Source organism: Nomascus leucogenys, unplaced genomic scaffold (assembly GCF_006542625.1).
Source record: "Nomascus leucogenys isolate Asia unplaced genomic scaffold, Asia_NLE_v1 Super-Scaffold_442, whole genome shotgun sequence".
Lineage (NCBI taxonomy): Eukaryota > Metazoa > Chordata > Mammalia > Primates > Hylobatidae > Nomascus > Nomascus leucogenys.
This window is the reverse complement of record NW_022095773.1, coordinates 1-72,089: the sequence shown is the minus strand read 5'-3', so window position 1 is coordinate 72,089 and position 72,089 is coordinate 1. Positions and strand designations below refer to the sequence as shown.

Here is a 72,089-nt window from a genome sequence, read left to right as displayed (position 1 = left end):
CCACCAGGAGCACTTGATACATTTAGAGGTGGGATCTAAATGTGAACTTATCACCTTTTTAATTGATTCAGGAGTGTCTCACTCCTCTGTTTGTCTCACTCCATCTAATCTTGCTCTTCAGAAGAACTGGGGTAAAAGGAGAAGGAAAAGGATTTAAGGCAAAAATCTTAGAAAATACAAAAGTCAAACATCAAGATCTACTAACTCATATTCAATTTTTGTTGATCCCTGAGGTGGGAACTAATCTATCAGAAAAAGACTTAACGCTAAAATTAGGCATAGGCCTTCAAGCTGGCCCTAAGGGATTCCTCACCGCATTAAATCTACTCACCACTGTGGATGAAAAATACATTCATCCTGATGTCTGGTCAAGAGAAGGGAATCGAGAAAAACTTCAAGTTCCCCCAATACACATCAAACTAAAAACTCCTGGGGACATAGTAAAGAGAAAGCAATACCCCATTCCTTTCGAAGGCAGGATAGGGTTAAAGCCTGTAATTGAGAGTCTCATTAAAGATGGAATCCTTAAACCCTGTATGTCTCCCTATAATACCCCAATCCTGCCTGTCAAGAAATCAGATGGGTCATACTGATTAGTACAAGACCTCAGAGCTATTAACCAGATAGTCCAGACAACTCAACCTGTTGTCCCCAACCCTGACACCATTCTCAGCCAAATTCCTTACGATCATCAGTGGTTCACAGTAATAGATTTGAAGGATGCTTTCTGGGCATGCCCCTTGGCTGAGGATAGCCGAGACATATTTGCCTTTGAGTGAGAAGATCCCCATTCAGGGCGAAAACAACAATATTGATGGACAGTCTTACCCCAAGGGTTTATAGACTCCCCTAACCTCTTTGGTCAAATTCTAGAATGAGTATCAGAAAAAGTTGTTGTCCCAAAGCAAATATGCCTGCTTCAGTATGTGGATGATATTCTCATATCTGGTGAAGATATAAAAAAAGTGGATGACTTCTCTATACATATTCTTAACCACCAACAGTTTGAGGGGTTATGAGTCTCAAAAGGAAAGCTTCAATATACAGAGCCTGAAGTTAAATATTTAAGCCACCTAATAAGTGCAGGTAAGCAAAGAATAGGGCCCGAATGGATTGAGTGAATTCTGTCCTTACCCCTGCCTCAAACTAAGCAAAAACCAAAAAAATTTTTAGGATTAATTGGGTATTGCCATGTATGGATTGACTCATACTCACTAAAAAGGAAATTTTTGTATGAAAAACTTACCCAGTGTAAGCCTGACCATCTCTTGTGGACTTCCGATAAAATGCATCAGATTAAAGAGCTGAAAGAGATGCTCATAACTGCCCCCGTTCTAGCCCTACCTTCCCTGGAAAAGCCATTTCACCTTTTTGTTAATGTGAATAATGGGGTAGCTTTAGGAGTGCTTACCCAAGAGCATGGAGGCAACCGTCAGCCCATGGCCTTCCTGTCAAAAGTTTTAGACCCAGTCACCTGTGGATGGCCTCAATGCATCCAGTCCATTGCAGCTAGAGCAGTATTGGTTGAAGAAAGTAAAAAGTTAACCTTCGGAGGAAAATTGACAGTAAGCACGCCCCACCAAGTTAGAACTATCTTAGACCAAAAAATAGAGAGGTGAATCACTGACTCAAGAATTTTAAAATATAAGACCATTCTGTTAAAAAAAAAAAAAAAAGATGATTTAACATTAACTACTGATAATTCACTCAACCTAGCTGGTTTCTTAACAGGAGATCTAAACCTAAAAAGGGAGCACACATGTTTAGATCTAATTGATTACCATACAAAGGTCTGGCCAGACTTAGGAGAAACTCCCTTCAAGACAGGGCGACACTTATTTATAGATGGGTCCTCCCAGGTAATTGAAGAGAAAAGACATAATGGGTATTCAGTAATTGATGGAAAAACTCTTGAAGAAGTAGAGTCAGGAAGATTGCCCAGTAATTGGTCTGCCCAAACTTGTAAACTGTTTGCACTCAGCCAAGCTTTGAAACATTTACAGAACCAAGAAGGAACTATCTATACTGATTCTAAGTACACCTTTGGAGTGGCTCATACATTTAAAAAAAATTGGACTGAGAATGGTCTTAATAGTAAAGGCCAAGACTTGGTCCAAAAAGAACTAATTGTCCATGTCTTAAACAATCTCCAGTTGCCAGAAGAGATAGCTATTGTACATGTCCCAGGGCATCAAAATGACTTTTCCTTCCCAAGTCAAGGAAATAACCTTGCAGATCAAATAGCCAAACAAGCTGCCATTTCTTCTGAAACACCTGTCTTTCGCTTAACTCCTTGCCTTCTTTCCCCTACCACAGTCCCCATTTTCTCTTCCACTGAAAAAGAAAAATTAATAAAAATAGGAGCTAAAGGAAACACAGAAGGAAAATGGGTATTACCAGATCAAAGAGAGATGTTATCCAAACCTCTCATGAGGGAGGTCTTGTCTCAAGTACATCAAGGAGCCCATTGGAGACCCCAAGCTATGTGTGATGTGGTTTTCAGAGTTTATGGGTGTATCAGAATTTATACCCTAGCCAAACAGGTCACAGACAGTCACTTAATATATAAAAAAAACTAATAAGCAAGCTCTAAGAAAATCACTCCTCAGGGGAAGAGATCCAGGGCTAAGACCACTCCAAAGCGTTCAAATTAACTACACTAAAATGCCCCCATTCGGTTGCCTGAAGTATTTATTGATAATAGTAAATCACTTTACTCACTGTGTAGAGACTATCTCCTTCTCAAGCGTAACTGCTAGTAATGCAGTTATAAAGGCATTAACTGAAAACATCATACCCAGGTTTAGATTAATAGAAAACATTGATTCAGACAATGAAACCCATTTCATGGCACATGTCATTAGAGAGTTAGCACAGGTGCTAGACATAAAATGGGAATACCATATCCCTTGGCATCCATCCTCTTCAGGAAGAGTAGAAAGAATGAACCAAACCCTAAAAAGTCACCTGACAAAATTAGTCCTAGAAACCCGGTTACCCTGGGTTAAATATCTCCCCATTGCCTTGTTAAGAATCACAACCGCCCCTTGAAAAGATGTCAGTTTATCCCCTTATGAATTACTTGGGAATTATTTTGAGCATAGAGGCCAGGAATAGTACTAATTCTAGAGAATGTGTTGGACACAGAAAGACTGTCAACTATAAATTCAAATGAAATGAGTTAAAGGTTAACCCGAGTGATCTCTAGAAGACAATGTTAAATCTCTTCCTGGTAAATTTTCTGAATAATTTCTTCTTTGGCTTTATGCAAGCATAACTGTGAGACCTACTCAACTAATTATGCTACTTTTTGTTTTCCATTCACCAGATGAAAGTATAGAGAAGAATATATAAATTAAAACTGTACACATTAAAAATAATGAAGTGGATGTATATGTATTCACTTGGCAACATATTCATAATATATTGCTGAAATAAATAGATGAGAAAAAATAACAACGTATACAGTACTATCTTGATTTTGGAACAGACCAAAGTCATACATTTGTATGTATGTGTGTGTGTTTATAAATACATTAAAAAGTCTAGAAGATACTGTTGATAGTGGTTATACCTACAATAGGAAGGAACTCTGATACTTCTCCATTGTTTGTATGTTTTACAACAAGCATTACTATTTTCAAAAATGCAAACATTAAATAGGTGAAGTCATTGCAAAGAAAATGTCATTTTTGCAATGCCTTCACCACAGCATATTATCAGAATGTCTGAAGTCAATGTGAAGGAAAGAATTTTAAAATTAATAAGAGAAAAGTATCTAGTCACCTATAAAGACATCCTATCAGAATAAAAGCAGATCTTTCAGTGGAAATTAAAAAAAACAAATAAAAAAGAGAATAGGATGTCATTTTCGAAGTGCTAAGGAAAAAAACAAAAAACAAAAAACAAACAAAAAAAAACTGTCAGACACGAATTTTATATCCTGACAGAATAAGATTCATAAATGAAGGAGAAATAAAGTATTTCCAGGACAAGCAAATGCTGAGGGAATGTGTCACCACTAGGCCATTCCTACAGTAAATGTTCAAAGGGGTCTTCAACATAGAAATTAAAGGTGGATATACAGTATCACAAAAACACATAAAAATATTAAACTCACAGTTCTTATAAAACAATCACAAAGAGGACAAAATAATCAAATGCCAACATGAAAGAATTTCATGAAAACGTAAAGATAAAAAGACAGAGAAAAAGAAACAAATAATTTATACAACTTAAAAACAACTAACAAAATGACAGGAACAAAGCTTCACACATCATTATTAACTGTGAATGTAATGTAAATGAATTGAATTATTCACTTAAAAGATACATATTAGCAGAAGATTTTTAAAAAACAACAACAACATAATCCAACTATATCCTGCCTATGAGAAACATATCTAGCCCTAAAAGACACACGTAGGCTAAAAATAAAAGAGTGGGAAAAGGTATTCCACACTACCAAAAGCAAGCAGGATTAGCTATACATACATCTTCAAATCAAAAACAGTTTAAAAAAAAAAAGACAAGAAGATCATTATATAATAATAAAGGAATCAATTAAACAAGAGATACAACAATCCTAAATATATATGTATCTTCTCTGACCTTAATGGAATAAAACCACAAATTGATAACAAGAGGAATTTTGGAAACTATACCAACAAATAGAAATATGTTCCTGAATGACCAGTGGGTCAAAGAAGAGATTAAAAAGGAAATTTTTTAAAACTCTTGAAACAAATTACAATGGAAACACAACATATCCAAAACCTATGCAATACAGCAAAAGCAGTACTAAGAGGAAAGTTTATACTTGTAAGTGCCTACATTAAAAAAGTAGAAAAACAAAATAAACAACCTAATAATGCATATTAAAGAATCAGATAAGCATGAGCAAACCAAACACAAAATTCATATTAGAAATTAATAAAGATCACAGTAGAAATAAATGAAAGTGAAACAAAAAAATATAAAAGATCAACGAAACACAAAGTTGGTGTTTTGAAAAGATAAACAAAATCAACAAACTTTTAGCCAGACTAACTAATGAAAAAAAGAGGGAAGACTCAAATAAATATAATCAGAAATGAAAAAAAATATATACTACAACTGATAACAGAAACTCAAAGGATCATTAGAGGCCACTATGAGCAACTCTATGCCAATAAGTTGGAAAATCTGGAAGAAATGAACAAATGACTAAACACATACAACCAACAGAGACTGAACCATAAAGAAATCCAAAACCTGAACAGACCAATAACAAATAATGAGATCCAAGCCATAATAAAAAGTGTTCTGGCTGGGCGCAGTGGCTCACGCCTGTAATCCCAACACTTTGGGAGGCCGAGGTGGGCAGATCACGAGGTCAGGAGTTCAAGACTAGCCTGACCAAAATGGTGAAACCCAGTCTCTACTAAAAATATAAAAATTAGCCAGATGTGGTAGCACACGCCTGTAATCCCAGCTACTCGGGAGGCTGAGGCAGAAGAATCGCTTGAACCCGGGAGGCGGAGGTTGCAGTGAGCAGAGATCGCGTCACTGCACTCCAGCCTGGGTGACAGAGCAAGATTCTATCTCAAAAAAAAAAAAATTTTTTTTTAATTTAAAAAAAGTCTCCCAGCAAAGAAAAGCTCAGGACCTGATGGCTTCACTGCTGAGTTCCATCAAACATTTAAAAAAGAACTAATACCAATCCTACTAAAACTATTCTGAGAAATAGAAGAGGAGAAAATACTTTCAGACTCATTCTACAAGACCAGTATTACCCTGATATAAAAAAAAAAAAAAGACAAGACATACGAAGAAAACAGAAAACTATAGGCCAATATCCCTGATGAACATTGATGCAAAAATCCTCAACAAAGTACCAGCAAACTGAATTAAACAACACATTAAAAAGATCATTTGTCATGACTCACTGGTATTTACCCCAGGTATGTAAAGATAGTTCAACACGTGCAAATCAATCAATGTGATAGATCATACCATCAGACTGAAGGACAAAAGCCTTCCGTTGATATTGTAAAAGCATTTGATGACATTTAACATCTCCTGATGATAAAAATTCTCAAAAAACCAGGTATAGAAGGAACATACCTAAATACAATAAAAGCTATATATGACAGATCCACAGCTAGTATCCTATGGAATGAGGAAAAACTGAAAGTCTTTCCTCTAAGATCTAGAACACAACAAGGATGCCCACTTTCACCACTGTTATTCAACATAGTACTGGAATTCCTGGCTAGAGCAATCAGACAACAAAAAGAAATAAAGGGCATCCAAACTGGAAAGGAAGAAGTCAAATTAACTCTGTCTGCAGATGATATGATCTTATATTTGGAAAAACCTAAAGACTCCACCAAAAAAACTATTCGAACTAATAAATAGTACATTCAGTAAAACTCAGAAAAATTGCAGGATACAAAAATCGATAGCATTTCTATATGCTAACAGTGAACAATATGAAAAAAAATCAAGAAAGTCGTCCCATTTACAATAGCTACAAATAAAATAAAATACCTAGGAATTAACCCAAGAAGTGAAAGATCTCTACAATGAAAACTATAAAACACTGAGGCAATGAACTGAAGAGAACACCAAAGAATAGAAAGATATTCCATGTTCATGGATTGGAAGAATCAACATTGTCAAAATATCTAGAATATCCAAATTAATCTACAAATTCAATGCAATCCTTGTCAAAATATCAATGACATTCTTCTCAAAAATAGAAAAAAAAATCCTAAAATTTATATAGAACCATAAAAGATCTAGAATAGCCAAACCCATCCTGAATAAAAAAAAAAAAAGAAAGAAAAGAAAAGCATACTGGCATAAAAACAGAATAGAGAACCCAGAAATAAATCCATATATCTAGAGTGAACACATTTTTGACAAAGATGCAAGGAACATACACTGAAGAAATGCCAGTTTCTTCAATAAATGGTACTGGGAGAACTGGATATCCATAGACAAAAGAATGAAACTAGACCCACATCTCTCACCATATACAAGAATCAAATCAAAATGGATTAAAGACTTAAATTAAGACCTCAAACTATGAAACTACTAAAATAAAACATGGGGGAAATTATCCAGAACATTGGTCTAAGCAAAGATTTCTTGAGTAATATCCCACAAGCAAAGGAAACCAAAGCAAAAATGAACAAATAGAATCACATCAAATTAAAAAGCACTTGCACAGCAAACAATCAACGAAGTGATGGGAAAACCAACATAATAGGAGGAGAAAATATATGAAAACTATCCATCTGACAAGAAATTAATAAACAGAATATATAAGGAGCTCCAACAACTCACTAGCAAAAAAATCTAGTAATACAATAAAAAACGAGCAAAAGGTCTGAACAGACAACTTCTCAAAAGAAGATACACAAACGTCAAACAGGTATATGAAAAGGCGCTCAACATCACTGATCATCAGAGAAATGCAAATCAAAACTACAATGAGATATCATCTCACCCCAGTTAAAATGACTTTTATCCAAAAGAAAGGCAATAGCAAATGCTGACAAATATAGAGAGAAAAGGGAACCTTTGTACAGTGTTGGTGGGAATGTAAGTTAGTATAACCATTATGGAGAACAGTATGGAAGTTCCTCAAAAAACTAAAAATAGAACTATCATATGATCCAGCAATCCCACTGCAAAAGGAAAGAAATCATTATTTCAAAAAGATACCTGCATTCCTATGTTTATCACACTACTTGCCACAATAGCGAATATATGAAAAAAAACCTAACTGTCCATCAATGGAGATGGAGGGCTACGTAAAGAAAATGTGGTACATATGTATATACATATATATATATACACACGCATATACACATATATATATATACACATACTATGAAACACTACTCTGCCATAATAAAGAATGAAACCATGTCTTTTGCAGCAATATGGATGGAACCAGAGGCCATGATCCTAAGTGAAACAATTCAGAAAGAGAAAGTCAAATACCGCATGTTCTCACTTGTAAGTGGGAGCTAAACAATGGGTACATATGGACATACAGAGTGAGATAAGAGACACTAAAGATTACAAAAGATGGGTGGGAGGAAGGTGAGGGTTGCTAAATTACATATTTGGTACAGTGTTCACTATTCAGGTGATGGGTACACTAAAAGCCCACACTTCATCATTACATAATATATGCATGTAAGACAACTGATCTACCCCATAAATACATACAAATTTTAAAATTTTACAAATAAACAAATAGATAACATGCCTGGCAAATAGTAGGTGGCAAATAAATGTCAGATTCTTTTTACAAATATTTAATTATCAATTTTTACTGGAATAAAAGAAAAAGATACCCTTACTATCCTATGTATGAAGACTCTAGAAAAATTGTTTCAGTCTAAGTTAATGACGATGTCCTGGCCTGGCGCGGTGGCTCACGCGCCTGTAATCCCAGCATTTTGGGAGGCCGAGGTGGGTGGATCACGAGGTCAGGAGATGGAGACCATCCTGGCTAACACGGTGAAGCCCCACCTCTACTAAACTAGAGACAAAAAATTAGCTGGGCGAGGTGGCGGGCGCCTGTAGTCCCCGCTACGCGGGAGGCTGAGGCAGGAGAATGGCGTGAACCCCGGGGGGTGGAGCCTGCAGTGAGCCGAGATCGCGCCACTGCACTCTAGCCTGGGTGAAAGAGCGAGACTCCGTCTCAAAAAAAAAAAAAAAAAAATGACGATGTCCTAATATTATTACCTGAAACTCTAGAAAAAAAATCTGAAAACTTTAGGAAAATCTGACTTTAACAAAATTATTCCCTCCAAAAAATGCTGCTCTTCTTATGAGTTAACCATAGGACCCAACATTATCTGTAGTTTGCAGTTAGCCTACTGTAGGAGCTTGAGTATTGGCCCTCTGTACTTTCTCAGTTGAAATCACCTGTGTGAACATCAGATCAATTTATGGACATTTTTGTCTATTCATTTATTTCCATTTCAATTCTATGTATTTATAAATTTATGTTTTCTATGTTAAATTGATATCACTTTTAAACTTTTGTTAAAGTATATTATTTTCTGAAATATCTTGAAAGTGGCTTGTGATGACAGCCTATTATAGGGATATACATATCATTATTCAAGATTCACCTATTGTAAGTCTTCTAGGTTGTTTCCCAATTTTTACATTATAATGATAATGAAAATGTAATAATTATCTTTACAGGATATCCTTCTGCTTAGAATATCAACTCATAAACTTCATCTAACTTTTCCTCATATGATGTGTTTCTCTTACTCACTATTTATGACATACTCTCTTATATTAAGCTCTTTAACATTTACTAGAGTTTACCTCCAGGTGCCATGGCAATCAGAATATTGTTTCACTCATTGTCTATAACATATTTTACATTAGAATATTGTACTTTTTCTTATTTTTGTTGTATCGTTCTAGATGAGTTTTAGAATAGTTTTATAATATTACCCCTAGCATCAAAAGAAATGTCATGAAATTTTGATTGGACATAAGGCTTGTAGTCTTAATACAGAAAGAGCACTTAAAAATTAGTAAAGTTTACCTTTTAAGATTCTGATCCTATATATGGTATATATATTATAAATGTTTTTACCAGTTGTCATTTCTCTTTTAATTTTTTATGGTGTTTTATTTTTCGTAAATTCAGATATATAATAAAAATACTTTCCTTTTCAGTACTTGTTATTTCTGTCATTTTTAGAAAGCCTAGCCCATATCAAGTTCAAACAGAATACTTGCCAACATTTTCCTCTACTACATTTATGGTTTCATTTTTGAAATACCAAGTTTCTAAACTATGTAGAATTCTGATAAAAGGTATAAGAGAGGATTAAAAATACTTTTAAACAAATGGTTTAACAATTATTGGAATGTTCTATTGAATGCTCCATGTTTTGCCAACTAATTTGAAACACACATTAATCATTAACTAAATTCTTACATGCTTGATTCTATTTCTAGTCTATTCCATTTCATTTTATTCTGGCCCCAATACACGATTCAACTAAAATTATTGCAGCTTTAAATTGAGTATCTGCAGGAGCAGGCATCTTCTTCCCAGAGTGTCTTTAAAACACTCTTCCACATTTACATTTCCAGATGCTTTCCAAAAAACAACACAAACATGTTTAATAATATGCTTATGAAATAAAGAAACAACAAAGTAGAATCTCTTATTACAGAGGGGATTTCCAACTTCTACCACAATATATGCACAAGCATTCAACAGATTTTTTTTGAGACAGAGTCTCAAAAACTCAAAAACTGGGGTGCAGTGGCATGATCATAGTTCACTGAAGCCCCAGTCTCCTGGACTCAAGTGGTCCTCCCACCTTGGCCTCCCAAAGTAAACAGATTTGTTTCAAACTTACTGCAGTTGCCACTTGAATATTTCCTGATAGGGGTCGTATCCCAGAAGGAGGCCTTCCTATTTACCCAATTCCTCTTGAAACAGGGCGAGCTGCTGAAGATTTGTGATTGCTGGCCATTGTTTCTTCACTTTAATCGCTGTTTGGAAGCAATAAATAGTTCAATCCTTTGATGTCTTCTCTAGCAAGACAATAATGACCCATCATACCCTTACATTTAATTCACAACAATTGTTCTTGCAAACTGCCATTCTGTGTACCACTACGAGGCTAATTTTGTTCAAATATGACATCGTGCTCCATTTACAACTATGAGATTTCTTGCAACATTCCTTCCTCATCTTTCTATTATCTTACCAAAATGCAAGCCCCTCTATTATCTATTTCTTTAGTATTCTCATCCCATACTCTGGTAAATTTTCTCTCCTGTCATAGCCAACATCTTTCTGTGCTCCTAATCCTTTCTCTGCACTTTCTGGTCCATGACTAACTCTCATATTCTGAATCTTGTTACAAATACTTTCTATTTTCTTAACTTTAACAGAATCTTGGTTTCCCCTGAGAGTAACACTTTCGGTAGTCCAAGTGTTTTAGCTTCCTGTCCCACAATTTTAAAGCAAAGGAGGTGGCACTTTTCTTGCTCCTCAGGGTCACTTTCAAAACATTCTTCCACACCTTTAAAAAAATTAACAACAGGCCAGGCGTGGTGGCTCACGCATGTAACCCCAGAACTTTGGGAGGCCAAGGCAGGTGGATCACGAGGTCAGCAGATCGAGACCATCCTGGCTAACACAGGGAAACCCCATCTCTACTAAAAATACAAAAAATTAGCTGGGCGTGGTGGTGGGTGCCTGTAGTCCCAGCTACTCGGGAGGCTGAGGCAGGAGAACGGCATGAAACCGGGAGGCAGAGTTTGTAGTGAGCCGAGATTGCACCACTGCACTCCTGCCTGGGCGACACAGCGAGACTCCATCCCCCCAAAAAAAAAACAAACAAGATTCACTTCCTCTGAGGATCTGGGAATGCAACAATATTGCCTTGATCTTTCCTGGTTGCTGGTAATTAGTGACTTCCTAATCTCTCCTCTATCTTTACTAAAGTCTTTTGTACCTAGTTCACAGCTTCTCTATTCCAATCTCACCATCATCCTGGATGACTTCCATCTAGATACTAGATCCAATACCCAACATTCCAGCTTTACAGTTCCCTGACCTCAACTTTAGCAATGATCTTAACTCCATTTCAGTAATTTATAGCCATGGCGAGACATGGAGCTTGTCATCATCTGGAATTGCTTCACCTCAAACATCTTAATTGAAATACTCCATTCTCCGGTCTTCTCCTCTCCTTCTACCCTTTTCTCATCTTCATTCTGCTACACCTGCCTTTAAACCATTTCCTTAATTCACTCATTCTCTCCCAGTTTATCAGCCCTCTCCTTTATTCATCAGAATATAATATTATTTAAAATTCTGTCTCATAATTTAGAGTAGTAGTTTTCAAATTGTTGGTCACATCCATTAGTAAATTCTGAAAACAATTTTGCAGGTTATGACCAAGATACTTAAACGTGAAATAAAATTTAAACAAAAAGAGTTAACTGAAAATATGAAGGGTAAACATTGTTTCAGTAAATTTTTGTTTCAGCTATATTTACATAAATTTACACATATGTGTTTACTGGGCTACAATATAAAAATGTATGTCCTATTGTAGGTCATATAAAATAGTTATGAAGATACTTATCTAGAGAGAGAATATGGAGAAAAAGAGAATAGTGTCCAAGATTCTGTCCTGAGGAACATCAATACATACAGATTACACAGAAGAGGAAAATCTAGTGTGAGAGACTGAAAATTAAGGCCCAGAAAGCAAAGAAAAAAACTAGGAGTGTGTGTCAGAGATGCCAAGAGAAGGCAGGAATCTGAGATATGCCATTTACGTTGGAAATTCAAGTAAGATGAAAACTGAAATGTCCAATGGAGTCCCCATCCAAGAAGTCACTAATGATACCTTGACAAGGGTGTTTAAGAACTGTCCTCCTTCTCTCATGAAATTAGTGTCTCATGAGCACCATCAACTAATTTGTATCCTTGAACTATTCTCCAGCCCATCTGGCAAAATCAGAAACCCTTCTCTACATCCAATCTGAAGTGCTGAACATTGCTGGTGGAAATCATACACCTGTACAGACTGGGGTACTGCAAAGTGATAGTCACAAATCTTAGCTGGACCCTCATTTCAGAAATGATTTATCCTTGTTAAGATACTTCTCTACTTGATAATTCTCACCCTTAACTACTTTTCTATTTAACCTCTGTTCCTGCCACTCTGAGCAGATGACTCATTTAAGAAAATTACAACTTGAACTCCATCACCTTTGGGGCACATAAACTTCTCTACATCCATCCTGCCCTCCAATCCCAACAGCCATTCCTTCTCTCATTCAAGATCAATCTTACTCTGATTTACCCTTGATCCCATCTTCTTTGTGACATTAACCTCACTGCTACCAATTATCTTTAAACTTTCTCCTTTTTTCAGTCTGTTACCATGTTCAATTCTTTCCTACCTTCAAAAACTTATTTCTTGATCCTGCAACCACCTCTATCTAACTGTCCCATATATCCTCCTTTATGCAGCCAAATTCCTAAGAATAGATTATATCCGGCCAGGCGCAGTGGCTCATGCCTATAATCCCAGCACTTTGGGAGGCCGAGGCGGGCGGATCACGAAGCCAGGAGATCGAGACCATCCTGGCTAACATGGTGAAACCCCGTCTCTACTAAAAATACAAAAAATTAGCCGGGTGTGGTGGCGAGTGTCTGTAGTTCCAGCCAATCGGGAGGCTGAGGCAGGAGAATGGCGTAAACCCAGAAGGCAGAGCTTGCAGTGAGCTGAAATCGTGCCACTGCACTCCAGCCTGGGTGACAGAGCGAGACTCCATCTCAAAAAAAAAAAAAAAAAAAAAAGAAAGAAAAAAAAAGAATAGCTTATATCCACTATTTTCTACTGCTTCATTTCCCACTGTCTCCTGGATTGCTACTGTTTGATTCAAATGACCCCTGCCAATATTGCCAGTGATGTAAATGTCATCCTACTTTACTGGTGTCCACATTTATATGAAACATCTCCATGACACTTCCCTCTCTTCTGGTTCTTTTTTCTGTCTCCTTGATCTGTCCCTATATAGAGCATTTTCTAAGATACCATCCACCATCTTTTTCTTTTCTCTCTCTAAACTCTCCTTGGGCCCCCTTATCCACACTCACGGTTTTAACAATTAATAAACTGATTCCACACAACTTCCTTATTTTAGCACTCAGCTTGCGGTGTTTATATCCAAATAATAACATCTCCACTTAGATGTCTAAATATTTCAAAATAAACATATGTAATCCAAACTCATTATCATCTCCCCAAAATTTGTCCTTCCTCTTGGTGTCACCTCCTAGTCACACAAGTCAGAAATTTAGTCCTTGACATCTTCCTCTCCCTCACTCCCATGGCTGATCACATAGTTCCACTGAGTTTGTTTTGTTTAGTTGTACTGATTTTGTTCCTAAGTGTTTAACAGGTACTTTACTCTCTATTCCTACAGCACTGGCCACTTCAGGGCATCACTGACTCAGGTGGACTATTATACCAGCCTCTTAAGTGGTCCCCTTGCCTAACACACATTTTGCCTGTTACTTTCTCTGGGAATCCTTCCATGACCAGTCTATAACTGGTCTTGGAATCTTCGTCTTCTTCAATTTCAGTGTATAGGCCTGTTCTACATGCTACCATGCATCCTGTGTATTACTTTATTCCAGAACCTATCACACCACTTGAAATGATCTGCTTAAGTATTTCTCGCCCTTTATGGCAAGAGCTGAATCTTAATCATCTTTACATCCCCAACATCTGCCTCAGTGATAAGCAAAAACTTTATTCTCTCATGTACCTTTTAAATTTCCTCCTACATAAAGGTATTGCCAATTACAAAAATTTACTAAATTGTTAAAAAGCAAACAAAGCGACTGGGCGTGGTGGCTCACGCCTGTAATCCCAACACTTTGGGAGGCCAAGGTGGGTGGATCACGAGGTCAGGAGATCGAGACCATCCTGACTAAAATAGTGAAACCCCATCTCTACTAAAAATACACACACAAAAATTAGCCGGGCGTGGTGGCGGGCATAGTCCCAGCTACTCCGGAGGTTGAGGCAGGAGAATGGCGTGAACCCAGGAGGCGGAGCTTGCAGTGAGCCGAGATCGCGCCACTGCACTCCAGCCTGGGCGACTGAGCAAGACTCTGTCTCAAAAAAAAAAAAGGCAAACAAAGCATGTGTTGGACTAAAATGATTTCTCTGTTTCTACACTCTATGTCCAGTACTAGTTTTCTGACTTTTCTTAGCATTACTTGTAATCAGTCCTTGGACTGCTATCCTTTCTACAGTCATGCATCTTTATAACTCCAACTATGTGTACGGCTCACTAATCAATGCCTACAGTTCGGCCCTTTCAACTGGGCACCAATTTTGAGTTTCCAAGTGTTTATCTGAAATTTCCATTCATATATCTCATTTGAATATGTTCACACCAATGTTCCTGACCCCACTAGCTCCCTGATTCTAATTCCTTGCCATTTTGAACTCTGCAAAGCAAAAGAATTTCAAATGGAAAAAGGAATTTCATGAAATGACTCTGAAAAGGAAGACAGGGTGTATGATCAAAATGGTTTTTCCACAAGAAGACGAGCATAATAAACATCTCTTTCCAGTGGAAAAGATATTACTCTAGGTTTCCTGCTAACTTTGAGAAAATGTACAACATACAAAAATTTCACCCAATTTTCTTTGCCACTGTTTTACTGTGGTGAAAAAAAAGCTTACCATTATATTATTACCAGTGGGATTAAGAGGCGGGCATTAGCAACAAATATACCACTCACTTCGGGGTTATTCAATCAAAGATTCACACAATTTCCAGTGATTCACACAATTTCCAGTTATTCACACAATCAGAGAGGCAGCCTGGCCTTCGGATCCAGAATGATTAGCGATACAAACTAGTGCTGACAAAGTTAGCAGCTGCATAATCTTGCCACCTTACTTAACCCCTCAGGATTTCATCTTCTGTAAAACAGAAGGGTGACATCTACCTTGCAGAGCTGTTATGAAGACGATAAGTATTAAATTTAAAACATCTGCTTCTAATTATTATGACTATCGTTATCCTCCCTAAACCAACCATTCTCACACAGGTGAATAAGTGGAAAGTTGCTAACTGCCCCCACTGTGATCAACAGACAGAAATAAGTCCCTTCCACTGTAACAGGCAGAAATCTATTGCTTTGACTAAAATCCTTCAGCCCATCGTGGTCCTTCCCTCTGCTCTGTGCTTGGCGGGTCTCCTGCGGGGGGTGGGGGAGGGGTCGGGCTGTTGGAGGAGGTCTGTTCGCACCTTCCGCGCGACTAGAATTGGTACATGCCTGGCCTGGCTACAGGCCCCACGGTAACAGTTAGCTAAGACCCAGAGTCTGAATTTGTTTTGTTTGGAGCGGATCAGCATCTCCAAGGCAAGAGAACAGACCTGGGAGGGAGGGAGGAAGAGATGGGACCCAGGGTTTCTCACCTCCACCGGCGCCAAAGGAGTGCTGTTGCCCGGCTCGCGGGTGCCCTAACGTCTTTCCGAGGCCCACGCGCAGTTTTCCTCGGCTCTCAGGCCTACCCACTAGCGGCCATGCGCCGCGGCGTATCCCGGCAACGGGGGCGGGATAGCGGAGGCTCCTCATCCTGAGTGACCAATCCTCCGCCTCAGCCCTTGGTTACACGCGGAGCTCTCGCGAGAATTGAGGACTGATGTTTGTTTCTTCACCACCCTTCAGCACTTTTTGGAAAAAGTGGAAAACAGCGGGGCGGCTGGAAAACAAACATTTTATGTGAACGAGACCAGCCTGGGCAACATGACAAAAACCTTTTCTCTATCAAAAATACAAAAATTAGCTGGGCGCGATGGCATGTCATTCATTGTACTCCAGCCTGGGAGACAGAGTGAGACCCTGTCTCAACAAATGAACCAAAGTACTTCAACTAATAGACACATAAATACTCTTACACATCTTAGTGGCTTTATGATGATAATATTTTTCCTAGTGAAGTCTGGCGTATGAAAGGCGGTATCATGGTGACTAACATCTCAGAGAGGACATTCACTGTTTAGGAGAGTTATAGTTCCTAAGCATTCTTTTTCAGTTATACTTCCCACATGACCATTACCACCTTCCTGTTTTGTAACATTTATTCCTGAAACCAAATGGAGGAGGTGAGTGAATAATATGTAGAATGCAGTCTTTTTTCAAAATAGACTTTATTTTTAGAGCAGTCTTGGGTTTAAAGAAAAATTTGGCAGAAAGTACAGAATTTCCATATTTCACCCTCCTCAGTTTCCCCTACGTCTTGGATGATGTGGTACATTTGTCACAATTTATGAACCAATAGTGATTCATTATTAATTGAAGTCCATAATTTACATCAGGATTCACTCTGTATTATACAGGTCTTTGGGTTTTGACAAATGCATAATATCACGTGTCTACCATCCCAGTATCATACAAAAGTTTCATTGCTCTAAAATCTCGTCTGCCCCATCAATTCATCCCTTTGTTCCTCTCTCCTCCTGAACCCCTGAAAACCACTGATCTTTTTACTATCTCTATAGTTTTGCCTTTTCTAGAATGTCATATAGTTGGAGTTATACAGTATGTAACCTTTTCAGACTAGCTTCTTTCACTCAGCAATATGCATTTAAGATTCCTCCATGTTTTCCTGTGGCTTGAGAGCTCATTTACTTTTATCACTGATACTCCATTGTGTGAATGTACCCTAGTTCATTCTTCTGCTGAATGACATCTTGGTTGCCTCCAATTTTTGGCAATCATGAGAAAAGCTATTGTAAACACTCGTGTGCAGGGTTTTGTGTGTACATAAGTTTTCGACTCATTTTGGTAAATACCTATGAATATGATTTCTGGATCATATGGTAAGAGTATGTTCATGCGCAGTGGGTGGCTTGCCTGTAATCCTAGCACTTTGGGAGGGCAAGGTGGGAAGATGAGAGTGATTATCTTTGTAAGAAACTACCAAACTATCTTCCAAAGTATTTTTGGAACTCTCACCAGCAATCAATGTGAGCTCCTGTGGCTGGATAGAGTTTTCCTTAATGGCTTAATTATATTAATAGGAGTAAGTCTCCTGATTTGAATGGAAAATTTCATGAAAGAACCACATTAATTTCCCCAAAAAAACCTCTGTCCTACAAATAAATGGTTGAAAAATAGCATGATGATATATCTAAGACCTGTCCCCTCATTTGTGCACTGGATTGATAAGTGTGGCCATTTGCCTTGTGGTGCTTCAGGAAAATTGAGTGATTTGGCTGGGTACTGTAATCCCAGCACTTTGGGAGGCTGAGGCAGGCAGATCACCCGAGGTCAGCAGTTTGAGACAAGCTGCCAAGACATGGTGAAACCCCGTCTCTACTAAAAATACCAAAAAATTAGCCAGGCATGGTGGCGGGTACCTGTAATCCCAGCTACTCAGGAGACTGAGGCAAGGGAATCGCTTGAACCTAGGAGGCAGAGGTTGCAGTGAGCTAAGATTGTGCCACTGCACACTGCACTCTAGCCTGGGCGACAGAGCAAGACTCCATCTCAAAAAAAGAAAAGAAAAGAAAATTGAGTAATTCTTCTTTGTTTAGAAAAGTTATAAACAGGAATGACAAATGCTGGCTCATTTTATAAATGCTTTGTCATTTCTCCTATTTAATGTTTAAGTGATTAAATTGAGCTTGATTGATTTTATTGTTTATTGAGCACGTACTACATGTTAGGTGTTGTAGATATATTATTATGTTAGTCTTCACAGCAACTCCATGAAGTTGGTATTATCTTCATTTTACAGTTGAGAAAACTGAGGCTTAGAGAGAAAAGCTGCCCACGCTTGTAATTAGCTTTTCTGTAACTTCCAGTGATTACGAATTCCAAACCCTTCTCTAGTTCTGACCATCACCTAGATAAAGAAGATGTACTATGAGCACACATCTTTACTGAAAACCCTTTCAGGAGACAGAAAAGCAATTCAGGAGCACAGCCCATTTTAACATAATTTGTTTAATTATTCCCAAAATAACAGGCCTCGAAGCATTAAAAGAGTCATTGACAACTGTATACATTTTCAAAGTCTAAGGTCACACATTGACAATTATAATTTTTTAAAATCAGAGAATATAGACATGGAAGCTTGTCATTGCTTATCACCTAAATATCATTACCTAGAAAATAGTGAAAACCCTTGGAACTTTTGAGTTGGCAGATGCTGGGGGTTGGCTGGGGAAAAGGGGAGAAATAACAACATATTGTCATCATTAAATGTTTATTAAGTCAGATATATATTCAAGAAAATGTAAAATTTGGCAGTAAAGCTATCATTTCATTAATAGATTTAGTTAAAAAAAGACTCTTGATATCTCTGGATCCAGACATAATCTTATATTTGATTTATTTTAGAAAGTTAAATAAATTGATTCTATTTATTTTTGTAATGTGAAGTACACTAAGTTTAGTCTTTTCAGTAATAAAATGGCAAAACTAGCCTTTAAGCCTCATGGAGGAAGCATTCACTATACAACCCTTTTAGCTTAAAAGAAAAATCAGTGTATGACGCAGCACTAGAGCATGCACCTTTACCTCCTGAAAGACTGGTCCCTTGTGTGTAAGTCAATCGTTTTGAATAATAATCTCTTCAGACATGGTAGATTAAATCAGAGAAAGTCTGCCACATATGCATTTTGACATCTGGTAACCTGGATTTGAAACCAGATTTTGCCACTTACTATGTGCTATGGGCAAATACAGAAACTTCTGTGATACTGTGAACTTCTGTGATACTAAGGACAGCTCCTTCAGGGTTGCTGTGAAGGTTAAAGAGGAAAGTTAATAGTGCTCGGCTTTAGTCCTTTGCATTGCCTGCGGGATGGGAGACAGGCCGGTTAATACTCTGGATGGTGGAGGGCTTGCTTCTCTGTATTTGCTTTGCAATCTTTACTCCTTCAGGAAAACACACTGAACATCCTATTTTCCATTGCATTTTCTTTCTTTTCAGAGTCTGATGTGAATGCTACACAGGGAGAAAATGAGCCAGATCTAGAGGATCTGAAGATCAAATTAATGCTGGGAATCTCGTTGATGACCCTCCTCCTCTTTGTGGTCCTCTTGGCATTCTGTAGTGCTACACTGTACAAACTGAGGCATCTGAGGTAAGTCTGCAGATCTCTGCAGTCTTCACGACAAATGCATGACATCGCATTCTCTCCCTCCTCTCTTTAGTAGATTCTTAGGAATTTGTGATCTCTGAATTTATCCATACGGCATTCAAATTGATTCCCATTTACCCTATTCAGATGGAGCACAGGACTGTCTTTAAGGGAATACCCTACTTGAACTTTTTCCCAGTATTCATCCAGAGATAGAAATAACCTTAGTCAATTGGAAAGGATAAAGAGAATCTAGATATGCTCTTTTTTATATAGCCCTGGAACAAATATATTTTGTTCTAAATAGCATATCTGCTTAGCATCTAATGTTTTTTTATTCAAGCAAGCCTTGAGACTTTCAAAAAACAGCCAATCTCTATCACCTTTACACTGTGAGACTTGTCCATGGGCTCTTTCTTATAAAAATATTAAATTCAACTCAAACCTCATTGAAGGAATTATTTAACATTTTTCAGGCAGTGTAACAGATTACCTTCAAAAATCCTAACAGAATTGCTTAATGTTCATAATGATCATTAATTCCATTCTTTTCATTGTGGTGTTTTTGACGAATGGTGTATTTCTGTGGTCCATTAAAACTGTGATCCTAGGTATTTATTCCCATTCGTTCAATTTCATTGTACATGTTTCTTATTAAACTTTTATTAAGGCAACTTCTACTGTTTTAGTAAATGGGTTTATAAATTCTAGTAGAGATTTGAAACATGCTTCAAATGTTAAATATAATCAAATTACAATGAGAGAAAAACTAGGCTGGGCACGGTGGCTCACACCTATAATCCCAGCACTTTGGGAGGCCGAGGCGGGTGGATCACGAGGTCGAGATCAAGACCATCCTGGCCAACATGCTGAAACCCCGTCTCTACTAAAAATACAAAAATTAGCTGGGCATGGTGGCGCGTGCCTGTAGTCCCAGCTACTCGGGAGGCTGAGGCAAGAGAATCGCGTGACCCTGGGAGGCGGAGGTTGCAGTGAGCCGAGATTGCGCTGCTGCACTCCAGCCTGGAGACAGAGCGAGACTCTGTCTCAAAAAAAAAAAAAAAAGAAAAGAAAAGAAAAGAAAAACTATATATCATTCATATAATGTTACTAAGGAACTAATACTTTGGGCAAAATTCGTATATTTTAATTTTTTGAATGCTTTTCTGAGTTACAAATGTACACAATTAAAAACAATTCTTGATATATGTTCTTTTCTTCTTCAGTTATAAAAGTTGTGAGAGTCAATACTCCGTCAACCCAGAGCTGGCCACGATGTCTTACTTTCATCCATCAGAAGGTGTTTCAGATACATCCTTTTCCAAGAGTGCAGAGAGCAGCACATTTTTGGGTACCACTTCTTCAGATATGAGAAGATCAGGCACAAGAATATCAGAATCTAAGATAATGACAGATATCATTTCCATAGGCTCAGATGATGAGATGCATGTAAACGATGAGTCAGTTACCCGGTGAAGAAATCGAGGAACCCGGTGAAGAAATCATACTGATGAATAAATAACTTTGATTATTTTGTCATCAAAAGACCTTTCTTTATGTCTTCTGTTAATGTCATGAGTTTGAAACTCTGCTGAGACAAACATTCTGGTGTCTTAAAAGGAGGACAGACTCAATAAAAATTATCTCTTGGTTATAAAATTTAATGGAAAATGCACAAGAAGATAATTTAAGGTGGGAGAAACTCATCAAGTAAAAACATTCCTGGAGAGTGACTTTGAAAGATATTTTCTGTAGGCTGGTTGATTTTAAAACAAGGACATTTAGATATTTACCTTCCCCAGGGGCATTTTGAGAACATCAGGGAACTCACCACTACCTATGCGCCCCCTCACCACCGTTGAAGCAAAAAGAACACACCTGTTCATGTTTTATTGACAAAACAGTTGTGCCATCAAGAGATGAAACTAAATTAGTGGTAGGAACTCTTAGCATTCTTGAACTGTTTAAAAGTCATCAGGGGTTGCTCTCACATGACAAAGGGTAGGAAAGAAAAGATACTTTTCTATTCCTTTGTTTTGTTTTCTTTTTTGAGAGGGAGTCTCGTTCTGTCACCAGGCTGGAGTGCAGTGGCGCGATCTCAGCTCACTGCAACCTCTGCTTCCGGGCTCAAGCGATTCTCTGCCTCAGCCTCCCAAGTAGCTGGGATTACAGGCACACGTTACCACACCCGGCTACTTTTTGTTTAGTAGAGATGGTTTCACCATGTTGGCCAGGATGGTCTTGATCTCTTGACCTCATGATCCACCTGCCTTGGCCTCCTGAAGTGCTGGGATTACAGGTCTGAGCCACCGCACCCGGCCGTATTTTTCCATTTCTAAAGTATGCATAATCGTTTGAGACAACACGGTGTTCCAGAAGAAGAGAGAGGAAGAGGGGAATTCCAGCAGGTAATTTCCTAGATGGGGACTCATGGACTCTGAGTCTTTTAGAGCTGAAGTGCCCTTCTTTCTCTCTTCCCCCAGGCATCCAGGATTATTATGTTCCACTGAAAGAAAAGCAATGCTTTTTGAAGACTTATTCAAGTTTATTAGTGACTTTTGTGGCTATCCATACCAACAGTATTTCAATTTACAAAGACAGAAAATAGGGATAAAGTTTCCTTTTTAGAAATTAGTTTCAGCTGGGCACGGTGGCTCATGCCTGTAATCCCAGCACTTTGGGAGGCCCAGGTGGGCAGATCACAAGGTCAGGAGTTCGAGACCAGCCTGGCCAACACGGTGAAGCCCCGTCTCTACTAAAAATACAAAAATTAGCCATGTGTAGGGCACACGCCTGTAATCCTAGCTACTCAGGCTGAGGCAGGAGAATTGCTTGAACCCGGGAGGCAGAGGTTGCAGTGAGCTGAGATCACACCACGGTGCCAAAGCTTGGGCGAGACAGCAAAACTCCGTCTCAGAAAGAAAAAAAGAAATTAGTTTCAAATGGAGGGATTTAGGGACATGCATCATGTCTTTTCTGGATATGTATGGATATGGGAGAAGAACTTAGGGCATGTTTCATTGCCCTCTTCAATTTTTACCACACCAATAGCTTTCATTTACTGAGTACCTACTTTATAATAGGCACTTTAGAACATTGTATCACATTAAATTCTACTATCTTATGAAAGGTGAGTTTAATTTTACAGATCAAACAACAGAAGTTCAGGTAAGTCAGATAAATTGCCTAAGAGCACCTGCTGTGATGTGCTTCCAGTCTGAGGTTCTCTCCATGATCCATGAAGGTGAATAGTCAGACTGGCAACAAAAGTCCTTAGGAGCACCACAGGCCCAGCACCCAAGACACAGAAGGTTCCTTAACTCAGGTGCTCTTTCAGCTCTTGGGAAATTGTTTTCCTTGCCTTTAGCTTGGGTATCTATAATTCTTCTTCCTCGCGAGAATAAACACACATTTTACTCTCACCTGCCACTTCCCCTACTATCCATTGTTAGAGTCCTTCACTCCCAGATTTCACCTCAGACTCCCACCCAGTCTCACTCACCATCAGTTGGGAAAGCTACGGAGCTCCGCCTTTGAGTAGTGATGGGCTATAAAAGACAGCACCCTTGAGGGAAAAGGCAGCAGGTCAGGCGCTCACCTTTGCCTGGTCTCTGCCAACAGTGCTCACAGTTTCTGAGCCAGTGGAGGTGGCCTGGAGCAGCAGCCCATGCTACCCTCTGCCGGTTACTTTTGCCATTTTCTGTGCCCTTTTGACAGCTCCAGGGATCAGTGCCAGCATTTGTACTGCCAGTTCAGGCACCTGCAGATCTGGTGGAAAAGTGAGGGAGGTGACTGCAGTTGCTTGGAGATGCTCCAGGTGCAAAGGAGCTGTATTGAGTCCACAGGTGAGAAAGGGACGTGAGAATATCAGCTGGGCTTGGAGAGAGGTTGATAACCAACCATTCCCACGTTTTCTCTCCACCCCTCCTTAGGAGGTACCAAGAATTTTCCTGATTGGAAAGAGGTGGAAGAGCCACTTTTCAATCATGTAAAAAGTAGTAGTAGTACTAGTAGTAGTGGTACTTGTCTTTGGTACTAAAGTAAAGCATTGTACAAAGTTGAGTACAGCATTACTCTGGCTACAATATCTAAAATGGCCAAAAGAGATATGTTAGCTATATATTTTTAAATGGGCTGATCACTCATCCTTAGACAGTTGGCATAGTCTGCCTTGTAAAGTGCAGTGAAGGTATTTTGAGGGGGCTGGAAGGGGAGTGGGCACAGGAAGAATGTCAGGAGGTACTGGTGTGTGTGGTCTCTTTTCCTCCCTCTCCTGCTCTAGAAGTGAGAAGAGGGTCTCACAGCCAGTGCTGGTTGGGGAGAGGTCTTCTTGTCTCTCACTGCTGACCCTCTATGCCATCCATAACTAAACCTTCATTTTCTGAACAGGTTTTCTGGACCTCTGACCTGCTTGCCCTGGAAGGCATCATGAAACCAGTTCCTTTTTAGCCTATCAGTCTCCCCCCCATTCTGAAACTCCCCCTTATTTCCTTTTGCTGATGCTCCCTAATCATCCTCTTCCCCAAACCTCAAAGGGGACTCTCAATTCTGTTCCCCCATCCCCATAGGTGTATTTTGCTGCTTTGTTTTCCTCTACCTTAACTACTCACAGTGATGCAGGTGAACCCCAAAACTGGGGCTCAGCTCGGGCGGGTTCTTGGCTTTGCTCAGGAAAGAATTCAAGAGCCAGCCAACAGTGAAAGCAAGCAAGTTTTTAAAGAGCAACGTTGTACAGCGAAAGTGGTGGCTCCACAGGGCAGGGCTCCCTCAGGCAGAGCAGCACTTGTGGACTGCCAGCTAGCTCTATTTATACCTACTTATAATTACAGGCTAAGTAAGGGGTAGTTTGTTCACAAACTTTCTGGAAAAGGGGCAGGGAGTTTGTGGAACCACATAAAGTAACTTTCTGCCATTGCCATGGCATTTGTCAACTGTCATGGCACTGGTGGGAGTGTCATTATTTTATGCAAATGAAGAGCCCAGATCAGGAGCTACAGCATGGGTTGCTGCTATATTTATACTCACTCTTAATTGCATGCTCATCAAGGGGAGGGTTATTTCAAATTTTCTAGAAAAGGGGCAGGGAGTTCCTGGAACCATACAAGGGAACTTCCAAGCGTTGCCATGGCATTTGTGAACTGCCACGGCTCTGGTGGGAGTGTCTTTAATAATGATCAGTGAGAGCAGAAGTTGCTTTCCTTGCCGGTTTCTGGCAGCTTTCTCTGCTACATCCTGTTTTTGATCAGCAGGAGCCTTACTGGTGCTAGAAAAACAAGTCCTCCTGATCGACCTCCCTACTGCAAAGGAACTTAGGATCAGTTCCTACGGACTGGCTGTGATGGGAAAGAAGCACCAGCACTCGCCTTAGAACTAGCAGCCAAGCCCTTCTAAAGTGCCCAGGAGTAAGTCTTCCCAGCATCACACACCCGGGAGCAGCAGCCTTAAGTTCTAGTCCCTATTCCCTCTTTCTTCCTCCCTCCTGCCACAAGTGTGTCCTAAACATGCCGAACAGTGAGGGTGCTACAGGGGTCCTGATTGATGGTGTTTTTTACAGGCCTTTTGGGTGGTCCCTCAGCTCCTGAAACCCTGGGTTGTAGAGGGAAGCTGTCCCAGAGATGTTTGGAAAGGTGGTTGGCTTGAGCGGGCGTCAAGAGCATCTCTTCCACCCCCAGGAGGAGTGGGCACCAGCTCCCTAGTAACCGAAAGAACTGCTGGGCCCGCGGGGCTCCATGGTGCCCCAGGTGGGTGGACCAGCGCGCTGCTCAGATGGGGGCAGGGCCAAAGTCACCAGGTCAGGAAGTCGTGGGCGAGGGGCTTGCGTGGGCACGTGAGCTCTTTGTGAGGACCAGTAAATGGCATTTCTTGGGAACCCAGGATCCTAGGAAGGTGCCTAGGATGCCGTGCACAAGATTTGCTGCTTGTTAAGAAACAGGTGCAAGGTATCCTCTCTCCGTCCCTCATCCCCAACGTGGAATTACTGTAAGGAGCTTCCTGTGCTCTTGTGAAAGGTGGAAAAGACAGGAAGGAAACTGGCTGTTAGGTCTCTGTTAATTCTGGTGAAGGCAAGGAATAATTACCAATCCAAGGATCCATTCCCAATGAGCTCTAGCCTGAGAAGACATTCTAAGCGTGCCTTCAGACTTCAAAATTAACCCTCCAAATCTAGCTTCTGGTGAAGTTAAAAAACAAAAACAGAAAAACTTAACACTGTTCGTGATATGGAAGGAAAGTATAATCATGTTTTTTCAGTAGTGCCCCCAAAGCACTATTTAACAGCCCTTCCTAAATCATTGCAACCAAATAAAACCCAGCTTAAGCCAAAAGGCACTTCCGCCTGCTTATCTGGAGTTTACTGCCCTTTAATTTAAAGAGAAATTAGATCCAGGCCTTTATCTTTGGATCCTAAGATAATTCTCATTCTTGTGCGTGCTCCTCTCCTTCCCCAACTATCAAAATGCCACATTTCCGCTACACTGTTTTGGATTTCATTCATGTTAATTTCTTAATAGGAAATGAATGGTAAGTTGAAAGACTGTTGAGCCAGGAGAAAAGCTTATTGTGTGAAAAGGAAGCATGTGTGTGTTAACAACACATGTAGGTTATCTAAAATAAATTCAGAGTTATAAAAAACAATATAATTGGGACCACATCTCAGATCTGAAATCTCTTGTTTGGGAGAAGGGAGAAGGTATAAGTTATCCTGTAATTGATACAGGAAAGCGTATCTTGGAAAGAGAGAAGAGGACGTATTTCTCCTAGTAAAAATTAGGGAAGCAGCTGCCAGGGTGTTGTGGACAGCTGTTACTTCAAGCCTATGTCTTGTCACTCTCCCGGGTTTCCTCAGAAGTGTAGATCTAGCTAGAGTTTTGTCTGTCGATTCTTAGATTGTCATGGTTAAGGGCTGGGGGTTATTTTGTGGTTGAAGCATTCTATAGATATCAGGGACCTTAGAATGTTGAGACTCACTAAAGGAAGGAAAGACTAATGCTTTAAATACATTTTTCTTGTGGACAGAGGAGATGTGTCAGTGGAGAAGACTATATACAGTTCTGCGTAAGTGGTATTCAGTTATTTTAAGTTTCCAAATTGTCATTGCTTGGTAATAAGAAGGTGAATATTTTCTATCCAAAGCATGTCACGTTTGACACAAACAATTATGCACAAACAAGGCCTGTCCTACTGATGTATAGTCACCTTAGTAATAAGGTGTAAATGTATTTTAATCAGTCATGGGAATGAGCTAGACATTTGAAAAACTTAAACAGTGATAGCCATTGGCTTCTCATTCTCCTTCTAGAATTGATCACTTAGCGAACTACCTCCTGTATTTAAAACTGGGTTTGGAAGGGTTAATGTCCTTCTGATAGGAAGCTACTTCTCCAGGGTATTCTAGAATCTGCATTTCATCATGATTGTAATGATCAAACAAAACGTATTTTCTACTGACAGTCCTAGAAATAACTATGGAAAAATTAGAAAGAACAGAAAAAATGAGTCAGTCAAGGCTGAGGTTGAAGAAGAGCAGAAGAGGGTCTCCAAATGAACTTCAGCACTTGAAGAACTGACTCAAAGCCCTGTGGCCTCCTTGAAGGACACAAATGTGAGGCAAGATTTTCCTGAAAATAGCCTGCTCCCAGAGGAAAAGTGAATTGCACCATCGAAGAACAAAGACAGCCTGGAAAGTGTGTGATGGACTTCAAATGTCCAGAGACTGATCTTGACTATGATCCTTTCCTCAATTATTCTGCAGAGCTACTTGGGGCATCTAAAACAAAGCAGGATGAGGCTGATCAACAGCACTTCTGCCACTTGAAAACATCTGTGAGTGAAGAGCGCCACACGTCCCTGGAGAGCAAAGACCTTCTGTTTCACCAGTAAGAAGTAAAACAGATCTTCAAGAATCTGAAGATGATCTTATAATAGATGTACCTCCAGTCATGCCTACTTCTAAGAAATCTAAACTATTTAGAGGCTTCAAACATCATTGTAAGGATAAATGGGTATATATCACACCCCTGGAGGAGAAAAATCTTAAAATTAGTGGCACAAAAGAAAAAACAGATAAAACCCAACTAACCACATAAATAGATGATGGCAGTGACAAATTACAACTACCTACATTGCTCATGAAAACATCAGCAGGTATTAAAACTAATGTAAATTTGTATCATTTTAAAACAGTAGCTGAGAAGGAAAAATTTGGGGATAAAAAAAGCATGACTGTATTTTAGAAGGAGGTCCATCTTCTGCACCTCTCAATGGCAATGAAATACTGAAAGAAAGTTGTAATCAGAAAGTTACCCAAAGAGCGAAAAACAGGTGGAAACAAAATTATGATACGCAAAAAGAAGAAATTAAATGTTGGTATTCACCAAGCCAGTTCCACATTTCTTATTCAGATGACCTTGCAAAAGACGATGTGCCAAGAATGCAAGGTAATAATCAAGACCTCATTACTTTTGAAGACAGCAAATTAGCCAAATTTGATTCTAATCCAATCAAATCTGATAAGGGGTGTACTGAAGATGACACCCCCTCTCATTCTGATGACACTATGAAAGAATGTCTTTAAGTTTCTAATGAGTTCACTGAAAGTGAATCTCATAAGGAGAACACTGCTAAACAGGTTAGCATTTTTTTTCTTGTATTCTTGTTTTCTTAAACCTAAGGGAGTTTTGCTTAAATACATATTTTATACATGTTCTAAATTCTATACAATATACATGTACATAATATACATATTCTAATAGTTTTGATCAATAATATATTGGAATGACAAGGCAAAAGCCTTGATAAGTGGCCAGCCATAGTGTCTGGCAGAGTTGACAGTTTCCAGAGGCCATAGTACCATATACAGTAACTTATAGTTGATTTCTCAAATTAGAGGATTCTTTTTTCGTTGTTTTTTTTTTTTTTTTTTTTGAGATGGAATCTCTGTCGCTCAAGCTGATCACAGTGGCGCGATCTCAGCTCACTGCAACCTCCGCCTCCCAGGTTCAAGCAATTCTCCTGCCTCAGCCTCCCAAGTAGCTGGGACTATAGGCACGTGCCACCACACCCAGCTAATTTTTGTATTTTTTGTAGGACGGGGTTTCACCCTGTTGGCCAGGCTGGTCTCGAACTCCTGACCTCAAGTGATGCACCTGCCTTGGCCTCCCATAGTGTTGGAATTACAGGCGTGAGCCACCGTGCTCAGCCTAGAGGATTCTTTTATAGGAATCTACACATGTAAAACTATTCAAATTCAATTTTTTGTGAATTTTTATTAAAAAATCTGTCCACACTTTGTTGCTTAGATTCATATGGCTTTTTGAGAAACATGCCAAATTTGCCTTTACTATGCTGAAATTAGATAATTCTTTTTTCCACTAGGCTTCAGAAAAGGATGATATGTTATATTACAAAAACACTTCTGGACTAAAAAAGAGAATTGTACACGATGGCAAATTTGATGTGAGTTATTTAGTTCCTCATCTCCACCCAGCTCAAAACTTTATATAAAGTGCATACTTTGTTATTTCCAGTTTTGTTATTCTAGGACTACTTATCCTTTTGTCCACTAGGGGACACAATTTACTGGCAGTCAGTACACTGATTCCTGCTTGTTCGCATTTTCCTGTCCATTTCCCCACCCCACCCACAGATCTAACATTTTCATTGAAAGCAGGTATATTATCATTGTATAGCCTCTTAACCATAAATTTCAAAAGTCTATCCTCATTATTCACAGATTCCAAATTTGCGAATTCACCTACTCAATAAAATTGATTTGTAACCTTGAAATCAAGACTTGCTGTGCTTATGAGATCATTCACAGACAACGTAGAGTGGCAAAAAATTTGAATTGCCTGACATGCACATTCACAGTTAAGGCTGAAGAAGGTGACACAGCCTTCTTGCTTCAGCTCACATACTGTAAACAAACGTCCTTTTGCAGTCTGTTTAGTGCCAGGTTTTTTTGCATCTGTGTGCATTTTGTTGGTGATTTTGTGCTGAAAATTGCCCCTCATTGTAGTGCTGTCTAGTGCTTCTAAGCATAAAAAGGATGTGATGTGCCTTACAGAGAAAATATGTGCTAGATAAGCTTTGTTCAGGCATGAGTTTTAGTACTGTTGGCCACGAGGGTATTAAATGAGATGTCTGTAAACATGACACATACATAAAGCAAGGTGATACATTGATTGACCAAAAAAAAAAAATGTGACCAGAGACTTACCTGAACCTAACCCCATGTTTGTTTTAGGAGCAGTGGATTCAGTGTTCACTAATTCTGAGTTTCTGGTGACTTACAGAGTATAACTACCTGAAATAACAAGAATCGACTTTAGTTTTTCAAAATAATTGTAAACTTTTGTAATTTATAAGTGCTGAAATTCTTTTATGACATATAAAAAAGAAATTGAAGAAGCAGTTCAGTGAGTAGTATTCCTTTAACACTTTTGTGTTTAAAAAGTGATATTTAGGCCGGGCGTGATATATCATGCCTGTACTCCCAGCACTTTGGGAGGCCAAGGCGGGTGGATCACGAGGTCAGGAGATCAAGACCCTCCTGGCCAACATGGTGAAACCCCGTCTCTACTAAAAACACAAAAATTAGCTGGGCGTGGTGGTGCATGCCTGTAATCCCAGCTACTCGGGAGGCTGAGGCAGGAGAATTGCTTGAACTAGGGAGTCGGAGGTTGCAGTGAGCCAAGATTGCACCACTGTACTCCAGCCTGGCAACAGAGTGAGACTCCGTCTCAAAAAAACAAAAAAACAAACAAACAAACAAAAAAGATATTTAACAAACTTTCTGCAGGGCAGAAAGAGTTTATACTTCCAAATCACAAATGAAAACCTGAATTTCAGTTCTTCATAGAATAGTTGGATGTCCTCAGGCAAGTTATTTAATTTTGCTGAGCTTCAGTTTCCTTATCTATGAAAGGAAAATTGAGTGCCTACGCCAGGGTCAAATATATAAGTACTTAATAAACGCTAGTTACCCTCCTCTTATTTCTTAAAAAGTTTTTTTGGGTGGCTAACATTATTTCCCTTTGACTGCAAATGTTGTGGTGTTTATAGTTTTAATTTTATTGTGCTATGTAAAAAAAAAAAAAAAGCCAGGTGTGATGGCGCATGCCTGTAGTCCCACCTACTCCCTGTTACCCCCTCCCCAATTCTTGTATATAAATAGTTTTTGGCTTTGTAAATAACTGTTTCCTTAAAATTCTCACACGTTGAAATAATTGGAATAAAGATAAAGAATTTTAAGATTTTTAAAGCATGTTGCTGTATTACCTTCCAGAAGGGTTTTGACAATTTATAGTCCTTCTCAGTGTTTCAGAGTTCTCTTCCCACAAACCCTTACCTACAATGCACATTATAATTTTTTAAAGCCTGCAAATCTGGTTAAAATTGTATTGCCTTATCTTATATTACATTTCTTTAATTTCTAGTAAAGCTAAACATTCTTTCACATGTTCATTCTCTTATAACAAATGTTGCTGTGGAGAAGTCTGCTTGCTATTTCACCCTTTGAGTCGCTTGATACTTTTGTCTGGTTACCCAAAGGATTCTTCCTTTAATTCTGAAGTCCAATAACTTTAGTAGATATGTCTTATTAACTATTCTATTATTTCTGTCTACATACAAACTATCACTTTTGTATGAAGTTTAATTCTCATCCAAAGTACCTGATGAAGTAAGACAATGCTCCATCAACCTCTTTGTTGAGAAGTATTTGAAAGTTTGTAAAACAGAGGATGAGGCTGTTTACAAGGTTAGTATTATATAATATAATTTATCTGAAGACACACAAAATTATTACATTGAATAAAAAACTCATGGAGCACAACTAACAAATAACTTTATTCATTTTCTCTTCATTACATTTTCAAAGTTAAAACTTTCTTAAATTATGTTTCAATAGTTGTTCAGTTTTATTATTTGCTTATTTCTGGGGATACTCCAGCTATGCATGCATTGGATCACATGCAGCATTACAAATGTGGTCAGTTTACTGTGTGGCTGCCTGTAAGGCCCCCAACGAGCTTCTATGACAGAAGAAAGGCAAAATTATCAATTTTATCAATTTTTCATCATTTTCATTTGTTTTATGTTGATGCCCTACAGGCTCCAACCAATAAAGAGATCATTAGACCATTCAGGGTACCAGTCCCACTGCTAACAAGCCCCACTGGAATCATTCGGGCCAGCAAAGCAGTACAGATAAAAGCTACCATAAAGAGTGGGAAGGCTTTTATTGATGCCACTTCAGAACCGAAGAAAAATGCATCTTCATGTCCAGCCTGTCAGACCCAAAGGAAAGGTTTGGAAAAAAGCTTTTTTTAAAAAAATCACTTACTTAAGAAATGGAATTTTACTTCATTTTAAAAAATATTTCTTATAAATCCACATGTTACCAAGTATAGTTGAATCAATGGCACACAGTTTTACATGAAATAATATGATTGATATTTAAATATTTTGTCTACATCTTTTTTTTGTTTTTTTTTTTTTTTTTTTTTTTTTTTTGAGACACAGTTTCACTCTGTGGCCCAGGCTGGAGTGCAGTGGCGTGATCTAGGCTCACTGCAACCTCTGCCCCCCAGGTTCAGGCGATTCTTATGCCTCAGCCTCCTGAGTAGCTGGACAGGCACGTGCCATCACACCTGGCTAATTTTTTTTTCTTTTTTTGTATTATTAGTAGAGACGGGGTTTTGCTGTGTTAGCCAGGCTGGTCTCAACTCCTGATCTTAAAGTGATCCACCCATCTCGGCCTCCCAAGTGCTGAGATTACAGGCATGAGCCACCACTCCCGGGTCAATACTTTGTTTATCTCTAAATGCTACACAATAGTAGTACTATTTTGCAAGTATTTTACAATTGCTTTATCAATTATCTGAATTCATTCTTCTGAATTATACTGGAGTTGGTTATTAGGATTTTTTTGCATTTGAATGTTGTTTTCTTCCAGGTTGCATGTTTCAAACCTATAAAGGAAGTGTTGTGAAATTTCGAATTTATGATTAAACTCTAATCATCTGAGGTTAATGTCATTAAAATTTATCTTTTTTTTCCTTGTTCATGAAAACTTCTTAGAATATTCACTCACAATGGACCTTCATCTGGATGTAGTTCTTTCAAGAGAAAACCCGGCTGCAAAACCAACCAGATCTTTCATTCCTGTCAAAAGTATTGCTTCTCTTTCTGTATAGGTATTATAAACTAAGTCTGAACACCAGAATTATATTTCATCATATACTGCTTACATATAGAGTCCCTGGAAGAGCGGCTATATTTTTTTCTGAAGCTTTCGAATTCAGATAAATGCCAGACCCAACAGAGAAAAATGTCAACATTTTTTAGGTTACCGATGAATATAGTTATTTTCATTATGATGTAATTTGTGTCTGTGTCACTCTTAGATGTTTTGTTGATCCTATCCTTGGAAATAGTAGGCATTGTTTTAGACTTAAAACATCTATGGCTATGGTTAGTTGAAACCTACTCAACATTTTTTAAAAGGAAAGTTTCAAGCTGTGTCCAATGAGGGTGTATATTTGTATATGTATATGAGACAGAGACAGCTCTTTACTAACTAATGCCATCAGTGATATGATGTTGTAGCCTTGTTTAAGTAATTCTTATTCTACTTGTGGCAGGGATTTTCCTCCCCTGTTTTCCAATTATTCTGTAGCAGAAAACCACCTGGCAGTTTTAAGGTTTTCTCCACCCCTAAAATGTCTTTGTACTACATGCAAACAATTACTGAGAAGGATAATATTGGCTTGGTTTTATTTTTCCTCAAAGGTGAAGCAGATTAACTGATTTTAAAGTTCTCCAGGTCTTTTTATAAGTCCTTCAGAAGAAATGCTAAGAGTTTATAGCTGGGATCACTTTAATACTAAGTATACTCGAGTCTCACAAATTTTAAGTCCAAGCAGTTTTCTTAATGATGTGCTATCAGAAAGACATTGGGATATATATTTGAAGGACGGAAATCTACAAACTTTGCTATATTTGAATCAGAGGAGCAAATCCCAGCTTTAGGAATCTGGTTGTGGAACAGTAGTATAATTAGATGAGTGATCAGCTATCATTGCGTACGTGCAGGTAGCAGCACAGACGTGGCAGTCTCACTTCTCCCTTTTGTGAGTTTAGGTAATTTTATACTTTGTGTTTATTCTACCTCTTCAACTTCACACTTGAAATTGCTTTTCAATTTAATTTTGATATAACTGACCTAAGGTAGTTTTACTTCTTCCATACACTCAGTAGGAATATTAAACAGAAACATGTCTTCTTCTTTTCTCTAATAACACTTTTATTTTTAACAAGAGGCCAAAAGATATATTTAACAAGATGGCTCATCAGAAAAGACCTTCAGTAACATCAGAATTCTCATCCAAAGTACCTGATGAAGTAAGACAACGTTCCGTCAACTTCTTTGTTGAGAAGTATTTGAAAGTTTGTAAAACAGAGGATGAGGCTGTTTACAAGGTTAGTATTATATAATATAATTTATCTGAAGACACACAAAATTGTTACATTGAATAAAAAACTCATGGAGCACAACTAGCAAATAACTTTATTCATTTTCTCTTCATTACATTTTCAAAACCAGGCCATGGGACTGGTTCAGTTCCTTCTTCCCTCTTGGATGACTTTTATGGTCTTTTTCAGTTACCAAAAGTCCCCTGGTTACTTCTAGGGGGTCTGGGCAGGGTGAGGACTGTCTGCTAGCTCCATCCTCTGCACAGGGGCCCCATGGCTCAGAAAACCTAACAAAGGAAATGTGGGTACAGCAGTGGTAATAAGGGGCATGCTTGTCTTATTCCTGATCCTAGGGGGAAAGCTTTAAGTCTTTCTTCATTACGTACATTGATAACTATGGGGTTTTTACATATAACCTTTATCAAGTTGAGACAATTCCTTTCCATTCCTAGTTTGTTGAGTGCCTCATTGTGTTAGATTTTGTTAAATGCTTTTTTCTTCATCTATTGAGCTGTCACACAGGTTTTATCCTTTATTCTATTAATATGATACATTGCATTGACTTTTTATGTTAAATCTTACATTTATTTGATAGGTGTTCTTGGTCATGGCATATAATCTTTTTTTATATGTTGCTAGGTTATATTTCCTAGTATTCCACTGAGGACTTTTGTGTCTATATTTATCACAGATATTGTTCTGTAGCGTTTTTTGTTAGTGTCAATGACTTTTTAAAATGGCTATAAAATATACATAACATAAAATTACCATTCTAACCATTTAAGTGTACAATTCAGTGGTGCGATGTATATTCACAATGTTATGAAACTATCACCACTATCCATTTCCAGAGCTTTTTCATCATTTCAAACAGAAATTCTGTACTCATTAAATAACTCCCCATTCCTGTCTCCTTCCAGTCACTGGTAATCTCTATTCTACTTTATGTTTCCACGAATTTTCTTTTCTTTTCTTTTCTTTTCTTTTTTTTTTAGACAGAGTCTCACTTTGTCACCAGGCTGGAGTGCAGTGGCGCAATCTCCACTCACTGCAACCTCCGCCTTCCAGGTTCAAGCGATTCTCCTGCCTCAGCCTCCCAAGTAGCTGGGATTACAGGTGCATGCCACCACACGCAGCCATGTTTCTATGAATTTTCTTATTCTATTTACCTCATGTAATTGAAGTGATATACTATTTGTCCTTGCATGTCTGACTTCTTTCATTTAGCATAATGTTTTAAAGATTTATTCATGTTGTAGCATGTATTCAAATTTTATTTATTTTTACAACTGAAGAACATTTTACTGTATGTATAACCATACTTTTGTTATCCATTTTGTCCACTCAATAATGGATGGAGATTGTAGTTTTCTTTGCAGTAATGATTCTGTCTCTTTTTTGGTCTCAGGGTTATATTGACCTCATAGAATAAATTGGAAAGTGTTCCCTCCTCTTTTATTTTTTGGTTTATAAGACAGCCTTAGCTTTCACTTCCTGCTTGTGCAGGGCCTCAAGGTCAGCCACTGGTGAATGAATAGGACTTTCTGTATTCCCAGGTCTTAAATGGGACACTTGTTAAACCCAGGATTATGTCAGAGCCTTTAAAAATCTCTAGGGTCATCTAATTCTCCAAGAGTTTCTTTTAAATTCCTAGCCAAACTATTGTTTGCCAAACTAAAACCATGGCCCTAGCTAGCTGTGATATTGCCAGGATATTGCTGTTGTTTCAGTAGCACCCTGGAGATAGGGTTTTTTCCCTCCATACTCTGAACTCTGAGTCAAATCAAATATCCCAAACACCCTAAGAATAGAGATTTTTCAGGGAACTGGTTTTTTGTTTAAATATTGATAGTGCTCTAGCAATAATGCTTTCAGTATGGTTCTAAAAAAGATTTGTCTACTCTGTTGGCTGCCAGGCTGCCACCCATTCACAATCATGGTGCCACTAAGCTGGGAAGGGAAGGGAGGTAGGAATTACCTCACACTCAAATGTCACAGACCCCACTGTGTTATCAAGGTTCAGTAGTTTCTCTTAGACAATTTTCAGTTTGTTCTGTGGCTTTAGTTATTAGAATTTTGAAGTGGTTGATTTTTAGTTGTTTTGCCAATATTTTTATTGCTTTTGTGGGACAGTAAGTTCATGAAGGTTCTTGCTCTACTATTCCAGAAGTCTGTGTCCTCTAGGATTCTATATAGGTTAAAGAATAATGGCCAAATAGGCTGGGCGCGGTGGCTCATGCCTGTAATCCTAGCACTTTGAGAGGCCGAGGCAGGCAGATCACGAGGTCAGGAGATGGAGACCATCCTGGCTAACACGGTGAAACCCCGTCTCTACTAAAAATACAGAAAATTAGCCAGGCGTGGTGGCGGGGGCCTGTAGTCCCAGCTACTCGGGAGGCTGAGGCAGGAGAATGGCGTGAACCTGGGAGGCAGAGCTTGCAGTGAGCCAAGATAGCACCACTGCATACTCCGGCCTGGGCGAAAGAGCGAGACTCCTTCTCAAAAAAAAAAAAAAAAAAAGAATAATGGTCAAATAAAAAGAGGGGGACAGTATGAGCCTCTTATGCGTTGTTCATATTCTTCCAGCTTTGTGTTTTTTCATCATGTGTCTTTTCTTCCCTACTCCCTCTAACCTCCCATGGCTTTATCTCTGATGATTTAGTGTAATGAGAAGAGTCTTGGTGGCATTTGGGTACACCTAGGTTCAATCACCAGCTCTGTGACAATAAGCAAGATGTTTCCTTTGTTCAAGCCTAGTTTCATCATATAAATCAGGGGTGACACCCATTCTCATACAGTCATAATGAAGATTAAATGAGAAAACATTTAATATGCTTCAAACAAACCTGCATATACTAGGTATATAAATTAATAATATAATATTTAATATTTATTATAATACTCCCTTGTTTCTTTCATATTTCATTCCTTTTCCTTTTACTGACTTAATGACCTTTGATATTAAAATAATTACATAATGGTTTTAGGAAGGTAAATTTTATAGAAAAAAATGAAGATCATGTCCTCCATTTGCTGTGTAATCTTAAGCAAATTAACCACTTTGAGCCTTAGTTTCTTTTAAATGGAAATAATAATATATGCCTCTGGTATATTTGGGGCTGGCTGTGAGAATCAAATGAATTGATATATATTCTTGGCTTTGTATAGGCGTTGCACTATATACCGTGTACCAATATACAGTAGCCTTTTGTCTATGAAGCAAGAGTATCTGGTTCTTGGGTTGGATTCACAGAACTGTTTTTTTTTCTTCTTTTTTTGAGACAGAATCTCTCTCTGTCCTCCAGGCTGGAGTGCAGTGGTGTGATCTCGACTCACTGCAACCTCCACCTTCCAGGTTCAGGTGATTATCCTGCCTCAGCCTGCTGAGTAGCTGGGATTACAGGCACCTGCCACCACGCCAGGCTAATTTTTGTGTTTTTAGTAGAGATGTGTTTTCACCATGTTGGCCAGGCTAGTCTCAAACTCCTGGCCTCAAGTGATCCACCCACCTCGGCCTCCCAAAGTGCTAGGATTACAGACATGAGACAGTGCACCCAGCCTATTTTTTTTCTTCTTAAGAAACAAATACAAAATGTAAAATAAGTTACTTTTCATTGGTGGCACCATTTCCCCCCATTCATTAAGTTACATAAATATTTTGCCATATTCATTATATTGCAAGTGACATTTCTTGTTCATAGGCTTTTGGCTTAATATTTCTTTTAATTATTCAACTTTTGACCTAGGCTAAAATAGAAAAAAAGGCGATACACGAAAGGTATAGCAGGAGAAACATGTATGTGAACATAGCAGTAAATTATCTTAAGAAGCTAAGAGATCAAGGTAGTTTATTTTTTCAATTAATCAAGTGATAAGATAAAACCTGTAATTAGTACCTGACCATGAATACTTTTTTTCATTAGTAGGGCCATCTTTGGCTTATACCAAGGAATTTATTTTTAAAATAGTCTCTTTAGTGGAATGTGTAGGTGGTACTTTAGGCTGAAAATCAGCTAGATTTGAAATTGGATGTATAAATATAACCGTATTGACAGAGGTTATCACTGAAATATTTAAACTTGTTTTCTGGTTATAAAAGTAACTCACTTCTATGTGGAATGGTATTCTCAACCTTGTTTTCATTATCGTCCCCCTAAGAAATCTTTGCAGACATTATTTTTTCTATCACCTCCCTCTTCCCCCTTCATAAAATTAGGTGCCAAGGGATAAGATTTTATAGGTAAGATTGAGTTTTGAAGAACCATATACAATCATAGTATTTAAGATTTTTTTCATCCCTCAAGAGTCAATTTTGCTCCCCTGTGGACAGTATCAGTTCCATCAAGAATGCATGGCATAAATTCAAATAATATAGAAAAACATAAAAAGTAAAAAGCAGCCAAGACAACTCTTTCATATTTCTTATTTAGACCCTTCTATGTATTACTGCAGAGATGTATATAGTTTTAAAATTTTTAACGAATATAATAATTTTATATATACAGTGTGTCTAGCTATTTTCACTGAATAAGGTATCATAGAGGCCTTGTCAGTTAATCTAGAATCTGTTAACATCTAGATCTATATCATGCTTTTTATAATGGCTACGATATTCTATTATGTCGAATCTATACTGTAGATATTCTTTTCTATAGAACTTATACTAAAGATGCAAAAGTTAGCTGGGCATAGTGGTGGCCCAAACACATTTGGATATTTAGAGTGCTTACATTTTTTCATATACGATTTTTTCTCTGACTTTTGTAGATGATTATTTCATATAGAACAAATATCTTTTTCTATATATTCTGTGATAAACTTGAGTGTAACCTCTAACATTTTCTCCTACCTGATGATATGTATCCTAGCACAAATTCCTGTACACAGAAGCAAGGGTCTGCATGTTTGAAATTGGTAAATATTAGTAACTGCATCCAAAGAGTTGGCCCATTTATATATTCCCCTTCAGTGAAGTAGAAGTATATGTGTTTTTTCTCACACCTTGCCAAAGCTTATCATTTAGCCTCTCTCAGAGTGCAATGGTGTAGCGCAAAAATGAAGTTAGTCTTTTTTCTTTTCTTTTTGAGACAGGGTGAGGCTCTGTTGACCAGGCTGGAGTGCAGGGGTTCAATCCTTCGCCTCCCATGGTCAAGGGATCCTCCCACTTCAGCCTGTTGAGTAGCTGGGACTACAAGCATACTCCATCACACTCAGCTAATTTTTGTATTTTTTGTAGAGATGGGGTTATACCACATTGCCCAGGCTTGGTGTCACGTGCCTGAGCTCAAGCAGTCCTCCCACATAGACGTCTCAAAGTGTTGGGATTACAGGCATAAGCCACCGCGACTGGCCTGAAGTTAGTCTTTTTTAAAAAAATGTATTACTGGCAGAGTTAAAGTGGTTCTTTTTTTTCTTTCTCTCTCTTCTGCATCCCTCTTCCCCCTCCCCCATTTTTTATTGGTCTATTCATCTGGAACAACCTTTGCCTATCACCCTTTTAATGTGCTGCAAATCCATTCCTCAGTTTATCGCTTGCGCTTCTGCCTTATTTATGAAGTATTATTACATAGATGTGATTTCAAAGTGTAATCAGTCTCTTTGATTTCTGGGTTTTGTCTCAGACTATTCCAATCTCAAGAACATAAACTATCAATCTATGATTTTTGTGGCATTTCTTATGTATAACACTTTAAATAGGAGTTTTTGGGTTTTGTTTGTTTGTTTGCTTGCTTGCTTGTTTGTTTTGAGACAGAGCCTCACTCTGTCACCCAGGCTGGAGTGCAGTGGTGTGATCTCGGCTCACTGCAGCCTCTGCCTCCTGAGTTCCTGCCTCAGGCTGTCAAGTAGCTGGGATTACAGGCACCCACCACTACGCCCGACTAATTTTTGTGTCTTTAGTGGAGATGGGGTTTCACCATGTTGACCAGGCTGGTCTCGAACTCCTGACCTCAGGTGATCCGCCCGCCTCAGCCTCCCAAAGTGCTGGGATTATAAGCATGAGCCACCACACCTGACCTCTTTAAATAGATTTAAATACATGTGTTAATATATGCAGGGTCTGTTAGGTTAGTCTTTACAGGTTAAGCTAACTTTTCCCCCTTCTATTCATATTAAATATAGCACATAGAAATGGAACGTAGAGGTCTTAGTACCTATTTTAAATATTTCCCATGAAAATAGAAATGGTTTGCAAGTTGTTACAGTTGTGGTAAATTATAATATAAAACATATCGACTCAAATTTAGACATAATCTATTATATAAAATGTATTAATTTGAGCAAATATCAAGTCTTGACATTTTTAATAGTTCAGTAGATTTAACTTTTTTCCCAGCTTGGAATTGGTTATGAAGATATTTGGACTCAGATGTTGGATACTTGTTTTAAGATTAAATATTTTACCATGCTTATATCATTTTTAATGTGCTATGTGTTTTCATGGAACAGACAAGAATAATTATTAATTTCAGAGAATTTCTTGTATCTTTTAGTCGTGCCTAGAAGCAGTAATGACAAGACAACTGAATTTAGAGAGTAGGAACAGAAAAATAGGCCAGGCGCAGTGGCTCACGCCTGTAATCCCAGCACTTTGGGAGGCCGAGGCAGGTAGATCACGAGGTCAAGAGATCGAGACCATCCTGGCCAACATGGTGAAACCCTGTCTCTACTAAAAATACAAAGGTTAGCTGGCCATGGTGGTATACACCTGTAGTCCCAGCCACTCGGGAGGCTGAGGCATGAGAATTGCTTGAACCTGGGAAGCAGGTTGCAGTGAGCTGAGATCGTGCCACTGCACTCCAGCCTGGCAACAGAGCAAGACTCTGTCTCAAAAAAAAAAAAAAAAAAAAACAAGGGGGGGTGGTGGGGGAGGAACAGAAAAATGGTAAGCTTACTGTAATAATAGTAATAAACCTTGTAATTGTTACCTTAAGGGGAAAGTAATCTTGGTATAGTACAAATATTAAATTACTGTGTTTATGAAGGGTCAACTGCATACAACGCATTTTTTATATCCTTTTAAAAAGTTAGTATAAATACACCATGGAATACTATGCAGCCATAAAAGAGTTCATGTCCTTTACAGGGACATGGATGAAGCTGGAAGCCATCATTGTCAGCAAACTAACACAGGAACAGAAAACCAAGCACTGCATGTTCTCACTCATAAGTGGGAGTTGAACAATGAGAACACATGGACACGAGCGGAACGTCACACACTGGGGCCTGTCTGGGTGGGGGGCAAGAGGAGGGAGAGCATTAGGACAAATATCTAATGCATGTGGGGCTTAAAACCTAGATGACGGGTTGATAGGTGCAGCAAATCACCATGACACATGTATACTTATGTGACAAACCTGTACGTTCTGCACATGTATCCCAGAATTTCAAGTAAAATAAAAAAAAGTATAAATAATAATAGTATAAATAATAATAGTATAAATAGTAGCTGGGACTACAGGTGCCCGCCACCACGCCCGGCTAATTTTTTGTATTTTTTAGTAGAGACGGGGTTTTTCGCTGTGTTAGCCAGGCTGGTCTTGAACTCCCGACCTCAGGTGATCCACCCACCTTGGCCTCCCAAAGTGCTGGGATTACGGCGTGAGCCACCACGCCTGTCCTCTATGTGTTTTTAAAATCACAATGAGAAATTAAAAAATAAAATGAAAATAAGAAATGCTTAGCACATAAGAAAGTGAAGCAGTGAAGCCCACGAAGATACAGCGAGTTTGCTTACCCTCAGCTTGTCTGGCACTGTCCAGACCTTACTGCCGATAGTCCTGCACCCTGAGTATAATAACCTCAGTCCCAGGCACACCAGATGTTCGGATATTCTATATGAAAACCAGAACATTTAAAGAAATGGTGTAAACAGAATAAAGGTATTTTGTTGAAAATAAAGTATAATACTATCCTTACTTGGGAATCCCATTGCCTTTAAAGTGAAGCATATTACTGGGATGTAAACCTATATTTTTCTCTCTTGGCTCTTTAACAGATTCTCCAGATCTGTCTTATTTATATTTCCTTCAAAATACTTTTGTGGTTTCTATCTTTTCTTCTTTTCGAGCCACACTTCAGCTTCATTCCTTATGCACAGGAGAGCCTGTTCTTGGTTTATTTTCTTCCGGGTTCTGACTTTTAATCTGCCCAAATTGTAACTGGGGCATTTATTGACAAAGAGAAATTTGAACATGTAACAGCCTTTTTTTTCTTCTAATTTTTCAGTGGTTTCTAATTAGGTAATTTCCTGAAAATTAAAGTTCTTAAAGTCTCTGATTTATTAGTTCATCATTCTTAATTTTTTAAGTTTTCTATCATTGTCTAGTAGAGTATGTCCAGTTGATAGGATATCTGAGGACATATTATCTCTCCATCAGTTTATTTCTGTATTACACACACTTTCTCTCCATTCTCTTCTTCAGACCTTCTGCACCACCTCCCTCCAACAGTTGTAACAAAAATGTCTCCAGACATTGCTGAATGTCCCGGGGAGGGGGCAAAATTTCCCCTGGTTGAGTACAGCTGATAGAAATAATGCCCAAATTTCAAGATTTTTTCCAAAGTGGTCTTCATATTCAATTCCCAAAGGTGTACTTAACATTGTTCTTTCTGAGCAGAGTACTTTCCCCATTTTCTCTACCTGGAGAGAACTCCAGGAAGCTGAGACCGGCCAGACCGCAGAGCTTGACCCAGGTTCCAAGACTGATGAATACCACGAGCAGAACGGTTAGGATGGCCTCTTGTTTGGTTCATCCTTGTGACAACATAATTGGCCCTCAGCTTTAATTGTAACAACTAGCTGGGGCAATAGCAATGACTCTAGAAGTTCTGCTATTTGGGGTTTACTTTTTACTGGGGACAAGTTGCTGTCATGGATCCTTTCTGTTTTCAAAACATACCAAAATCATGCACTACACTAAAGACCCAGGGTCTGTCACTGTAGATGCTAATCTGAATTCCCTCTGCCCTATATAAGCCTCAATGAGAACAATTAATTTAGCCACTTTGGCTGATTTAACGTGTGGCAAAGCTTGGCATTCAGGAGTTTTGTGATCAGTGACGGTATATCCAGGCTGGAAGGTCCCAACCTCCTTCCAGAAGTAGGAGCCATTATCATAGAGCATAAAATCAACCTAGGAGAGAAGGGTTTCTGATACATCTAACCTAGAGTGAGACAGTGATCTGGTTTCAGTAGCACCATTGTGTGTACATGTCGAGGGGTTCCCTTATTGGACAAAATGTACAGGGTAGCAAGGGGTTTTTGGCAGCAAAGGATTGTGCTTGGGTGGGGAGGAGCCGTAATATTTCATTAGAAGTAAGTCGAGAAGCAAACGAGTGCTGATTGGTGCATTTTACAGAGTGCTGATTGGTGTGTTTTACAGAGCGCTGATTGGTGCATTTTACAAATCCCTTCTAGGACCGGAAAGTTTCTGATTGGTGTGTTTCACAATCCTCTTGTAGGACAGGAAAGTTCCCCAAGTCCGCACTCAACCCAGGAAGTGCAGCTGGCCTAACCTCTCACTGCCAGAGGCTAATTTCCCTCCTGGTATTTCTCAGGCCCATAGATAGTGTAAATTCAAATCCAAACCAATATGGCTATTGAGTTATATTTAGAAATTACCATTTTTTTTTCTTTTTTTGTCTACCCTATTGGAACCAAGACAAGTGTATATTTTCACTTTCTTCTTATGGGGGTGGGATTTTCCTAGCCCAGGCACTTAACATGCTTCTCTTTAGAAATCCTAGATTTATGCAGAAGGCATTTTAACCTATATTCCTCCCTGCATGGGCATCAGTCTCTGTCTCCTGAATTAGGTGCTCATGGTTCTGGGCCAGTAGTTACTGGGAGACATCTCAGGGCAAATGCCAGATGAGGACTCACACCTCTGGATTCAAATTTTTTTGCTCTTCTAGATATCTGAAAATTTGTCTTACTTTGACTCAGCCCATGCATTAAAGCAGACGCTTTTAAATATTTTATGATGCATGTTTTAGGAAAGGGTCTGTCGGGGTATTTTTTCTTTCGATTTGCATTTTTCATTCAATTCTTCTTTCACACTATCCTAAGCGTTAATCAACTCATCATTTATGTCAGTTAGTCCAAAACTTCACTATCCTGTTCATTATCAGCATTTCGTTTCATTCTGCATAGGCCAGACTATTTATCTAAAAAAATTTAAAGGAATCTAAGGCCTTAAAGGATTCTTTCTCAAGGACTCTACTATTTGTATTTAGAGAAATGCTCATTTTTTCCACTGTTTTACTTTCTTCTTGGGTCACACTCTTTGATGACTGCGATCTTACAGAGGATGACAAAAGAGGGCCCACACTAAGCCAATGATACCTACTTGCCCTTTTGGATTTTATTTTCTTAGTCTTCTCAAAATATTAATAAAATGTCGAAAACAAATTATCATCAGAATGTGCTCCTCACTTAAAATTTCTCTCTTTAATAAGTTTTTGTTTCCTAGTTCCTTTGGTACCCTAATGTTTAGGTAAATATTGTCTGAGGAAAGGATGTGAAAGTCATAGCAAAATATGTGCTGGATTTGAATGAAAAATATCTGTTTCATAAAAGTTAAGCAGGCAACCAAAATTTACCTTTTTTAACCTAAATTATCTAGACATGTATTTACATTTCTGCTTCATTAAAATATATTTGGGATTGAACGTTCCTGAGACAGATTTTGGAATGCCCTCTCTAAAATATATTTTTTATCTTTTTGGACTAAACAGTTATTTAAAAATGAACTTAATGATTGCTAATTACTCAGTTATCTAAACACTTATTGAAAAATAAACTTAATGATTGATACTCAGTTATTTATAATGCATTTCAAAATTAACTTTATTGTCCAAACCTTTTAATACAAATGTATTAAATTATGAAACAGGGAATTGGGTATTTTTGTTCAAATATCTGTTCTCATCAGACTTAAACTATCACTCAGCTATATGATTAAAAATGAATTGCAGTCATTAAATTATTTCCCACTTATTTGTGGTATTTCTCCATATTAAAGGAGACAAACACTGCTCTTTGAATCTGATGATAGTTCTATTGATAATGGCCATCACAATCTAGTTACGCATTGTTAATAAGATCAAGGCATGAATAAAATTTCTCCCTTCTTTCCACTGAAAAACTACAAGTATAGGTCTTTGATAAGATGCTCCAACCATGGCCGGGCACGGTGGCTCACATCTGTAATCCCAGCACGTTGGGAGGCCGAGGCAGTCTGATCACAAGGTCAAGAGATCGAGACCATCCTGTCGAACATGGCAAAACCTCGTCTTGACTAAATATACAAAAATTAGCTGGGCGTGGTGGTGCACACATGTAGTCCCAGCTACTCAGGAGGCTGAGGCAGGAGAATCGCTTGAAGCCAGGAGGCAGAGGTTGCACTGAGTCAAGGTCATGCCACTGCACTTCAGCCTGGTGACAGGGTGAGACTCCATCTCAATTAAAAAAAAAAAAGAAAGAAAATGTGAAGCTCCTTATTGTTTTGTTTTAATTTTAAGAATTCCACTTCCTAGATAAGCAGAACATAGAGCCAAGTGCTATGTTCTGGTTGTTTTCAATGGGTACATTTATGTTCTTCCCCAAATTATAATTTATTAATGTCTAACTTCCATTAGATGAGTTGATTACTTTTCATACCCCATTGACTAAAGGAAACCTAATTTTACACGTAATTCAAGGGGATCTGTAAGTAAGAACATTTTTAAATTAAACCAACACATGTGCGTTGAAAATCATTCAAACAGTTTGATGGGCAAAAAAACAGTGAAAACCAGAAACTTTGTTTTTTCCTTCCACAGACCTCAGTCCTGTTTTTCAGAGTTAGGCAAGATTTATCATTTTCTTTTTTTACCATATGCTATTCTCTTGAACTGTAAATAATGTTATATAATCACCTAATTTGTTTTATCCATTTTAAGTAATATCCCTTGACTTTTTATGAATGGTAGAGAATATAGCTCATTTACCCCACTTTCTTCTTCTAAAACTGTATTTCCAATTTAGTCTTTAATGTATAATTTTAAGGCATTTTTTTAAAAATTTTCTTTCTCTAAATAATATACTTACAGTGCTTAGTTCTTTGCTTAAGTAATATACTGTTTAAATAATATATGGTCCATCCAATTTGAACAGCACTGATTGGCTCAGTAGGATGTGGAGATTAGTATACAACTTCCCTCCCCTGCAACATTCCCTGTCATAGCTTTAGACTTTTATCAAATATGGATGTATGCTTATATTTTCACATTTTATGTAAATTACATCCTATTTTGTAATTATAATAAAGTCTGTGCTTTGTTCATAGGTTAATTTTGATCATGGAATCTCAAGTGAATTGACAGCATCATTATTATGTTTTCTTTTTTTTTCAAACCACAGTCGCAGGTGGCATGATTTGGTTTGTGTGAAGGCAATGAAATGATACATAGATACACCAAAGCCTCCCAAAAGAATCCTGGTTCCAAGATTCAAGAAGATGGATTAATGTTTTTCCATTAATTCTTTGAAATCATCTCATTTTTTCACTATGTGTCATCAATTTTAAAGTACTTCTGAAAAGACATAACCATCTACATAAGATGGCATTTTAAATTCATAAAAATATAGTATTTTCCTCAACTTTTGTACATTTATGATACATTATTTCTTATTTCCCAGGAATTTTACTTAACCTTTGTTTTGAATGATTAAAAAGGAAAAATAGCACTTTTTTCAGCACATCACCAAGATAACCTAGTTATTATTCTTCTCTTTATGAAGTAATTGAATTGGGACAGACAGCTTGCCAGGCCTGCTGCCACTTGTCAGCATTGCATCCCTACTTTCAACCACACTTGCATCTAATGACCATCTCTTTCATTAAATTTCTTTTACACCTTTTCTTCCTGAATGAGTGCATGATAGCTAATTTTCCTGTGCACTTGCATGTCTCAAGAAGGTTTTCTTTTTGTATTGCATTAATATTTAAGTTAAATTTATAATTGCAAAATGATTTATACTCAGAACATTGAAGACTGCTTTGTTTTGTAACATCCTGTCAAAATGATGAGAAGTCAGATCATCCTTTAGGGAAAAATTGGTTTTGATTGGCATCAGCCTTTCCAACAGCAATGTTGGAGACAAGAATAAAATGAAGTAATATTTTTCAAGGATTAAAAGGAAACAAACTTTAATACTTGAATTATTTGCAGCCAAAATCTTTTAAATATGAAAGCCCAGAAAGAGATGTTATAAAATAAGGCCTCAAAAGTTTTATTTCGAATAAATCCCTTTGAAAATGCCTAGAGGACACACCCCAGTAAGAAGAGAAATACACCGTGGTGTTAGAATTGAGGGTTCAAGAATCAATGGTGGTGGTGTTTATCATACCCTAAAAAATACATGAAAATATAACATATTGAAAACAACCCCGAGTAAACCTCACCAAGTACCTCCTTCGACAAAGGGCTGTCATAAGGGAGAAAGCAAAACCAGAGGTGGCAAGAGGAGGCTAGAGTACTTATTTGGTTTGCTGAGATGATATTAATTTTGACACATGGAGGAAATTGAGAAAATTAACATAAATAATGATATAACCACCATTACAATGTTAAAAATTTCCAGATTTCAAACAAATGGAAAAAGATTTGATCTACAGAGTGAGAGGTACAAATAGGAAAAAAGAAACAGTAAAGAAAGTATGAAAAATCATAAAATGAGATGACAGAAATAAGTCATAATGGAACAATAATTACATAAATCAAAGGCTAAGATTGTCAGGTGAAATATTTAGGTGTCAAAAAAACACTCAATAAAACCTATTGAAAATAAATTAGTGGAAAAAATATATCAGGAAAATATGAATAAAAAGAGCTAGGTCCAATTTTTGATAAAAATTTGAATTCCAGTTGATAATATCCTAAAGAAGGAAAAATCTGTAGACCAATAGAGAGAAAGGAAAGGCACATTCAGACAAAGAAGATGTGTACGGAACACACCAGGGATATCAGAAGAGGCTGCTCATGGCCGGGCGCAGTGGCTCATACCTGTAATCTCAGCACTATGGGAGGCCGAGGTGGGTGGATCACCTGAGCTCAGGAGTTCAGGACCAGCCTGGGCAGCAAGGTGAAACCCCATCTCTACCAAAAATACAGGAAAATTAGCTAGGCATAGTGGCACATGCCTGTATGTGGTTCCAGTTACTTGGGAGGCTGAGGTGAGAGGATTGCTGGAGCCCAGGAGGCGGAGGTTGCAGAGCCCAGATCGTGCCACTGCACTCCAGCCTGGGCAAGAAAGTGAGACCCCGCCTCAAAACAAAACAAAAAAGAAGCTGCTCAAGACCAGACTCAGCTCCTGGGCCTTGAACTCCAGTCCCATGTCACACCCTAAGATTCCTAAAGAATCAGTAACTTAGTTCACCCTACCCCACTCCTGACTTCTGGATGTAGCACAAGTTTCTAAACATATGCAAACAGTGAGGACTTCTATTTTGACAAAATAAGAAGAAATGGAGTCAAGGCAACATATAAAAGATATTTTTGCCAGTTTTATTAACAAAGAAAAATTGTATATATTTAAGGTGTGCAGTGTGATATTTTGATGTACATATACATTGTGAAATGGTGATTACCACAATCAAGCTAACATAGTCATCAGCTCACTTGGTTACCTTTTTACTTGTGTGTGTGTGTGGTGGAGAACACTTGAGATCTACTCTTTCAGCAAATTTCAAGTATAAATTATTATTGACTTTAGTTACTATGCTGTACATTAGATCTCCAGAACTTATTCATCTTATAACTGAAAGTTTGTACCTTCTGACAAACATTTTTTCTTTTCCCCCAACTGCCAGGCCCTAGTAAGCACTATTTTACTCTGTTACCATGAGTTTGACATTTTCTTAGTATGCATATAAGTGAAATCATGCAGGATTTTTTTGTGTGTGTTCCTGGCTTATTTTACTTACCATAATAAACTCCAGGTTTATCCATCTTGTTACAAATGGCAGTATAAAGGCTAAATGATATTCCATTACATATGTGTGTGTGTCTGTGTGTGTGTGTGTGTGTGTGTGTGTGTAATACATTTAAAACATTCATTCATCTGTCAATGGACACAGGTAGTTTCCATATCTTGGCTGTGTAAATAACACTGCAATGAACATGTCAGTGTATATATATTTGAGATAGTGATTTTCTTTACTTTGGATATATACCTAGATGTGGGATTGCTGGATTATATGGGAGTTCCATTTTTAATTTTTTGAGGAAACTCCACCCTGTTGTCTGTAATGGCTGTACCAATTTACATTCCCATCAACTATCAACTAAGCACAAGGGTTTCTTTTTCTCAATATCCTCAGCAACATTTGTTACCTTTTTACTGTTATAATAGCCATCCTAATAGATGTGAGGTGATATCTCATTGTGCACTTTCCTGATGATTACTGATGGCAAACATCCTTTTATTAGTATATACCTATTGTCAATCGTATGTCTTTTAGAAATGTATCCCTTCAGGTCTGATATGGTTTGGCTGTGTCCCCACCCAAATCTCATCTTGAATTGTAGCTCCCATAATTGCCACGTGTTGTGGAAGGGACCCAGTGGGAGATAGTTGAATCATGGGAGCAGTTTCCCCCATACTGTTTTTGTGGTAGTAAATAAGCCTCACAAGATCTGATTGTTTTATAAGGGATTTCCTTTTTCACTTGGCTTTCATTCTGTCTTGCCTGCTGCTGTGCAATATGTGCCTTTAGCCTTCCACCATGAGTGAGGCCTCCCCAGCCACATGAAACTGTGAGTCCATTAAACCTCTTTTTTTTTTGAGATGGAGTCTTGCTCTGTCACCCAGGCTGGAGTGCAGTGGTGCGATCTCGGCTCACTGCAAGCTCTGCCTCCAAGGTTCATGCCATTCTCCTGCCTCAGCCTCCCGAGTAGCTGGGACTACAGGCGCCCACCGCCATGCCTGGTTAATTTTTTGTATTTTTAATAGAGACAGGCTTTCACCGTGTTAGCCAGGATGATCTCAATCTCCTGACCTCGTGATCCGCCTACCTCGGCCTCCCAAAGTGCTGGGATTACAGGCAGAGCCACCACGCCTGGCCAAACCTTTTTCTTTATAAATTACCCAGTCTCAGGTATGTCTTTATCAGCATCATGAAAACAGACTAATACAAGATACTTTGGAATTGTCTGAGTTCCTAATTTATTTGGATATTAACTTCTTATCAGCTGTATAGTGTGTAAATATTTTCTCCCATTCTTTAGGTTGTCTTTTAATTGTATTTATTGTCTCCTTTGCTGTGCTGAAGCTTTTAGTTTGATTTACTCCCATTTGTCTATTTTTGCTTTTGTTGTCTCTACTTTTGGTATCAAATCTGAAAATTTATTACCAATACCAGTATCAAGGAGCTTTTCTCCGATATTTATGTCTAAGAGTTTTACAATATTGGTCCTATGTTAGGTCTTTCATCCATTTGAGACGATTTTTGTATGTAGGGTGAGATAAGGGTTCAGTTTCATTCTTCTGCATGTGGATATCCAGTTCTCCCAACACCATTTATTAAAGAGACTAAACTTTTATCATTGTGTAATCTTGGCACCAATGCTGAAGATCAATTGATTGTAAAGGCATGGGTTTATTTCTTTCTGTGCTCTCTATTCTGTTCTCTTGGCCTACATGTCTGTTTTCATGCCAGTACCATACTATTTTGATTACTATAGCTTTATTAATTTAGTTTGGAATAAGGTAATGTGATGCTTCCACTTTTGTTTTTACTGCTGAAGGATGTTTTGACTGTTTGGGATCTTTTGTGGTTGCATATGAATTTTAGAATTGCTTTTTTCCATTTCTTTGAAAAATGCCATTGAAATTTTGATAGGGGTTGCATTATGTCTGTAGATCATGCTGAGTAATAGGGATATGTATCTTCTTCAAATTCTTTCATCAGTGTTTTATAGTTTTTGGTATATACAAATTTTACAGTCTTATTTAAATTTATTCCTAAGTAGTTAATTTTTTGATGCTATTCTAAATGAGATTGTGTTCTTTCAGATGGACTCTCACTCTGTCACCCAGGCTGGAGTGCAGTGGTGCGATCTCAGCTCACTGCAAGCTCCGCCTCCTGGGTTCACACCAATCTCCTGCCTCAGCCTCCCGAGTACAGGTGCTTGCCACCACGCCCGGCTAATTTTTTGTATTTTTAGTAGAGACAGGGTTTCACCGTGTTAGCCAGGATGGTCTTGCTCTCTTGACCTTGTGATCTGCCCACCTCGGCCTCTCAAAGTGCTGGGATTACAGGTGTGAGCCACTGTGCCCGGCCCGAGATTGTTTTGTTAATTTCTTTCTGGGATACTTCGCTGTTAGTATATAGAAATGTAACAGGTTTTTTTAATGTTAATTATGTGTTCTGCAAATTTGCTTGTTTCTTAATTTTAACAGGTTTTAATTGGAGCCTTTAGAATTTTCTCTATATAAGATCATGTCATTTTCAAATAGAGACACTTTCACTTCTTTTCCAATTTGGATGCCTTTTATTTCTTTTCTTACCTAATTGCTCTGGCTAGGACTTACAGACTTTTTCAGAAACCCCCCAAAATAATCTAAGGGAGTCCATTGTCACTAGACCTGCTTTATAAGAAATCTTAAAGGGAGTTCTTCAAACTGAAATGCAATAAGACTAATTAGTATCATGAAACCATATGTAGTTATAAAAAGTCACTGGTAAAAGTAACTATACAGTCAAATTCAAAATATTCCTAATACTGTATGATGCAGTATAATCACTTTAACTTTTAAAAGGTTAAAAGACAAAAAAATTACAAATAAATATAACTACAAAATAAAGAAAAAAATAAATGCTGACATCAAAAAAACAAAAAGTGGAGGAGAGTAAAGTGTAGGGTTTTGTATGTGATTGAAGTTAAGTTGTTATCAACTTAAAATAGATCATTATAACTACAATCATACATTTCTTAATGTGGATATGTTCTGAATAATGCCTCATTATGCAATTTTGTCATGATGTGAATATCATAGAGTATACTTACACAAAATTAGATAATACCACCTACTACACACCCAGGCTATATGGTATAACCTATTGCTTCCAGGCTACAAATCTGTACTGCATTGTACTATACTGAATGCTGTAGGCAACTGTAATACAATGATAAGCATTTGTGTATCTAAATGTATCTAAACATATAAAAGATACAATAAAAATGTTATAACCTTATGGGGCCAGCATTGTATATGTGGCCCATCAATGACCAAAACATCTTTATGTGGAACATGAGAGCATACGATGTTTTATGTAAGCCTCAGGATAATCGCAAAGACAAAACAGGTAATAGATACACATGAAAATTTTACCACGTTTAAAAAAGAATTAATACTAAGACACAGAAAAGAATCAAAGTATACCACTACAGAAAATAATCAAAATAATCAAATCATGCACAGCAAAAGAGAAATAAAAGAACAAAGAAACTGCAAAACGCCTATCAATAGTTACTTTAAATATCAGTGGACCAAATTAGAAAAGACACAGAATAGCTGAATGGATAGTAAAATGAGAACCAAATATATGCTGCCTATAAGAGACTCACTTCACCTTTAGAGACACATACACTGAAAGGAAAGAGAGGGAACAAAAAACAAGAAAGAGTAGCTATTCTTACAACAAAGAAAATAGACTTTAAGTCAAAAACTGTAACAAGAGACAAAGAAAGTCATTATAGAATGAGACAAGGGTCAATTCATCAAGAGGATATAATTACTACAAATATATATTCTCCCAACATTGGAGCACCTAATTACACAAAGCAAATATTAACAAATCTGAAGAGCAAAGTGACAACAATAATAAAATAACAGTAGGGGACTTCCATATCCCACTTTCAACAATGGATTGATCATTCAGACAGATAATCAATAAGGAAACAGATGACTTGAACCACACTATAGATCAAGTGGACCAGACATATACAGGACACTACTTTCCAAAACAGCAAAATACACATTCTTCTTGAGCATACATACTACATTCTCCTACACAGGTCATATATTGGGCCAGAAAACAAGTCTTAGCAAATTTAAGAAGATTGAAATCTTACCAAGTATTCTTTTTGACCACAGTGGCATGAAACTGAAAATTGAAAACAGGAAAAAACTTAGAAAAGTGACAAATATGTGGAAATCAACCAATGCACTCCTGAACAACCAATAGATCAAAGAAAACATCAAAAAAGAAATAAAATTTCTTGAGACAAACTAAAATGAAAGCACAACATACTAAAACTTATGAGATGAAGCAAAAGCAATTCTAACAGGGAAGTTTATACAGATAAGTGCTAAATGAAGAAAAAAGATCTCAAATAAACAACAAACCTCAAAGAAATAGAAAAGAAAAAAAATGAAGCCCAAAATTAGAAGAAGGAAGGAAATAACAAAGATCATAGCAGAAATAAATGAAATAGACTAGAAAAACAATAGAAAAGATCAATGAAATGAAAAGCTGATTTTTTGAAAAGATAATGGCCGGGCACGGTGGCTCATGCCTGTAATCCCAGCACTTTGGGAGGCCGAGGTGGGCAGATCACGAGGTCAGAGATCGAGACCATCCTGGCTAACATGGTGAAACCCTGTCTCTACTAAATATACAAAAATTTAGCGGGGCGAGGCGGCGGGCGCCTGTAGCCCCAGCTATTCGGGAGGCTGAGGCAGAGGAATGGCATGAACCCGGGAGGTGGAGCTTCCAGTGAGCCTGATTGCACCACTGCACTCCAGCCTGGGAGACAGAGTGAGACTCCGTCTCAATAAAATAAAATAAAATAAAATAAAATAAAATAAAATAAAATAAAAATAATAAAAATTGACCAACCTTTCACTAGGCTAAGAAAAAAGAGAGAAGCCTCAAATAAATAAAATTAGAATAAAAAAGCAGATATTAAAATTGGTACCATAGAAATACAAAGGATAATAACAGTCTACTCTAAACAACTATGTGTCAACAAATTGTTTAACTTAGAAGAAATAGAGAAATTTCTAGAAACATACATCCACTAAGACTGAAACATGAAGAAATAGAAAATCAACACAAATAATGAGTAAAAATATTGAGTCAGTGGTCAAAAAGCTCCTGAAAAAGAAAAATCCAAGACCAGATAGCTTAGTGGAGAATTCTAGCAAATGTTTAAAGAAGAATTAATACCATTTCTTCACAAACTCTTCCAGAAGTTGAAGAGGAGGGAACACAAACATTTTTTATGGGGCCAGCATTACCCTGATTACAAAGACAGAAAGGGACACTACAAGGATGACAGATACTTTTAAGGTGCAAATGATGTATTCTTGGATTTGGAAATACAGGATTTGTTTGTACAAAGATTTGTGTGTGGATAGGTGGATGTGTATTGGTGTGTGCATGCATACATATACAAGCTTACCTTGTTTTATTGCACTTCACTTTATTACGCTTCTCGGATATTGCAGTTTTTACAGGCTGAAGGTTTATGGCAACCCTGCATCAAGCAAGTCCACCAGTGCCACTTTTCCGGTAGCATGTGCTTATTTTGTATCTCTGTGTTACATTTTTGTAATTCTTGCAATATTTCAAATGTTTTGTTATTATTATATCTGTTATGGTGATCTGTGATCAGTGATCATTGATATTACTATTGTCATTGTTTTGGGGCATCACAAACCATGCTCCAAAAGACAGTGAGCCTAATTGATACATATGTGTGTTCGAATGGTTCCATCGATCTGCCCTTCCTCCACCTCCCCGTCTCCTCAGGTCTCCCTGTTTTCTGAGACACAGTAATACTGAAATTAGGCCAATTAATAACTCTACAAAGGCCTCTATGTGTTCAAGTGAAAGTAAGAGTCACACATCTCTTATTTTAAATCAAAAGTGAGAAATGATTAAGGTGAGTGAGGAAGGCATGTTAAAAGCTGAGACAGGCCGAAAGCTGGGATTCCTACACCTAACAGTTAGCCAAACTGTGCATGAAATTTTCTTGAAGGAAATTAAAAGTATTACTCCAATGAACACACGAGTGGTGTGAAAATGAAACAGACTTACGCTGATATGGAGAAGGTTTGAGTGGTTTGGATAGAAGATCAAACCAACCACAACATTTTCTTAAGCCAAACCCTAATTGAGAGCAAGGCCCTAACTCTCCTTAATTCTCTGAAGGCTGAGAGAGGTTGGGAAGCTACAGAAAAAAAGTTTGAAGCTAGCAGAGATTGGTTCATGAGGTTTAAGGAAAGAAGTCTTCTCCATAAGATAAAACAGCAAGGAAAAGCAGCAAGTGCTGATGTAGAAGCTGCAGCAAGTCATCCATAAGATCAGCTAAGATAAGCAACAAAGGTGGCTGCACTAAACAAAGGTTTTTACTGCAGATAAAACAGCCTTATATTGGAAGAAGATGTCATCCAGGACTTTCACAGCCAGGTAGCAAAATAAATGCCTGGCTTCAAAGCTTCAAAGAACAGGATGACTCTTTTGTTAGGGGCTTAAGCTGAAGCCAAAGCTCATCTACCATTCTGAAAATTCTAGGGCCCTTAAGAACTATGCTACATCTACTCTGCCTGTGCTCCATAAATGGCACAAAGCCTGAATGACAGCACATCTGTTTACCACGTGAATATTTTAAGCTCACACCTGAGAACTACTGCTTTAAAAAAAGATCTCTTTCAAAATATTATTGTTCATTGACAATTTACCTGGTCACCCAAGAGCTCTGATGGAGAACTACAAGAAAATTAAAGCTGTTTGCATGCCTGCTAATACAACATCCATTCTGCAGCCCATGGATCAAGTGTTTAGACTTTCAAGGCTGATTATCTGAGAAATACATTTTATAAGACTGTAGCCACCATGTATAGTCGTTCCTTCGATAGATCTGGGCAAAGTAAGTTGAAAACCTTCTAGAAAGGATTCACCATTCTAGAAGCATTTGCAATTCATGGGAGGAGGTTAAAATTAAGAACATTTGTGATTCATGGGAGGAGGTCAAAATATCAACATTAAAAGAAATTTGGAAGAAGTTGATTCCAATCCTCACGGATGACTTTGAGGGTTCAAGACTTCCGTGCAAGAAGTAACTGCAGATATGGTGGAAATAGCAAGAGAACTAAGATTAAAAGATGTGAAGAGAACTTAAGATGTGGCTGAATTGCTGAAATCTCATGATAAAATTTTAACAAATGAGAACTTGGATGAGCAAAGAAAGTGGTTTCTTGAGATGGAAGCTACTCCAGGTGTAGATGCTGTGAACCTTGTTGAAATGACAACAGAGTATTTAGAAAATTGCATCGACTTAGTGGATAAAGCCGTGGCAGGGTTTGAGAGGATTGTCTCCGATTTGAAGGAAGCTCTACTGTGGGTAAAATGCTATCAAACAGCATTGCATGCTACAGAGGAATCTTGAAAGAAATAGTCAATTGATGCAGCAAACTTAATTGTTGTCTTATCTTAAGAAATTGCCACAGCCACCTCACCTCCAGCAGCTCCCACCATGATCAGTCAGCAGCCACAACAGTGAGGCAAGGCCACCGACCAGCAAAAAGATCATGACGCTGAAGGCTCAGGTGATTGACAGCATTTTCAAACAGTAAAATAATTTTTGACTGAGGTATGTACATTGACTTTTTTAGACATAATGCTATTGCCCACTTAACAGACTACAGTATAGTATAACCTAGCTTTTATATGCACTGAGAAACCAAAACTTCTGTGTGATTTGCTTTATTACCATATTTGTTTTATTGCAGAACTGGCCACCAGAATCTTCCCTTCCCCTAGAACGCCCTTCAGCCAAGCCACGTGTTTTCCCCTCACCCATCATACACCCCCCCATTCTGGCCTGCCCTCCACCTCCTCCAAAAGCCTTCATTGCTCCCCCACTGCTGGACTGCACTCTGACTCCATCTCACCATGACTCGGGGCACTTCCATTGGGCACTGCCCTAAAAGCTCATCTCCACAGTGGCCTGAAACCAAACCCACAGTGTCTCTGAGGTATGCCTATATAGCAGTCCCATAAGTTATCGTGCACTTTAAGCATTACCAAGTCCAGAACTGTAAATGCCATACATCTACAGAAATACCACTTGAAGATTTAACTACTTATAATTCTTTCATAATTAGAATTACAAATTTTGAATATTAATTATTGTAATTGGGGGAGGGGCCAAGCTGGTTGAGGAGAAACAGCTCTACTCTGCAGCTCCCACTGAGACAAACATGAGCAGCCAGTGAATTCTGCAGCCAGTGAATTCTGCATTTCTAACTGAAGTGTCCAGATTCCCTCATTGGGACTGACTAGGCAGTTGGTGTGACCCATGGAGAGCAAGGCAAAGCAGAGTTGGGCAACAGTTCACCCAAGAGTGCACAGGGCAAAGGGACCTCCCTCCTCCAGCCAAGGGAAGCAGTGAGGGATTGTGCTACCCGCCCGGGGAACTATGCTTTTCCCACAGATTTTTGCAAACCCCAGATCAGGTAATCCCCTTGTGAGCCCACACCACCAGGGCCCTGGGTCCCAAGCACAAAGCTGTGCAGACCCATAGCAGGGGCTCCAGTCGGCAGCCACTTGGGCAGGTACTGAGCTGTAGGAGTTTTTGCATACTCTGGTGGCTTGCAGAAATCCAGTGAAGCAGGAGAAATCCAGTGAAGCAGGAGATCCATCAACTCCCATGAGAAGGGGGCTGAAGCCAGGGAGCCAAGCAGACCCACTCCCACGGAACCACACAAGCTAAGACCCATTGGCATGGAATCCCCACTGGCCAGCACAGCATCCTGGAGTCTGCCTAAGAAGACCAAGTTCCTGGGGGGAGGGGTGACCGCCATTACTGCGGGTCTAGTCGGTGGTTTTCCCCTTCCAGTGCTAGGAGACTGGGTGGTTTGCGCTGGGCAGAATTCCCCACAGTGCAGTAGAGAGGCTGTGGCAGATATACCATTACTGTATATCCAAAGGAATATAAATCATTCTATTACAAAGATACATGCATGTGTATGTTCATTGCAGCACTGTTCCCAATAGCAAAGACATGGAATCAACCCAAATGCCCACCAATGATAGACTGGATAAATAAAATGTGGTACATATACACCATGGAATACTATGCAGCCATAAAAAGGAATGAGATCAAGTCCTTTGCAGGCATATGGATGAAGCTGGAAGCCATTATCCTCAGCAAACTAACACAGGAACAGAAAACCAAATACCACGTGTTCTCACTTACAAGTGGGAGCTGAACAATGAGAACATATGGACAGAGGGAGGGGAACAACACACCCTGGCACCTGTCAGGGGAGGGCCGGTGGTAGAGAGAGCTTCAGGAAAAATAACTAATGCGTGCTGGGTTTAATACCTAAGTGATGGGTTGATAGGTGCAGCAAATCACCATGGTACACATTTGCCTATGTGAGAAAACTGCATGTCCTTCACATGTATCCTGAAACTTAAAATAAAATGAATACATAAGTACATAAAATTTTAAAAGATAAAAAAATCTTAATTGTATGTGGGTAGGTCCCTTTGATTGAAAGTCAGATAGAAATAATTTTTTAAAACTTGCTATTCAAAATTTGCAAAACTAAGAGTAAAAGAAATTTACATTTTGTCTCTGTATTGATACAAGACAAAAACATTGTGTGGAAAAGCTGGAGTTGAGGACGAACGAGATTCTGAGAATAAAAATCCCTGGTACATAGCCAAAATTTCAGAACTTCAGATTTTCAAGGGCTATAAAATAGGTAACTTCAAGCCACCGTCTCCAATAGATAAAAGGAACCAGGTAATATCTATGTTCCAGGGAGAAAGAATAGAAAATCGGCTCAGCTCTATCACTGACAAAACTTAGTGAGAAGGAGGGATGTGGGAGGTGGGAGGGTGGGGGATCCCCGGCTTGGGGGGGTGGAGAGGGGCTGTGCTTTAGCCTCCCACTCCTCCTGCCCCTCCCCCTCCCGCCATCCCTCCCCCTCCCACTGCCCCTCCCCAACAAAGGAGCCCTTTGTGATGTCAAGGCCCCAGCTCTGTGACACAGGCCTGGGCCCCAGTCCCTGGTCTCCACCGGGATGCCCAGAGCTCAGTTGCTTGAAAGCAACGCGCCTATTCACATGGAGAATCTTCCCTTTCCTTTAAAATTACTTAGCGCCTCATCACTGAACGCCCCCAGCCCCACACCATGGGTGTTGGATATCCTCCTCACCTTGGTGTTTGCCCTGGGGTTATTCTTCCTATTACTCCCCTACTTCTCTTACCTCCGTTGTGACGACCCCCCCTCACCATCGCCTGGGAAGAGAAAGGTGAGGAGCCCTCAGTTCAAACCCACAGAGCTTGATTCTCTCCTTTCTTTTTATTATTAGTTCCACTTTTCCAAATCCAGTGGAGAGACTTCTGCGATGGGAAGTCTCAGAAGAGACCAGAACATCATGCTTCCAGGGAGAGGCAGGGCAGCCAGGGCTTGGTAGGGGTAGATCGTGTACTGGGATTTCCATCCCAAGCTCTCAGTCCATCTGTGGGGGAGTGCAGGAGGCATCAAGGAGAAATCAAACCCGTGGACTCAGCCCCAGGACCGGTCATGAGACTGGGGAGGTCCCTGTCGGAGACAAGGCCCTGAGCCCTGGCTCATCAGCCACTTTCTGGGGCAGGTGGCTCGGGGCCCACCCTCCTCTGTGTGGGGTGATCTGGGGCCTGTGCTGGGCCCCCAAGGGCCTCCCACCGGGGTCTGACGTCTCCTCTGGTCTCCTGGGAAGCAGAATCCTACCTGACAGCTCAGCAGTTCCTGCGGGCCTGAGCCTGGGTGTTCCTGGAGAGGAGGAACAGGGACTGACGTCGTCCGTGGTGGACCTCATATTGAAAATCCCTGTGTGTCTGTGTGTTATTTTTACTTTATTTATTTTATTTTATTTTTTGAGACGGAGTCTTGCTCTGTCGTGCAGGCTGCAGTGAAATGGAGAGATATTGGCTCACTGCAACCTCTGCTTCCCGAGTTCAAGCTATTTTCCTGTCTTAGCCTCCTGAGTAGCTGGGATTACAGGCACCCGCCACCACACCTGGCTAATTTTTGTATTTGTAGTAGAGACGGGGTCTCACCATGCCCAGGCTGGTCTCAAACTCCTGACCTCAGGTGATCCACCCGCCTCGGCCTCCCAAAGGGCTTGGATTACAGGCGTGAGCCACCACACCCAGCCCCCTCTTCCTGTTTTTCTAAGAAGAAAAGGAGTTTGTCATCCATTTAAACATGAGTGGGAGGAAGCACACAGAGCTCCCTGAGCAAGACTAAGACAGCCATGTGGTTCGTGAGTGCAGCGTGCTGCGGCTGGGCTGGGGGCGGAGAGGGAGAGCTGGTCCTAGCTCCTCGCCGTTTCTTGTCTCCCAGCGTCATCTTGTCTCCCCACGTCATCGTGTCTCCCAGTGTCCAGTACGGTGGAGGGGGAGGCCCAGAGGCAGGATGAAAAACCACAGTCTGAGAGGTAAGGCTCTGCCAGGGCACACTAAGATTAATTTGATCTCGTCTGTCCCAGAGGGAACTGACTCTGAAGAAGTCAGTTGAAGAAGCCTGAGGTGGGGGCTCCTAGGAAGGAAATCAGAACCCCGGGTCCTTCTCAGATTCCATGCCGGAATGAAGCCATGGTGGGCCAGGGACTGGGCATTACCCAGCAGGGGGCAGTGTGTGTGTCCTGGGGAGACCAATGCCTGCCTGGATGCGGAGGGGGGTGAGGGGGCCTCCCGCTCCCTGGGAACAGCTGTTCAACTCTGCTAAGGCTGATAGCTCTTTGAGACCACCCCAGTCCTTTCTCCCCACAGGGCAGTTGTGAGGACTGTGGGGGTGGGGGTCCCTGTGTGGAAGCCCTTTGTGAATGACAAAGCCCGCCCTCCATGCCTTGCTATTACCGTTGGGCCATGTGGCTTTGGACACAGATGTGTGGGTTCCAGGGTCTAATTCCCCATGGTCTTCCCTGAAGAAACAGCCACTCAGCCTCCTGTGAGATCCCAGGCCCCTCCCTCACTGCCCTAACCCGGTCTCCTGATTTCCAGCTTGTAGACAGTGCCCGAGAGGCCTGGAGGAGACCTGGGACCTGCTTTCACACCTGCAGAGGTGAGGCACTTCCCCTTCCCTGCATCCTTCCTACCAGGGCTGGGATGCGACCCCAGGGCCATAGGCAGCCTGGAGCTGACCTGGGATGGGGAGACCTGGGGGGCAGAGGATGGGAGTACAACCCTGGGGCGAGGGATAGCAGGAGAATCGGGCACTCAGGGTGTGGGGTGGTGGAGGGGCTGTGGCCCGAGCGCCCACTCTGCCCTTCGGCCCCACCTGCTCCTGGCTGCAGCTCATGCCTCCTGTCTCCTGCAGCCTCCTGGAGCCACACCTTGACAAAGGTGGCCTTTCTCAGCTCTCCGGTCCAGACCTCCCAGGTGAGGTGGGCAGAAGAGCACCTGATGGAGCCTCCCGGTCCTCTCATGAGCCTATAGAAGATGCTGCTCCCATTCTCTCCCCGGTAGCTTCCCCGGATCCTCGAGCCAAGCATCCTCAGGATCTGGCCTCCACCCCATCACCAGGCCCAAGGACCACCTCAGTCTCCTCCCTAAGTGCCTCCCAGCCACCAGAACCTTCCCTTCCCCTAGAACAGCCCTCACCCGAGCCACCTGCACTTTTCCCTCACCCACCACACACGCCTGATCCTCTGGCCTGCTCTCCGCCTCCTCTGAAAGGCTTCCCTGCTCCCCCCCTGCGGGGCTCCACACTGATGACTCCATCCCCTGAGGGGGCACTTCCACTGGGCACCGTCCCTCAAAGCTTGTCTCCACATGGAGATTTGGCGGCTTCTGTCCCAGCCATCGCAGGCCTTGACAGCTCAGTCAGTCGTGTTTCTGCCTCCTCCTGGTGGCAGGAGACTACCAGAACCTGGTGCGCCTTCAACTCATCAGTCCAGAAAGATCATCTTTCCCGCCACTCACCAGAGACCTGTCAGATGGAAGCTGGTAGCCCGTTTTTGCTCAGCTCTGATGGCCAGCATGCCGTGGGGATACAAGTCACAGAAAGAGCCAAGGTCAACATTTGGAAAGAAAAAGAAAATGATGGATCATTTACAGACCAAATGACCCCAGAAAAGCACTTAAATTCTTTGGGGAATTTAGTGAAATTGGATGCTGAGCAGGACACCACAACCCCAAAACCATTCTGGAACATGGGAGAGAACTCGAAACAGCTGCCCAGTCCTCAGAAGCTCTCAGATCCTAGGCTGTTGCAGGAGAGTTTTCGGAAGCATTATAGCCAGCTTTTCTGGGGCCTCCCCTCTCTGCACAGCGAGTCCCTGGTGGCTAATGCCTGGGTAACTGACAGGTCTTATACTTTACAGTCTCCTCCTTTCTTGTTCAATGAAATGTCCAATGTCTGCCCAGTTCAAAGGGATACTACACTGTCCCCACTGCCTTTCCAGGCCCAGCCCCTGTCCCATCTGGGGCCCGAGTCCCAACCCTTTATTTCATCCACACCCCAATTCCGGCCCACACCTATGGCTCAGGCCGAGGCTCAGGCCCATCTTCAATCCTCTTTCCCTGTCCTATCTCCTGCTTTTCCACCCCTGATTAAGAACACTGGAGTAGCTTGCCCTGCATCGCAGAACAAAGTGCAAGCTCTCTCCCTACCTGAAACTCAGCACCCTGAATGGCCTTTGTTGAGGAAACAACTAGAAGGTGGGTTAGCTTTACCCTCTAGGGTCCAAAAATCTCAGGACATCCGTAGTGTCTCCACTCCTAACCTTCCCCAGGAAAGCTTGACATCCATTCTGCCTGAGAACTTTCCAGTCAGTCCTGAACTCCAGAGACAACCGGAGCAACACATAAAAAAGTGGATCATCCAACACTGGGGCAACCTGGGAAGGATCCAAGAGTCTCCAGATCTGATGCAGCTTGGGGACGAATCGCCAGGGACAAGTCAGGCCAAGGGCAAACCCAGGCCCTGGCAGTCCTCCATGTCCACAGGCGAAAGCAGCAAGGAGGCACAGAAGGTGAAGTTCCAGCTAGAGAAGGACCCGTGCCCACATCTGGGGCAAATTCTGGGGCAGACCCCACAAAATCTATCCAGGGGCATGGAAAGCTTCCCAGGGAAGGTTCTGGGGGCCACCTCTGAGGAGTCGGAAAGGATCTTGAGGAAGCCCTTGAGGAGTGACTCGGGAAGTGATTTACTAAGATGCACAGAGAGGAATCGTATAGAAAACCTCCTGAAAGCCCACATAGGCAGGAGGTTGAGCCAGACCAACGAGGGCTTGGTCCCCCTGACTGTGCGTCGATCCTGGCTTGCTGCAAACCACGGCTTTTCCCGTGCCCAACACCCACGTGAAAACCAGCAATCTAGCAGCCCCGGAAAGTGGGAAAGCCTGTGTGAACACAGCCCAGGTGCTTTCCTTCCTCGAGCCGTGTGCTCAGCAGGTGCTGGGAGCCCACATTGTGAGGTTACGGGCCAAACACAGGTGGGGTCTACCCCTCACGGTCCTCAAGCCCATTCGGTGCTTTAAACTGGAAAAGGTTTCATCCTTGTCCCTTACACAGCTTGCCGGTCCCTCCTCAGCCACCTGTGAATCTGGGGCTGGCTCAAAAGTTGAGGTGGCCACGTCCCTTAGAAAGCCACCAATGGCAAGTCTGAGAAAGCAGGTGCTGACCAAAGCATCTGTTCACATGCCAGAGAGTCTTCTGGCCTCCTCACCTGCATGTGAGCAGTTCCCGATGGTCCCACGAGGGATGCCATCTTGGAATGGTCATGGGCCCTTGAAGGCTCCTTCAGCTGGACAGGAGGGCAGGTGGCCATCTAAGCCCCTCACATACAGCCTCACAGGCAGCACCCAGCAGAGCAGGAGCTTAGGAGCCCAATCTTCAAAGGCTGGAGAGACCAGGCAGGCAGTGCCACAACCCAGAGTCCCCTTGGGAACCTGTAGGCTGGCAAACCTCCAAGCCACAAGTGAGGATGTGCGTGGTTTTGAGGCTCCAGGGACCAGCAAAAGCTCTCTACTCCCTACAGTGTCTGTCTCCCAAGATCCAAGAAAGCTGTGCCTTAGGGAGGAGGTTGTTAGTGAATTTGAGCCTGGAATGGCCATGAAGTCAGAGACCCAGCCTCAAGTTTCTGCCGCTGTTGTGCTCCTTCCAGATGGGCAAGCATCTGTTCTGCCCCATCCTTCAGAGAATTTGGCTTCTCAGGTGCCCCAGGGCCATCTCCAGAGCATGCCTACTGGGAACATGGGGGCTTCCCTGGAGCTACGTGACTTCACGGCAGCCAGAAGGAGCAACCTGGGGCACAAGGAGATCAAGAACCCAAACTGTCAAGGCTCATGTGAGAGCCAAAGCGCGATGTTTCCCTCTACTCACAAGAGGAAGAACTCTAGGAATCCCTACGAGGGCTTAGAAAAACATGAAAACTTAGAAAAACATGAAAGGGGCTTGAAGGATTGAGGACTCCTCAAGTTACCCCAGTCAGGAAAACAGAAGACACCCATCAGGATGCAGGCATCCAGCTACTGCCATCCAAGAAACAGCCTCCTTCAGTAAGCCACTTTGGAGAAAACATCAAGAAATTTTTTCAGTGGGCTTTTTCAAAGAAAAAAAGTAAGCCAGCACCAGTCACTGCTGAGAGTCAAAAAACGGTAAAAAAGAGATCACGTGTGTACAGCAGCAGTGCTGAAGCTCAGGAGCTCATGACAGCAGTTGGACACATACTGGAGAAGAAAATGTCACCTTGCCATGCGCAGCATGCCTCGAAGGTAAATCAGCACAAACGGGAGTTTCAAGCCCCCGTCTGTGGGGTTCCCTGCAACCACAGGCACCTCTTCTACTCAGAACACAGCAGAATGCTGAGCTATGCAGCCAGCAGTCAACAACCACTCTCAAGAGCCAGGGTTGTCCCAACAGAGAGAGGCAAATCAGAGATCAGCAGCCCTTGAAAAGTGTCCGGTGCAACAATGAACAATGAGGCCTGCGACATCCCCAATTCTTGCTCCCCAAGAAAGCTGTATCCCCAGTCAGTCCCCCTCAGCACCGGCCAAAGACACCCGGTGCCTCCAGCCACCATCACCACTGTCCAAGGCACTGTCTTCTTTGGGAAGGTATCTGATTTGGTCAGTCACAAATTCTTTTTAGCCTTCCCTAGAGAAAAACAAATCCCCAAGAAAAAATTCACTCTGTAGAGAAAAAATATTTTTTCTCATGTTAGTACATGCAGAACATTTAATGTTCCACAATATATATGGTTTTTTATTCATAAGAGGGTGATGGCTTTTATTTGTGCCGTGCTTGGTGTGAGCTTGGTTTCTGGAAGCGACAGGACATGGAGGGATGCTGACAGTGGTGCTGTAAGCCCACCTTCACCCTGAGTTCCTTCACTGAACCTTAGGGTTCCGTAATACTGTCTTTACACAAACAACAAAAAACTCTAAAAACAAGATGAGAAAAACCTATGAAGAATATTTATTACAGTATTACTTATAATAGCCAAAAAGTAAAAACAACCCCAATGTTAATTAACTGATGAATGGATAAACACAATATGGTGTATCATATCATATATATAATATCATGTTATTGACCAACAAAAGTAATGAAGTACTGACATATGCTGCAACCTGGGTGAAAATATTATATTCTTGTAAATATCATGCTGCGTAAAAGAAACCAGAACCAAAGAGTGCATTTTGTATTATTCCATTTATATAAAATCTCCCAAACAGGCAAGTTTAGACAGTGGTTGCCTAATGATGTAAAGTGGAGGAGGAATGGGAAGTGACTGCTAATGGGTACTGAGACTATTTTGAGGGTACCAAAAATGTTATAAAATTAAACTTTGGTGATGATTGAACAACTGAATGAATATATTAATATGTATGAAACATTTTAAGTGAGTAAATTACACAAAATTTAAATTATGGCTAAACAAAGCTGTTTTTAAAAAGTGTACCAGCAGCATAAAATTAGTTATAAATTAATCAGGATTAAACAGTGCTCATCTTGATTAAGCTTATAATGGATGATGATTATTTTACTTGTTTTATTCTATAGTAAACAGTTTTAGATTCAGTGATTAAACAAAGGACTACCTTTACACTCTCCTTATTTTTTAAGTAAAGGAGAAACATTATTAAAAAGTGTATAAACGGGTTCATGTTTATGTTAACTATCTTACCCTTCCTTCTTTTTTACTTCCAATTACTTTAGTTATATTTTGGGTTCTATTTGATAATTGTCTATGGAATCTGTTAATCATTCTTTAAAGGAAAGAGGAAGTGGGTAGGGAATAAAGTATGGAGCCATCTAAAAAGGAAAAGATCTGGGAAGATGTTGTGCTGATTTAATGTTAAGAAATGTTGGGAAAGTCAACCCTTGATGTCTTGGTTTTTATTTTAGAAACATTATTTTGTTGACAATATAATAAAGTGCATACAACTGATTTAAAATAAAAATAAAGTATATGAAAATATGTAAGATGCAGCTGAAGCAGAGGTGAGAGGAAAATTTTTATGACTAAATGTTTGTATTAGAAGTGATAAAGGCCTCAACCAACTAAATTCCTACCTCAAACAACAAACAAACAAAAACAAGAAATAAAAAGAGCAAACCTAGTAGTTTTTTTTTTGTGTAGGTTGGAATGAATGTGAGAGACAGAAGACATGAAGAGCAGAAGAGAAAGGACAAGGTCAAAGGTGGCACTGGGGTTTTAAATACAGGAAATTGGGACGATGAACCAGCAGCCTTAGCAAGATACAGAAGAAAAAAGAGATTTAGGAAAAACGTAGTATGGGTCAGCCGGATTTGGGGATGCTGATGCCATAACCAACTATAACCAATGGAAGATGATTTAACACAGTTGTAAGTATCTTGAAGCCAACGGTCTTTTAGATGAGAAACAGTCTTTCATTTTCAAATTTAAAACTTTATTCTTAAAATGTATACATTTAATCCAGAATAACCTATGGATATGTATTGAATAAATGTGTTCATTTTAAATTTGTATCTGATTTGCAGTGTCCCATTTCACTATAGTTTTCTGAAGAAATCTCAGTTCTTTATGCAAACTGTACCGTAGTAGTCAAGAATTTAAGATTACTTTCACGTTCAAGGTCCTATCTCCAATTATCCTCTTGTTTAACACGATTGCCTTTTGACCTACTTTCCATCTTACCATTAACATTATATTTTTTAATTATCCTGAATCAAATTTCGATTTAAGAAACTCCAAAAATAACAAAAATTGGAAACAGCCTATAACATTTTAGGAAATCAAGAAATATATTTAATTGTAACAGCCAGTTTCATACTCCACAAGAGAAGAATAAAGCAAAGCCTGATCAAGACGTTCCTATAACACAACTCAATCACCTTTGAGCCTTTATTCTTTACCAGTCTCTCTATTCTCTGTGCCTATTTTCTACTCTCCCTGAGCAGAAATTTAAGTGTCACATTTTGCCAAGGCCTCCATTACATGAGTAATGAGTGCTTACATATATTGATATCCCCTGATTTTCTATTGGTGAAGTTTCCAGGAACATTCACTCTTTTGGGAGGAGTAGAGACTCACATAAAGGTCATGTTATGTCTCTTCATCTTCCATCCTTCAGAGACTACTGGTGGCCAGAACACCTATGTGGGAGAGTGGGTATGGGAATTGGGGTGTGTGGATAAACTCTGTTCGGGAGAGGCTCTCAAGGATCTGTGAGTCGGAGGAGTCACCTATCTTTAGGGTTGCACAAATCTAGCACCTTTTATGAAAACTGCATTCACCCAGAATGTGAAAAGAAAAAAGGATAGCTGAGAACTTTTAAAATTCAGCAACAGACACCTGCCCACGAATCAAAGAAGCTCAGAGAACACCAGATCCTACTTTCCTACTGTCATAAATTAGGTAGTTATTTTATTAAAATAAAAAGATAGGGCTGGGCACTGTGGCTCACACCTGTAATCCCAGCACTTTGGGAGGCCGAGGCAGGTGGATCACAAGGTCAGGAGATCGAGACCATCCTGGCTAACATGGTGAAACCCTGTCTCTACTAAAAATACAAAAAAATTAGCCAGGCGTGGCAGCGGGTGCCTGTAGTCCCAGCTGCAGGGGAGACTGAGGCAGGAGAATGGTGTGAACCCGGGGGACGGAGCTTGCAGTGAGCCAAGATTGCACCACTGCACTCCAGCCTGGGCAACAGAGCGAGACTCAGTCTCAAAAAAAAAAAGATAGAAAATAACATTGAACTTGAAGGACACTTTACACCAAATGGACCTAAAAGACACATACAGCAACTTCACCCAACAGCAGCAGAATACACATTCTTCTCAGGGACACATAGAACATTCTGCAGGATACACAACAGGTTAGAGCACAAGACAAATCTTTGCAAATTTAATATTAGAGTCATATCAAGTACCTTTTCAGACAACAGTGATATGACACTAGAAATCAACAATAGAAGGAATTTCAGAAAATGTACAAATATGTGGAAATTAAGCAACATGGTGCTGAACCACCAACAGGTGAATGAAGAAATTAAAATTAAAAGAATTAAGCAACATGCTCTTGAACAACCAATAGGTCAATGAAGAGATTAAACAAGAAATGTAAAAATATCTTGAGAAAAACAAAAATGGAAACACAACATACCAAAACTTACGAGATGCAGCAAAAGCATTTCTAAGAGGAAAGTTTATAGCAATACACATCAACAGCAAAAAGCAGAAAGATCTCAGATAAACAACTTAGTATTATGCCTCAAGGAAATAGAAAAAGGAGAACAAATTCTTCCAATGTTAGCAGAAGGAAATAAAATAATAAAGATCAGAGCAAAAATAAGTCAAATGAAAACTAGAAAATGACACAAAAGATGAACAAAACTAAGTTTCTTAAAAATATAAAACCAATAATCTTTTAGCTAGACGGAAAAAGGAAAGAAGACTCAAATAAATAAAATTAGAAATGAAAAAGGAGACATTATAACTGATACCACAAAAATACAAAGAATCATAAGAGACTATTACAATTACATGCCTTTACGAAAATCATTTTTTCATTGGCAGCAACATTGGAAGATGTTATGCTAAAAGAAATAAGCCAAGCCAAAAAAGACAAAAACTGCATGTTCTCACTTATATGTGGAATCTAAAATAATCAAACTGAAACAAGCAGAGAGCAGAATGGTCCTTAGCAGAGGCTGGAGGTGTGGGGTGGAATGGATAGATACTGGTCAAAAGGTACAAAGCCTCATTTATACAAGAGGAATAATAAGGTTTTTTTTCTTTGAGATATATTCCAAAACTTGGTGAAAACAGTACATAGTAAAGAATTCTACATTTTAAAAATCACTAAGAGTAAATTTCAAATGCATTCCCCATTAAAAATGACAAGTATTTGAGGTGGTGGATGCTAATTAGCTTGATATAATTATTCCAAATTGTATTCATAAACTGTACCATCACTTTGTACTCCATAAATATACACAACTATGATTTGTCAATTTACAATTTAAAAATAAAAATTAAAGCACAAGAAAACACAACACGTGTGTGTACCTATGCATGTGTGCGTCCATATAAGTGCACACACACCCCCTCGCCTCCATTACTTTCCAAAATGGACAAATGTGCAATTATTTTGACTTAGGCTCCAAATATCTAATCTGATTCTAATATTTCCTTGCAGAATTATCAGTGGCCACTTGAGAAAGGAAGGGCTAGCTGGCAGACTACATCAGCTCAGGATTTTTAAAAGATGACTTTTTAATTTTGGTGTGTGTGTGTGTGTCTGTTTTTGTTGTTGTTAATGGGAGTTGGAGGTGATGTTCATCAGCAATGGAAATGAAGTCTGGTGGTCAATGCTTCCACACTGTCTAAACCCTGCAGCTGAAAATAATGGGCGTTATTCATCTGTAAACTATGTTTATATGGTCTTTACATTCATAATTCTCTATATCTTGTGCTGTCTGATATAGGAGAATTCAGAAGAAATTCTCATAAAGCAAGTTGCCTCTTTAAGAGTTATCAGGGCCGGGCGCGGTGGCTCAAGCCTGTAATCCTAGAACTTTGGGAGGCCGAGGGGGGCGGATCACCAGGTCAGGAGATCGAGACCATCCTGGCTAACACGGTGAAACCCCGACTCTACTAAAAATACAAAAAATTAGCCGGGCGTGGTGGCCGGCGCCTGTAGTCCCAGCTACTCGGGAGGCTGAGGCAGGAGAATGGCGTGAACCCGGGAGGCGGAGCTTGCCGTGAGCCGAGATCGCGCCACTGCACTCCAGCCTGGGCGACAGAGCGAGACTCTGTCTCAAAAAAAAAAAAAAAAAAAAAAAAAAAAAGAGTGATCAGGCCAGAGCTGGTGGAACGCTCGGGGTTCCCGGCGGCGAAGCAGAGGAGGAGGCAGGCGGTGGCCCCGGTGGCTCCCCCCCACGGACGGTGCGCGGCCCGGCCCATCTGGCGAACTCGCGGTGGTCGCGCGGCCTCGGGCGCCGCCGACCCCGGGCCCCTCCGCCGCCGCCATGGTTCGGCCGCTAGTGCCCAGCTCGCAGAAGGCGCTGCTGCTGGAGCTCAAGGGGCTGCAGGAAGAGCCGGTCGAGGGCTTCCGCGTGACACTGCTGGACGAGGGCGACCTATACAACTGGGAGGTGGCCATCTTCGGGCCCAACACCTACTACGAGGGCGGCTACTACAAGGCGCGCCTCAAGTTCCCCATCGACTACCCATACTCTCCACCGGCCTTTCGGTTCCTAACCAAGATGTGGCACCCTAACATCTACGAGACGGGGGACGTGTGTATCTCCATCCTCCACTCCCCGGTAGACGACCCGCAGAGCAGGGAGCTGCCCTCAGAGAGGTGGAACCCCACGCAGAACGTCAGGACCATCCTCCTGAGTGTGATCTCCCTCCTGAACGAGCCCAACACCTTCTCGCCCGCCAACGTGGACGCCTCCGTGAGGTACAGGAAGTGGAAAGAGAGCAAGGGGAAGGATCGGGAGTACACAGACATCATCCCGTGAGGGCGGGCGGGGGCGTCACGGGAGGAGAGAGTCAGATCCGGCCTGCACCCCAGCCCCTGGTCCCACGGCCGCCCAGCCCCACCATCCTGGTGAGGGTGGCGGAGCTTCCTGGTGCCCATTTACAGGGTGCCAGTCACAGACGGAGGCCGGGCCGAGTGGCGGAAGGTCCAGCCAGGTTCAAGCCCAGCTTCTTGCCCCTTTTCCTCTTTTTTTTTTTTTTTTTTTTTTGAGACAGAGTCTCGCTCTGTCGCCCAGGCTGGAGTGCAGTGGCGCGATCTCGGCTCACGGCAAGCTCCGCCTCCCGGGTTCACGCCATTCTCCTGCCTCAGCCTCCCGAGTAGCTGGGACTACAGGCGCCGGCCACCACGCCGGCTAATTTTTTTGTATTTTTAGTAGAGTCGGGGTTTCACCGTGTTAGCCAGGATGGTCTCGATCTCCTGACCTGGTGATCCGCCCCCCTCGGCCTCCCAAAGTTCTAGGATTACAGGCTTGAGCCACCGCGCCCGGCCCTGATAACTCTTAAAGAGGCAACTTGCTTTATGAGAATTTCTTCTGAATTCTCCTATATCAGACAGCACAAGATATAGAGAATTATGAATGTAAAGACCATATAAACATAGTTTACAGATGAATAACGCCCATTATTTTCAGCTGCAGGGTTAGACAGTGTGGAAGCATTGACCACCAGACTTCATTTCCATTGCTGATGAACATCACCTCCAACTCCCATTAACAACAACAAAAACAGACACACACACACACACACCAAAATTAAAAAGTCATCTTTTAAAAATCCTGAGCTGATGTAGTCTGCCAGCTAGCCCTTCCTTTCTCAAGTGGCCACTGATAATTCTGCAAGGAAATATTAGAATCAGATTAGATATTTGGAGCCTAAGTCAAAATAATT

General features: G+C 40.1%; 2 protein-coding genes and 2 pseudogenes across 2 annotated transcripts in view; 3 read left to right on the top strand and 1 right to left on the bottom strand.

Moving 5' to 3' along the window:
- Nucleotides 1–10,517, bottom strand: part of LOC100607937 (intraflagellar transport protein 74 homolog) — a 105,910-nt gene extending 95,393 nt beyond the window's left edge. The window contains 1 exon segment of the mRNA XM_030808371.1: nt 10,401–10,517. Coding sequence (XP_030664231.1) covers nt 10,401–10,517 — 117 coding nt within the window.
- Nucleotides 10,518–15,993: 5,476 nt separating this feature from the next.
- EQTN (equatorin) lies at nt 15,994–21,237 on the top strand. The gene is made up of 4 exons (XM_030808370.1): nt 15,994–16,134; nt 16,507–16,558; nt 19,542–19,695; nt 20,919–21,237. The coding sequence occupies exons 1-4, from the start codon at nt 15,994–15,996 to the stop codon at nt 21,166–21,168; spliced, it is 597 nt and encodes a 198-aa protein (XP_030664230.1). The 3' UTR covers nt 21,169–21,237.
- Nucleotides 21,238–59,257: 38,020 nt separating this feature from the next.
- Nucleotides 59,258–65,289, top strand: LOC100579830 (annotated as a pseudogene).
- Nucleotides 65,290–67,755: 2,466 nt separating this feature from the next.
- LOC100580159 lies at nt 67,756–71,386 on the top strand (annotated as a pseudogene).
- Nucleotides 71,387–72,089: the final 703 nt, after the last annotated feature.

Bases quoted from the DNA above. Each gene is read 5' to 3' on its own strand.
- EQTN (XM_030808370.1), top strand. From the start codon at position 15,994: ATGGGACCCAGGGTTTCTCACCTCCACCGGCGCCAAAGGAGTGCTGTT. The intron at 16,135-16,506 runs GTATCCCGGCAA...TACACATCTTAG, and splicing joins TAGCGGCCATGCGCCGCGGC to TGGCTTTATGATGATAATAT. The intron at 19,696-20,918 runs GTAAGTCTGCAG...TTTCTTCTTCAG, and splicing joins TACAAACTGAGGCATCTGAG to TTATAAAAGTTGTGAGAGTC.